Source organism: Ixodes scapularis, unplaced genomic scaffold (genome assembly GCF_016920785.2).
Source record: "Ixodes scapularis isolate PalLabHiFi unplaced genomic scaffold, ASM1692078v2 PGA_scaffold8__174_contigs__length_109621045, whole genome shotgun sequence".
Lineage (NCBI taxonomy): Eukaryota > Metazoa > Arthropoda > Arachnida > Ixodida > Ixodidae > Ixodes > Ixodes scapularis.
In genome coordinates, this window is record NW_024609883.1 from 63,155,022 (window position 1) to 63,215,969 (window position 60,948).

General features: G+C 47.2%; 1 protein-coding gene and 1 pseudogene across 1 annotated transcript; one reads left to right on the forward strand and one right to left on the reverse strand.

Annotated features, from left to right (window-relative positions):
- Positions 1-30,182: 30,182 nt before the first annotated feature.
- LOC115316832 (calcium-activated chloride channel regulator 4A-like) lies at positions 30,183-45,591 on the forward strand. The gene is made up of 2 exons (XM_029976349.3): positions 30,183-30,338; positions 45,286-45,591. The coding sequence occupies exons 1-2, from the start codon at positions 30,183-30,185 to the stop codon at positions 45,589-45,591; spliced, it is 462 nt and encodes a 153-aa protein (XP_029832209.3).
- An 11,698-nt stretch (positions 45,592-57,289) lies between these two features.
- On the reverse strand, positions 57,290-60,147 carry LOC121833597 (annotated as a pseudogene).
- Between the last annotated feature and the right edge of the window lie 801 nt (positions 60,148-60,948).

Consider the following 60,948-nt stretch of genomic DNA (forward strand, 5'->3'; position numbering starts at 1 on the left):
TTTCTCTGATAACGCGCCAAATCTTGCTTCAAACAAAATAAACAAGTCTTTTTTTAAAAAAAGCCGGCATCAGGCATCACATTAGTGCACCATACCATCCTGCAACTAACGGGCATGCAGAACAGATGCAGTGCGAAACAAAAAAAAAAGGCCTTTTGAAGCTTACGGAAGAAGCAGTTCAGTGAAGAATCGCCAGGTTTTTGTTCCAGCAGCACGCGACGGTCTCATCTTACACGGTAGAAACACCCGCCGAAGCAATATTCGGCGGAAGAAGAGCCACACCCCTCGATCTCATGATACTATGGCTTACGAACGAAGATCGAGAGGTGGGACAACTCGTCTACGTAAGGAATTTCAGGGGAAGTCGGGCCTTCCATGTAAAACTTGAGTAGAAAAGGCTCTATGCTGATTGACCAGAAGGTGTCATCTCTCTGAATACGTTGGATATCAATGCCCTTGAGTATAAATATAACTAAATCACAAAACTCTCTTTGTGTATTGTGTAACTGCCCTTGCATTTGATAGTAGAAGCTATGGTGGTGATTTGGACCTTTCGCACCAGGCTCTTTTTCCTTATTTTTCGCCTCATACTCCTTTGCGGTTTAAGTATGCTTCAAGAATCTTTTGGAACGGGGACACTTTACATCAACGAGGCCATTTGTTCCAAGTAGTCAATCAGGGAATGCTGCTAGAAATCCGTCCCTCGTGTTAACGAATAAGCCCCACTTCTGCACAGTGCATGCAGTTTTCCTGTTCCACGTACAGTTGTAAAGCATGATCCTCTTTGATTCTACCATATTCTGTTGCGGGTGAAGAAAGTCTCTGGGTACACGATACTTGAAACAAGTCTGGCAGTGTACGTTGTGGTTCGACTACCACTAATGTCGTCGTCCTTATAGAGCCTCATCATTTAATCATTACCTCGTCACCTCATATTGCTCTTCATCAACAGTAAGTACAATAGGCTACCGCCATATTAAAATCCAAGAATTGAAAAATTGAGTCGTTCAGTCCTTCATCAAGTTTATTATTTATATAATGTTATTACGTTACATTACCTCGAGACGATCGACGTCCATCGTCGATCTTCAAATACTTATACCTGTATATAAATTAGACGCGCAAGGGGGGGGGGGGGGGGGGGGGGGGGCGGCGGCCGAGTGCATGGGCTAGCGCACACCAGCTCGGAGCACTTGGAGCGAAAGCTCGCGCTGCAGAAGCCACCCCGCCCCTGCCCGTTTCGATCTGGAAGAGCATCGTACCGGCGTGCGGTCGTGTATCACTACTACGTGAGGCACATTAAAGACCCCAGGTTTGCGGTTGTACCGCACTGGCTAAATTGCTCATCTACAGCTGAGAGTCAGACGCCCACTAAGGCGGACTAACTTCCGGCTGTATAAACATACACACAACACTTTGCAATTAGACGCATAATAACAAAGAGCACAGCGTGTCGCCTCTTTTATTTGGATGCCTTTTTTTAAAACCAGCGCAAGCTCGCGCGTTCTTTCTTTTGAGACGGTTAGAACGGTCGCACATAAAACCCGCGTTTCTCCTACCCGACCGCTTCCTCCTCTCATTATGTGTAGTTGGTTATAACCAAATAAGCTATAATAATGGTGTATTATTCATATTTACTTTCAGTTTCAGTCAGGGAAAAGGAGTTGCGCGGAAATTAGAGCAAATAAATTAGCTGCGCTTAGAGTATCGGCACTCTCTTCCCCGACAGTGTTGTGAACGCCGCCATTCTGGTGCTTGTGCAGAGCAGGCGCAACTGCCGATCGTCATGATTCAAAAGTGCGACATCCTCAGCATTAGATTCGGTGTTAGAAAGCTTATGTAATGTTGCTTTGCTTTGTCGCACACTGTTTAAAATGGAGGACGGAAAACCTTTTCTTGTGATTTCACATAAAGCTTCAAATAACTGGCAACCATGATTTTAAGCCACAATATGGCCAAGTGTCGCTACTCTGAAGCGTAGCTTATTTAATGACTTTATTCATGCTCTTGTTCAAAAGGCCTGAAGGCATAACCTGTAAGGGCCATGAAGTAAGCCCCGTGGATTCCACAAGCCACTACCTTTTGACACCTGCCTCTTCCTCATTGTTCCCCCTTGTGCCAGTAAATTAGCTAGGGTTGAGAATAACGACACTTAGCCATATTGTGGCTTAAAATCATGGTTGCCAGTTATCTGAAGCTTTATCTAAAATCACAGGAAACGCTTTTCCGTCTCCCACAAATGTTTAAACAACCCACGACAGAGCATTGCAATAGTGCATCAGCTTCCTAGCACCGCATCTAATGCTGAGGAAGTCGTACTTTTGGATCATGACGATCGGCAGTTGCGTTTGCTCTGAACAAGACCCAAAATGGCGGCGCCCAAAACAATTTTGGGGAACGGAGTGCCGATACTTTAAAGCTCATTTAGTGACTGCAGGCATGAAGTGAACTCGGGTGTATTATTTTCTTCTTCGTCTTTATCGTTTATTGATTTCAATCATATCGAATAATGAACACATTATATCACGCTACGCGTGTGTAATTATTTTTCTTAGATTTATTAACCTGACCCAGTACTTAAACCATTCATTTATCGATAGTAAATCTTTCAATTTATTTTTTAAATGTGAAGGTAAAAAGACACGAAGATTGATGATGATACAGACGCCAACGCCGCCCTCGGAAATTTTTTGAACACTAGAAATCAGCAGTTTGTCTGCTATCCGCCAGGTAGCGCAACAAAACTCCCAAACAGTTTTTAATTGTTTTTAAAATTAGCTAAGCTCTACACCTTTTAAGAAACCAAAGCAAGATCATTGTGAAAATTTAATACATCGCAGTGTATATCTATTTCAAACAATAAATGTTATTAGATGCCAATAAATCTGTTTGATGTCCAAAAAAGATATGCGTCAAAAACAGGTACGTTTGAAAGGCTCCTGGAGCGTTATGACTTTGAAAATAAAGAAAAAGCCATCGTCCACCTGTTGGGCAACCATTGCAGCTCTAAATGTAATAAAACATTTTATCATAATTTAATTATTTCCTCAGAGGCATTTGAAGTACCATGACTCGAAGCACAAAAAAGTGCTACATTTGATATCAAATATCTAAACAAAAAAAACTTACACAACATTAATTTTTTTTCTGCACATTACCAATTATAAGCAATACATCTGTAGCTAATTTCATTGCCCTAGCGCTTGTCATTAAAAACATATTTGTGCTGAAAAATGTCAATTTTAGGGCAATATTTGGAGGGATGAAAAAAACAAAGTAGTGCAAATACCAAAAAAGTGTATCGTTACATTCTGCTCCGACATCATCTTAACGAGAGTGCTATATTGGAACCGTGCTATCTTTATGGATCGTTCATAAAACATGAACTAGCGGAGCAAGTGTGGGTCCGCGCCATCATATTCGCAACGCTACAAACGCGCATGAACAGTGAGAACCAACACATACATAATATCAAATGAAAGAAGATTGCATTACCTTTCGAATGTCATCAATCCCACAAAACAGTATTTAAAAGGAGATGAGTAATGACCTGCCATAAAGTACCTAAACTGCCACATTCAGTGGGACCGTGGCCTTAAGGATTGAACTTTCGCATTTTCCTAGCTTGCTTTGAAAGTTGTAATGTCTGAGAATTTAAACGAAAGGTATACTGGGGGTACACCCGCCGGCGATATGAAGGTGAACGCCGCACCGTTGACCAATCCGTGCTATCAGCGCCATGACGTGGCTGCCATGGCGGCTCGGTTTCTTATCGCGCGCTTCGCCGAGATGAAAGGAGCGGTGCAACGATATTCAATGGGAATGTTTTTCAGATTACACCAGCTTACTGGCACTAGTGACACTAGGATACTCGCACGCAACGAAACTGACCAAGAAACTCCTTTGTTGCGGTGTAATTTCAAGAACAAAAGCGATCATTTTCATTCAATCTCTCCTTTGCAAAATTTGATGACGTAACGTGGGGATCGCAGTACACCCATATGACGATATTTGAATGCGGTTCATAGATTGGACCCGAGCATTGCGTGGGCACTCGACTTGGGCTCGTGATAATTACTAGCTCGAGAAGCATTCGGGTAGTGGCCCGTGTTCAATCGCTGCAACGACGACAATAGCCGAGCCATAATGTCTGAAACTCAGCGCGTGTCCTGCGCTTTGCCAACCCCAGCCCGTGGCTATGATCGACATTGGCGGCATATAATCGGCTCCAGATCACGTGGTCGCTTGTTCTGCTGCGAGTTGAGGGGGTGAACGCTGGTCGTTTTTCTTTAATTTTTTCTTGGACTTCTATTGCGTGGGGTGAAAAACGAACGCGCGTTACATAGGTCATTAACATCAGGGATCCGTTCTATGCGGTATTTGCGTAAGGTACAAAAATTGTTGCATCGCCCCTTTAAGCGCTTCGATCGAGCGCTGTTTTCAGTTCTGCTGCTACTCCCTGCAGGAAGCGTGGAAGTGGGTTTCGATTTTGGCGTCGCTTTTTGTGAGCGCCGCGCCCACGTCATTGCCGGCAAATGATTTGCACATGGCACGAGGACTATAGCGGACGTTGTTCGGCATGGTTTATCAGTGACTCAAGCGCTTTCTTCATTCATGAGTGAACGCTAATAACTGCGAACGCTAATAACTGTTCTTTTGAAGAAGCGAAAAGTGTAAGTTACTTTTTTATTTGTTCCGCCGCTTTCCGGTTAAGCACATATCACAAAAAAAAAAAAAAAAAAGAAACACTAAATCACATTGTCTACCGATAGCGTATAAAAGGCTCCTTCCCCAATATTCGCGCTTTCTGCGGGGAGTACCAGCAGAGTTAAGAACAGCACTCGATCCAAGCGCTTAATCTCGGCGAAGTGCGCGTTAAGAAAGTGAGCCGCCACGGCAGCTGCATCATGGCGCTGATAGCACGAACCGGTCGACGGTCCGGCGTTCAGCTTCATAGTGCCGGCGGGTGTACGTCGCGTGTAGGGCCTAGAGGAAGTTATTTCAGCCCTGGGTCCCCGAATAATCACAGCAACGTTGAACGAGGATGCTCCTGCGATCTTTAACCTTCTGTACTAATCGTCGATTTTTCGGATGGGCAGTTCTGAAGATTTTGATATAACCTGCTTTCGTTGCAATAGCTTGCATTTGATCGCAGTGTTTTTGTTTTTTTGTTTGCTTTTTCACGTGAAAGCTGGTGTTTTCTCAAGTGAAGTATATAAAATGTTCTGTTACATAGCAATGCATCAACACATACTATTAAACTTAGATGCTCAGAGGTGTGTTCGTCTTTGCAATTAACAAGTTACAGGCATAATTATATCTTACGAATGTAATATTTATTTTCTGTAGCTGGGCCAGTTTTGTGCGTGCTCATTAATATCAGTGTGCTATAATGTTATTACCATGTGTATATAGTTATAAATATCCTCTTTGCAATGTTTACAAAGGCCCTTGGAGGGAATAAATGAATAAATAAAATTTACATCACTGGAGCTTGTTTTTCGATTCACCACATGTTCAGGAGAGGTGGAAGGAGCACAGCCCCATGCAACAAGTCTGCTAGCCTGGCTTGTCCCATTTCTTAATATTGGGGGGTCAGAGATGTGAGTGTCCTCAAAAGCTCCACCGCATACAGTGAGCACAATTCTTGGTGTTTTGACTCTAAAGGCGCAAAGGCTGGAGTGTTAAGGCCCATACGCACATTCGCGTTTGAGCGCGGTGCGTTCCATAGCGGCAAGCGGACGCGTTGCGTTGCGAAGACCGCTTGCGCCAAACTTGTACGCACAGTTGCGTTGACACGCAGTCAACCGCAGTCAAGAGCCAATAAGAACGCGCTATCGTCGCTAGTGGCTCACCAATAGTAAGCGAAATCCAAGGCAACATGGCGGCGCAAGGCGACAGCGTCGAAGTGTTCGATCTTGGGAGAATCTCGCCGGCTTCCCCGACGTTTTGTCAAGCTTGAACCATCGCAGCCTTGGAAAATACAGTCCCCACCGCTCCCCAAAACGAAAAAGCAAGCACTGCGACCGGCGAACCGGATACGTCTCGCCGAGTCGGCCGGGTGGGGCGAGCGAACACGTCACCCCCTCTCCTCTTTCGGCTTCTGATTGGTCGAACGCACCCGAACGCACCGCAACGCTTCGGAAAGTTGAACGAGTCTCTACTCGCTTGCGTTGCGCTACCGAGCGTTGCGGGAAGGCGCGCGTCGCTCCGCAAGCGACCGCGCCTGGCCGCAAGGACTCCGCAACGCACTCAAACGCGTTCAAACGCGAATGTGCGTATGACCCTTTAATATCATGCGTACCTTGTTAGTAAATCTGATATATTTATTTCTTCTTGATTACATTATCACGGATTCTTATTCCAATAACAAGTTCTTTCTGCGGAAGTATCATGTCAGGCGTTCAGTCGAAGTAACTGTTCTTGTTGTCGGCAGACGCTCCTGGCACATCGGTGATTAGTTTGGTCGAGTTGCAACTTTGACTGACTGGTTCCGTTTGTGATCATATGTCATGTGCCGCCACTGACATCTGATGCACTGAAGCTGCAGGGCTGGCTTCTAATCCTCAAAGTTTCCTGGTAGTTTACTGCGTCAATGTAGCAAGTTTGGGCATGTACTGCTTACGTGGCTGTGTCTTTTGCTGCACCCTTGACTTGATGGCTGTAGACAATGTTTGCTATCCAAGCCACTTCACTTCAATTCCGCATTGGCAATTTCTTTTGCATGTCGCGACCACTGCAACCTGTGTTTATCTCCTGTGGCAAAGTGAAGTCGGGTGATGCTTGGTGTCCAGTTATTGAGAACGACAAACCATCCTATTTCTTCAAGCCACTCAGCGGCATTCTCCCTCAAAGTGAGGAATCGTGTGCTTTGTGGAGTGCACAGAGATAATTGGCATTGGCAAATTATCATCAGCCTTGGACGATGACTGACACCAAATCAACTGTCATTGTATTGTCACTCATCTGCTTTGTCGTTCTTAGTGTATAAGCATGTGTCGTGCTTACCTCCCGTCGAGGTGATAGGCATCGGGATCTTCAAGGTAATGTGCCGCCGAAGATACTCCTCAGTGTCCCGCGGTCGCTCCTCTTGACGTAATTGAGGGTCATTCGCCACGAACACTCGCAAGCCCATTTATCGGTACAGGCCCCTTTGTTAGACGAAATCGACCTCATCGCAGCGGTAGCAGGGTTGTTGGTCGGCAGTTCGCCACAGCTCCGTCTTCCTTGGTGTACGTTGTTCAGCGTTGACTTACACTGGTCCTTCCCGACGTCGGGAATACTGCGGCGTTGGGGTGTCCCATTGAATTGGCATTGAATATTAACATGCAGCCCGTGGCAGTCCTCGTGCAAGTGCAGCCTACCACACCTCCGTCTCCCTCGGTTCTTCAGATGCCGCTTTGCTCGCAGAAGCCTTCGATTGAAATGGCTGTTGAACATCTTGAAAAATCTTACCAATCAAAAGAAAAGCCAGGTGGCAGGAAGTAGCTTCCTGATTTACGTCATGGAGGATGTCGCGGATGCCTGGAAGGCTGGCGTCGAAGTTTCAGCTGGACGGCTCGAGTGTCGAGACGCCGGGGAGCTGTTGATACTGACGGGCTCGGGCATGCAGTGCACGTTCAATGTTGAAGGCCTCGGTACGAACCAGGGTGTCGAACCGGAACCGAACCGAACCGAAAACCGGAACAGAACCGTTATTTTTAGCCAAACCGTAACTGAACCGAACCGAAATCTTCGCCGCCATCTTGGAACTGAACCGGAACCTAACCGAAAAAAATATAAAGGTAACCGGTTCAAAACGGTTCAAGGTAATATTTTTTTTCTTCTTTGCTAGTATCACAAAATGAACATATGGGAATAAACAATTGGCGGCTGTATTTCTATCTGTTGATCGAATCGTCATATACATAGTTGCAACGTATGATAAATTGTGGGTTTTCATGGCACCTTTGTTGGCACTATGATTAACCATGTGTCAAGTTGTCACGTGATGTCATGGTGTCAATACATGTTGTCAAGTAATGTCACGCGGCCTCGTGACGTCACGTAACTCACTGCGTTAAATCGATTTAATTTGAGGAAGTCACTAGATGTATTAACCTTGTTGACAGCATGACGTAACATGATATCACGATTTCGCACCGAGAGTCACGTGACACCGTGACGTAAGCGATTTTCATAACCCCTAGTCGAGTGCTCGGGTTCATGACAATCAGCATGGCCAAACATTCAGGTAACCGCTCATGTCAATTAGATATGATAATCAATAGCCCAACACTAACAATATCTGAAGCTCAGCCCAAGCTTTTGCATTGCAAACCCTAGCAGCCTAGGGCATGACTGTGATGAACACTGGCGGTATATAATTAGGGTCAGATCAGGTGGCCGCTTGTTGAAATTGAGAGTTGAGGAGATATCGACAGCTGTCTCTGTCCTTTATTTTTTCTGCATCTGTTATTAGGGGAAAACTAATGGATGTTTCCGCAACCTATCAACGTCACGGGTTATTTCTTAACGCTATTTATTGAAAGTACAAAAAAAATGTTGCAAGACCAATTTTACATTACTGAGGCATTGAAACATTTTTTCGTTGTTGCTGAAGTATATCCGAAAGATATCCCTGAGAATAGAAGTTTTGAAATGACTAAATGCGACCTATTAATATGACGTTACATAGAACTACACGTGTGTACGGAAGGAATACCTAAAAAAAGAAGATATTTTAGTGACGTGAGAGGAACAGCCGAACGTTGGCAGTCGCTGTAAGTCTCACACGAGCGTCGTTCTCAAGTTATTGCCCAAGTTTCGACCCCTTTGTATTTTGTTTAAATGAGCTATAACATATTTCTATACATTACTAAATACTACTCAGGATCAGTCCCTAACGATAATAACTGATTGAACTTGGCTTTGCTCTTTTTTCTAGGCAATGGTGGTCGCCGAAAAAATTAGAGAAATGTAAGCATCGTTCATCCCCTCAACTCGGAGCCAGAAGCGGCCACGTGGCATGGTGCCTATCTTATGCCGCCAACGTTAATCATATCACCGCGCTGCAGTTTTAAAGGAAGAAAACGCGTGCTGCAGCTCCAGGCATTGTTAGAGTTCGACTATTCTCATCACCACAGTGGTTGGACACGAGCCACTACCCAAGTGTCCGCCGAGGCATTGATTGTTACGAGCCGATGTACGGTGCTCACGCAGTTCTCCTGCCCAATCCATGAGTCGCGCTCGACTGTCGACAGGCGGGTGGTTTTGATCCCACAATTACGACATCAATCTTTGAGAAGGCAAGACTAAAAGAAATACTTTCGTTCAATCCTCGCAATTACACCGCGACAAAGAAGCTTCTGAATCAGTGGCGCCCTGTGCGAGTACACTTGGACCAGGGGACCAGTACGCCTCGGAAAAGTTATGCACATTCCAACCCGATATCGTTTCATGACCCCTTTAAACTTCACGGGGTGCAAAATAAAAGCAATGAAAGGTTGCGGTTAACAAGTGTCTAATAAAATTGTCGAATTAACAGACACAAACGAAGGAGGCAATTCCTCAGGAATACTTTCAGCCTTTCCACTCTGGTGAAAAAGGAAGGCCAGAAATGCTGTACTATGGAGGGAATGAAGTAATGGCCGGCCGCAAGTCGGCAAGCCAGACTGGAAAGGCTGGAGGGGTTGCCGCCATTTATGAGCGACGGTGGCAACCAAACAACTGGCAAGCCGGCTGTCTGGTTGCCGTCGCCATTTACAGATGGCGGTAACGCATGACTAGCCCTTAACAGGGGGGGGGGGGGGGGAGGGGGGGGAATTTCAGAAACATACTGTGTTGTAAAGGTTCCTCTTCCCTGCATCTTTGGCGCAGACCAAAGAGCGTGACCCCGGAAACTACTTTGATTGGAAAAGTGCTCTTGCCAAAAAGCACGTTTTTGTCGTGCCAGACGCTGGCACCGTTCCTCACGACGATGCACTAAGAATAATAATACTAGCCTTTCAAATACTTTGCTTTCACTGAGCTTGCACCTCCTGCAGCGTGCCTTTTGCACCGTCGGATTCGACTTTCTCAGCAAGAAGGAATCAGAATGACCACCAGCCTATAGTGTGATAACGTCACGTGCATATCATGCTCAATAGTTCAGCTTTCTGGTGAAATATGATGTTCGCAACACTAGCCATATATGTCCTAATTGTAAATTTGTGAAGTATTTATAGCAGTCTCGCGATGAGATATGGCAGCCTAGAGAAATGTTAGAACGAATGACGTACTATTCTAGCATAGTGCTGTAAAGTGGGGGTTCAAAACAAGTGCAGGTAAAACCGAATATAACATTTGCCTCCCGAGGCAGTATTTCGGAAGTTTCGAGCTCATGCAAGCTGATGAAATGTAATATACTATGATTTCAAGAACCTTTGTCTGTCCTTCGCGCTATTTATGTAAAATCATGAATATCATTGCGTGCATCTTTACGCATCATTTTTTGCAGTAAGGCGTTCTGGAAGGGATTATTTGGAAAACATAACATTAATTATCTCTCTCTTTTTGAACATTTCGTGTATTTGACTTCCAATTTATCATGTGAGCATAGAGTCCTTTTTAGCGTACCCTGGAACCCGATGTTTCACACTGCCAATCAGCAAACAGAAAAACACTTTTACGTAGACTCCACAGCTCGCGTAGTTTCGAGTATCGTCCTTCCAAGTCGGTCTCAAGCGGTTATCTGAACTTTATAAAGTAAAATTTTTTTATCACTATAAAATATATTTAATTACTAACTGAATATTTGACAACATAAATAGAGGGCCGACCACTCTAAAGCAATGCCCCCCAAATTATTTGAAAGCGGTTCTGCCAATCTTTTCCGGCGTTTTTATCCTCGACAGGCATGTTGTAAGTAATATGGGACGGCCTTACATACATTTCTGATTTTGAAGCTAATTTAAATAACTATGTGTTCCTCACACATATAACTTCTCAAACATATAGAAGTCTGTTATTGCCTTTTTTATCTGGTGAACATTAGTTTTATATGTCTGTGGGGCTGGACGAAAAGAAAGTAAACAGGGGCGCACGGTGGAACTATGATGATTACGCTCGCAAACCGTCAGAAAGTGTCCAATTAAGTAGCTGCCTTGTCGAGTAGAACTGAAATACTACTTCGTTTTACAAAACAAAAAAGAATTTTGAAGGACGCTTAAGCTTCGCCTTTAAAAGTGGAACGCGATCGCGTCAACGGGCCTCGTTTGCATCGCATTCTCATTTGCCGCGCAAGCGTGCCTCGCGTGGCCTAGTGCAAAGCGTCTGACTCGCAACTAAAGGGTTGTGGGTTCGAATCCTGCCTAAAATTTTTAATTTTTTTCTTTAAGGCAAAGGAATTACTTTCAAAAGTGAAATCGTTTGAAACATACGGTGACCTTTATTCGCATTACATATCATGTTGTAATCACCCTTATTCCACGCGTGATGTCACGTTTCACGTAAGCATTGTGAGTTGTTTGAAATTCTTGCGCTAGGGTATGTAGCTCTGACGTCATGAACCTATCGACCCATCAGGATTTTCCAGTCACGCCACCGACATCGGTTTTTCTGCGACATGAGCTCGCTGACGCTATTGTGTTAAAATCATCAATTAGCAAGGCTGGTGCTCATTTGCAAATTAAATTGTCCGGCATCTTGTCAACAACAAACCTCAACAGCCAGGCTATGCCAGCTTATTCTGTATAAGAAAATGTTCACTTGGGCAAGCGCTATTTTGGGCCAGATTCGATCCGAGTGCGAAGGTGCGTATATATTAGAGTGAAAAATTGCAATTACACCTTGCTCCATGATTAGTCGCATGCGTGCGGTGCTGAGAGTAAAGAATGTTTGGTTAGAACAACAGGCATATGGATTGCCGCTCGGTGTTTCTATAAAAGATAGACTGAAAGGAGTTATCCTAAAACTTTGTTATATTTCGAAAATTTCATTGCTTTTAGCTCAGTTGGGTCGTCATCATATATATATATATATATATATATATATATATATATATATATATATATATATATATATATATATATATATTCTGAAGTGTATTTCGTAAACCTTATTTCATGATATATGACCACAAGGTGCATGCTCATTTCATATTTTTATGTGATGTAATTAATTGCTTAGTTCAATAACACGATTTCACTTTTAATACTGACACACAAAGTTGTAACAATCACGGGTATTTTAGACGACCTATCACACTTCGCGACATTTTATACCGTGTAAATAGATCAGCTTGAACTTTGGAATTTTACTTTAACACGAAGAAAGGACAAGAAAATACAGTATAGTTCTAAATTAGAAGCTGGTCTATTTACAGGTATGTACCAACAAGCTCAACTCTTTACTCTTGTACTTAAACATTTTGAATCAGTCAAAATATATTTTACTCGTAAACAAATAGATATTGAGTCGTATGAACACGACGTTATGTATGTTAATGTAGATTTTCTTCTACTCTTGCGTCAAAATTAAATAACTGAATTTAATATTTTTGGTACCTAAGAACAAAAGTAAATTGCACGGACGATCGAAGAAACTATATAGTTAATCGTTTCACAACGGAAATAGTGTATATTGCCAAAAGAACGCAGAAAATATGTCCTCAATTTAGCGGTTCAAACCGGTTCGAACCGGTTCAAACCGGTTCGAACCGTTATTTTCGGCTCCCCGGAACTGAACCGGAACCGAACCGAAAGCCGCGAACCCGAACCGGAACCGAACCGATAAAAATTTCGGTTCGACACCCTGGTACGAACCCTTCGAGTGTTGTCGGAGGGTTGCGGACAACACTGCCGAAGGTGTTGTCCCTCACATGAGAAACGTGAGAAGAGGGGAGAAGGAGGGATGAGGGGGAGGAGGAGAGGATGGAGTGGGGGAGGAGACGAGAGGACGAGCTTGAATGAGGAGGGGAGGAGGAGGGAGAGGAGGGAGGAAGAGTATCAGGTAAGATGAGGAGGTGAGGAGGAGGGAGAAGGGGTATTCACTCCCCTCAGTACCCTTCCCTCCTCCTTCTCCTCAAGAGCTGCGCACTAATTCGGCGTTACAGGGAGTTGTAAACGGCTTTCATTTTTTACGTTTTATTAGAGCTGATGAGCAGATGATGAAAGATGCTTATAAACTGATTCCATGTTTAGAAAATCACTTCCCAGACTGCTATGATTTTTTGTTGTTTCGAAAAGTGAGCAAACCACCCGCGATTCACACGAATGTTGAGGATGGCACCGGCGAGGAGCTCTTTGTTTACAAAATGCTGGGCTGTGAAGATCGCACTGCTCAGCATGCGATCTTCACAGCTCAGCACGCACATGTTCGGCTATTTCGAAAGTGAGCAAAGCACGCGCGTACGTACAAGCGCTGAAAATGGCACCACGGTCTGAAGCATCTTCTACTTCCACGGTGGCTCGTGCATAATCGTACGCTAGTCTTTACAAGCATGCATCCAAAGGCTGAATTCCGTGGAGCGAACACCAAAATTAGCGCTGCAGTACTCTATTACAGCACGCCGCTGCGTATTCGTCGGAAACCGAATTCCATGCGACAAACAAGGCGTGAACGCCGCTAAAGCCATTACATGATGTCAAGGCATCGGTTGCGTGAGCGACTTCATCTCCACCCAAAGGACGCACTTGGAAAGGCCGAAATATTGAGTGCAAACCAACGCACTATACAACACCAGCAAATAGGATGTTCACAAATTCCGCTTGGATGGTTCGGACTAGTGCCACAAATAAGCTGCGCTTCAGAGTAACAACACTTGGCCATATTGTGTATTAAAATCATAATTGCCAGTTATCTAGAGCTTTTTCTGAAATCACAATAAACGGCTTTCCGTCCTCCAGAAGTTTGTAAACAGTTCACGACAGAGCAATTAAAGCCATATTACATGAGCTTCCTCACACCGAAACTATAATGCTGAGGAAGTCTGACTTCTGAATAATTACGATCGGCAGTTGCGTCTGCTTTGCACAAGCACCAAGATGGCGGCGCCCACAACAATATCAGGAACACAGCGCCGATACTTTAAGCTAGTGCCACTAAATAAGCTACGCTTCAGAGTAACGACACTTGGCCATATTGTGTCTTAAAGTCATGGTTGCCAGTTATCTGAAGCTTGATCTGACATCACAGGAAACGCTTTTTCGCCCTCCACAAATGTTTAAATAGTTCGCGACAGAGCAAAGCAATAATACATGACCTTCCTAACACCGAATCTAACGCTGAGGAACTCGCACTTTTGAATCATGACGATCAGCAGTTGCGTCTGCTCTGCATACGAGCCAAAATGGCGGCGCCCAGAACAATGTTGGGGAACGGAGTGCCGATACTCTAAGCGCAGCTCATTTAGTGACTCTACTTTAAGCGTAGCTCATTTAGAGGCTCTAGTTCGAACGCGGTTCAAACTTCGGAGCAAATCGGAAATCGAAGCGACTTTTTTTACGGTATTGCTGATGCTCCGCGCCGGCCGTTGGCCCCTGCCGGTATTGGCGGACGCCGGGCGAACAAATTCTAGCTCGTCTAGATCGGCAGCGAACAGCTCGTGGCCGGAGCACCCCCCGAGCGCCCGACCTGCTTGCGCAGCGGCGAGCATGCAACTTGTCTGTTCCGGAAAAATTCTGCGTCATCTACGAGGAAAAGGCTACAAATAAACCACCCTTAAACATCGCTCAGTAATGAAAAAAAAAAACACCATTAACTAAACAAAATTACACTTTGATAATGTGAATAAAGCTACATAATACCAGTTACGAGTAAACAAACTACGCTGATTTTTATTATTTCCCGGTGAAGAGAAAAATATCACGCACGTTTTCCCATAGGAGTACAAAGGAAGACTGGAAAAACAGACTGGTTGCTGTCGGATTCGATTTGCAACCGGAAGTCCCGTAGAAACTTGCGCCAGCTGAGCCTCTAGCGATTGTTGTAATAACTCCATGCGCACAAAAGCTCGGAGCCACGTGCTCGGAACACGTGGAGTGAAAGCTTTCGCTCCAGAACCCAGCGACCCTGGATGAGCGTCGTACCAACGTGCGATCGTCTGCGTGATGCAGTTGTACTGCACTGGCTTAATTGCTCATCTACCGTGGGTGATAATGTCGCTATAATTTGGCGGACTATATTCCTGCTGCATAAAACAATTAACGACTAATCTTTTCTTTTCTTTTTTTTTTGGACACGGGAGAGAGGCGTTCTAAGTCTGGGCATGGTCCGAGATAAATGCTGTCTGTCTTGCCGCTAGACGTCGGCATCAACTTTACGTTAAGGCAGATCTTGACCGTCTGGAAGCTTGTTTTTTATCTGTGAAATGTCTGTCACGACTAATGTGACGTTGCGACGCAGACCACGTATGTTTAGCTCCGCGATTATCCGGGGGCAGTTTAGATATAGAAGAGCGCGAAGCAGCAAAGCAGTTTAGGCACCTTTTACCAGAAATGCGGATGATTAAACGCGTTAAAACAGTTGAATAAGGTCGCCATTATTAAACATTGTCATAATTTAATAATATTGGTTAGCATTAAATTATCTTGGTCAATAATCATGGATAGGTTTCTCGAAAACCGATGCTTTACAAAAGGTCGTATCCATGAGCTTTATCAATGGGGTCTAATATTGCGATGCCGCCAACCTTATTGCTGAGACAACAATATGGCAGTATTTTTTTAAACTTTATTATCTTAAAACACTTACATCAATTACGAAGGAGTTTTTGCTTAACCTTTCTTACGTTACGTTATAAGTTACCGGAATATCTGTGCTTGCAATGTCGCTTGCAACACTACTTCATAAACTGGCTGCCAAGCTTCGTACGAATCCCAGGTGACTCGGTGACTCCCGATATAAACTATATAAAAATATATAGGTGAAAGAAGAAAAATACGTTGTTTTTTTTTTTTTCTACAGTGGAGTTGTTAAGGGCTAAGTTCCCCAGGATCGTGCCCGGTATGTCAACACAAACCTACCTGGACAGCTACCGCCATCTATAAGCGACGGCGGAAAGCACACAACCAGTATGGTTTCCGCCGTCGCTCGTAGATGGCGCCAACCTTTCCAGCTATAATAGAAGAATGGACTTCTTCCAAAACCGATGCGCCCCACCGCGGCGAAATACCACGCAGTGCACTCTGGGAACTAGTTGGCCACTCAGTTTCGGTTTCGACTGAGCAGCTTCATCTCACGCTATCACTCCGCGACCGAACGCGCTGCTTGCGTTTTCGATTATCTGACTTTTCACGAACGCACAATACACTCATTCTCGAGCGATACAAAATGAAGACCGGGGCACTTTCCTTGGTTCCCGAAACACCGGATATTGTGCGTGCGTATGCAAACGTAGTAATCGTGGCTTAGTCACTTTACCCCACGAGTGCATCTTTGACCTCAATGTCAGTAATCCCGTCTAGTACCAGTGAACTGCTACTGAAATGTGTTCGTCTGCAGCCTTACACGCATTTTGTTTGCCAAACGTCCGCTTCTTGTTACATCATTGGGCGAAAAGCAAGCCGCATCCTCACAGAGTATCAAAGTTGAGGCCAGCGTTTACGCATAAACTTTTAAGGAAACGCAATAAATTCGACCTCACTACTGCACAAAAGTTACTATGATGTCTTCCTCGTGTCATTATATATCTCCCACTCAAACTTTATGCTGATAGAAGATTAACTTTTCGCAAACGTTGAGATCGGCTAGCTACGACGGAGACCCTGACAAGCGTCCCCTACTCCTCGCTAAGCCTTTTTGGACGAGCTTTTACTGATGCCCGAGATCTGTGCCGGGAACGGTGTCTGAAATTATCTCGGCATACTCAGGCAGGAAGAAAGCGAACACATAACAAATATTATGGCCATTAGCAACCATAAAATGCGCTTTGAATTCGTTCGAGCACTTGTGTGAAGAATGTCGCACCGTGCGCCGGACGGGCATGAACCCCAATGCGGTGCGCATAGGGGTTCATGCCCGTCTGACGCACTTCCGGCGAACGGTGCGACATTCATCACACAAGTGCTCGACTTTTGCATTCTTAAAACGGTCTGTATGCACGAATTTGCCGATATGATTGCAGGATAACTTTATGCGCATACGCGATGTTGAATATTAGTGGAATGCAAGCGGGTGGGGACTTCACTTCGTGCAGTGCTGCGGGCCAGTACAGATAAGAGATAAGAAGTGTGTTAAAATTGAGCTTTTCCATGGCACCTCCGAGTTTTACCTCGCATACTCAGGCACATTAAGAAAAACAGTAATTGCAAAAAGTAATTATTCGTCTATGGACGCACGAAGCAAACAAACTGCCTGATCAACAACACTAATGTAAAGGCGCGAGCTCGATGTACGCATACTTATTGGTTGCTACAGCTTGTTGAATCGTACACAAGCAAGATCCCCGAGCACTCGAGCCTCGCAACGTCGAGACTCCCAGCACTGGCTCTTCCACATACCTCGAATGGAACGCTAACAGGAAGGCTCAAGTACAAAAATACAACAAGCATGTGTTAAGCTATACGTCTCGGGCTTGTGCTAAAGCTTCGAGGTCTGGCCATTTAGGTTTGTTTAGAGACCACGAATGACGCTCTCGGGACCAGAAAACAATCTCTTGTCGACGTGTCGATCGAAACCGAAACCATGCCACCCTCCTCCCTGGCCAACTAGTTCCCAGAGTGCAACGCGCGCCGTGTTGCATGCAGGGCTTTATGGAAGTAGTCTATTGATAGTGGGGCGCGGTGGCGGGAATTCATCGAAAGAAACAGCGCGAAAAACAGACGAAGAAGAATCACACAGTGTATAGAGTACCAGCTCCGCTGGTCTTCCTTCTTCACGAGAGTGGAACGGTTGAACGTTTTTTTGTTTTTGTTTTTTAATTTCTTTCTTGCAACTTTTCTTTTTTCACGAGCTGTCCGGTGACACGTCGCTATGACGTGATCGCGTGCTCAGAACATTCCAAGCACAGATCGGCGAGACGAACCATCCGGGGCACCCGACACCAAGGTAAGTTAAGAGCAGATGTGTCTCTAGGATCGCGGGTAAACGAAGGTCCGTTGGCATAAAATGGCGAAGTCTCTCGCCTTCTTTTTATAAAAAAGTGCCACCGCTGAAATGTAAATGCTACAACCACGGCGAAGCAAGCAAAAAAATTTACGCCTCCTATTGGCACAACCCCCCCCCCCCCCCCCCCCCCCCCCCCCGCCCCTTCTTCCCAAACTCAGCAACGTATTGTTGGAGTCTTTGACTTCGCGTTCGTAAATGGGCGATCACAGAACCTTAGATTCTGGATCTCGCCAGTGGTCACCAGGGACGGCGCCAGGCTTTTCATAGTGAGGGGGCAGTGGGGAGGCACACGGCATTTTTGGGGAGGCATGGGCTTTCGATCCCACTAAAAGAAAAAATATTCAGGGACGATGACTTGGCGCTTTGGAAGTTTTTAATAGGTCAGCTCAGTTTATTCTATTATTTTAAAACCTATCTACAACTCTGGTTAATGTAGCATTTCACGTGCAAAATATTTAGCATGTTTACATTCGGCAATACTAAATAAGCACGCTCACGCTTGTCGTGACTCATCATCTGCTCTTTAGGCAGTCCCCTGCACCGCGAAAAACCAGAGGACGTCAGCGATCATGTAGATGTAGTGACGATTCTCCCTTCTTTGCTGAATACGCCTGGCAGAGGAACATGGCAACTGATTTAGCCGCGCCACTTTTCTTCACCTGCTTGAAGGAAGCCGATGATGTTTGGGACATCTTGCGTGCCGCACTGTTGGAGTGGCGTCGTAGTCCGCCTTCCTTTTGAACAGCTTTCTTCCAGTTTCGATAGCCCTCTGTCAAAATACAGTACTTCCACTGTTTTACTCACCCCCAAATACAGCAACCACTTTCAGCTTTCCTCCAACTTCCTGGGATAGTCCCTCGAAGGGACGCCGTGCCCCAGGGTCACTAATGATGGAAGCATGGCAGTTCTCGAACCGCCAGGCTCCGACCTGTACACTTTCCCGAGCACACACAGTCGCCGTCACCGAAGTCGCTTCAAGAGACTTGAAATAAGCATAGAGACTTGAAATAAGCTGGATGAGCTAGACACATCAAAGCCGCCCATTGGGAACTCGCCAGTCGGCCCGAACGTCTCAGGACCTTGAGAGATTTCCTCGGTCAGAACATGAACAGTGCCCTTGAGTTCCTTTGTCTGGTAGGCACGAAGCGACGGCGCAGAGCAGATGGGATTTTAAGTCTCTCCGAGTAATCACTTGGGTGAAGCTACTTTCAGGAAGTCTTTTATGGTTGGCGACAGAGGAAGTGAGTGGTAGACGACGCTCCTTAGCTTCGGCAAGCCATACCGATATTCATGCACCGTTCTTCACGGGGTACGTAAAGAAAATAAAGCGGACTGCACGAAAAAGTTGAAAGCGTCCGGTATGAGGCCTCTTTATGCTGGCCATCCTAAAGAGGCCTCAGCCTCTTTAGCTTAAGCTTCTAAGCTTAAATGGTAAAACAAAATGGCTAGGTAGCATAAGCTACCGCCCGATCCAAAGGGCTAAGCCGCATTCATCCATCCATCCATCCATCCATCCTTCAAGCCAATGCCTTTTCCATGGGACGAGGAAATTAGGAAAATGATGAACCACGTGGGTCTGCGCGCGAAAATTAGGGTGAAAGGGGGGGGGGGTGTAAAGGCTGGCATATTTTTGGGGTGGCAGGACAAAATTTAGGGGAGGCGCCCGCCACCCCTCGCCTCCCTTTGGCGCCGTCCCTGGTGGTCACCTCTGCAAGTTCCCTTTGTGTCTGCCGTTGTATGACTTGAGCACGCTCCACCATGTTTTCTCTACGTCGGTGCGTGTCCTGCCACCAGACCTCCAGTCTTATCCATGTCACCATCACCGTCAAGTGAATGTTTTCATGTTGCCGCTTCGTTCGTTCCTCTTGATGATCCAGGCCCTCTGGCGTTTCCTGTTCTTCGCCGCCGCTACGGAAACCCAGCACGACCGACAAAGTTGTCGACGGAGGCTCCGAAGTGACACGTTGGCATCGTAGTACCAAGGTTCCGTCGCCTCATCCGTCACTCCAAGAAGCGAGCAGGCCCTTTCCTGTCCCTTCAAGAATTTGGCTCTCCAGAGCCGATTTCGTACTATGCACGCCTTCGCGAAAACTAAAGTACCCCTTGAGTTGCCGAAACATGTCTCCTTCTCAATGGCCTTCTTCCCTGTGAGGTACAGTCTAATGGAAAGTGTGGTCTTCAATCTGACTTTCCACCTGCACGCCTCTGCCGCCTGTATGCTTTCCCTGCGCTGTGCGGGTTTCACTCTGCACCTGCTTACACCCTCAAGCCCGTTGGCCGCAAATTCGTAGCGCTGCCGTAGTCTTTTTATGTGATGGATCCGCATGGCGCCTCTTTCTTTTTGTATACGATGTAGAGCAGCGCGCGGTGAGCCCAGTTGCCCTCCGGCAATTCTTAAAGGTGGCATTCGTAGCTCGCCTTGGATCTGGTTTCTCTCGTTTCAAATGTAGACAAACCCAGGTACCTATGAACTCCCTCCTTTTGGCCCTACTTTTGTGACCGGCAGGACCATATTTCCCACACCTCTCTGCCGCCTCTCCAGGAACTGCAGTCTTGGTGACGATAGTACCAGCAGACCATTTGAAAAAGTGACACCTGGAACGTCTTCAACAGACCTCGGATTACCTCGTACTTGTTGAACGTCCAGAGCGTTCTTTTTGCCAGGATTATCTATCCCCTGATTGCGGCTGTCTTTTTGTCCCTCTTATGATCTGCGAGGCACTTTGACCCAGCGTCAAGGTTCACCTCCAGGTATTTGATGATGTCACACAAATCTAACGTTCCGCCTCAAAGGGTTCACAGTCTGTCCACCAGTTGATTATTCTGCAGGTTCCGATCTCCCAAACAGGGGACAGCACACTTGCTTTGGCTGAACTGCAGCTTGAGGTGCATGCCTCCTTCTTCAGATGTCTTTAGGAGCTCTCGCAGGTCCTATGGTGAGTCGGCAAGGAGTACCCGGTCATCGGTATACATGACAATTGGCACTTCCTGTGTTTGAGAAACCCCCAACTACCCAGAGCACAATTTGCGGCTCGAAATTCGGTTTACTTCCGCCCGAAAAAAGTCGATCAAGACCTGGCCGGTTCGAGTCCCGCTCACTCTCTTTTCCGTGGTCACGGGCCGTTTTCTAAGGTTTCGACGTGAACACCAAATTTAATCAAAGTCGTTGGTCATTGAAGCACAGAGTCAATAATAAAAATTAAAAAAAATAAAAATAAATTTTTTTGTGGCTTCTAAAAAGCTCCAAATACGCTGATTGAAAAAAAAAAAAAAAGTTGCACAGAGAACCGGAAGCATTCTGTGCGTGCGTCGTTTCGCGTATCGTGGGACTCGCGGGGACGGCGATGGAAGCGGACGACGGGCGTGGGACCTCTACTTCAGAACTGTCGTTCGCGGCACCGGCGAATTCCGTCTGCCTTTAAAAGGTATATTTGGGGCTGATCAAAAGAGTTGGTATTCATCCCGTACGACACGCCCGACCATCAAGCCGATTTGCACGAAGACGTCGCCGAGCAGTCGCTTACTTCTCGTGGCTGAAGACATCGGTCGCGCAAACGTCAAGCACCGCACGAAGTGTGTACTTCGAGTTGTATATGCACGCGTATGATTTCTTTACTGTATGCGAATGTCGCCAATGCGTGGTGCATCCCGAATTCGACCCGGGTGTGCTTCTGCTGAAGGAAAATCGGCAGCAAACTTTCCAACTTACACTTTACCGGCTGCATTATTACCGAGGAAAGAGTTCCCCCAATAGCTCAGAGGAAAACCGTCCGCTTCACACGCGGCAGGACCGCGTTCAATCCCAAGTGAAAGCGTACCTTTTTTTTTCTCTCGTTTTCGGACATTTTGCGACGTTTACATTTTTTTTACAATTATCACCGAAGAAACAAACAAAAAAAAATGTTGTGGACCAAACGTTGCTTAACTAAATGGTATGCGATTTCCTTTTTGACACCTGCGAACTCAATGTAATCGCTGTCCACAAAATGCAAGGAGCATAGAAATCAGGTTGCGTCCGCTTACTGAGGTGCCCGTAAATGTTCTACAAGAATTGCAGCCAGCCATTGGTCCCGATCCCGTTGATCTTTCGGAAACCCTACCGCACAATGCCACTTTTTTTTTTCGGACGCAGGACATGCGAGCCAGCTCTTCATGCAACATCTTGGGTATATTCTTTTCGGAGCCGATCACGGAAATTCACTGCGGAATTCACCAATTCCCTACTGATCTCCAACTCCTCAATGTACAAAACAACTCATCTTGGAGTACAGAACAGCGAGCGGAACAAACATAACTGCAAAAAAATCGCACAGCAAACAGTTCTCGATACGCCTCCACGCATGTCGTCTGCTACGCAGAGGGAAAAAAAAAAAAAATAGCATGGTCGGGTGTAGCCACGCGGCCTTCGCCACTCACTCTCTCCTTTCCACTTCTCCGACCTCCGCGCGCGGGTTTCGGTTTCGGTTTTTAGCAGTTGCGTCTTTTGACTTTATGAAAAATATACGCTACTCTGTTGCGAAATATTAATTGGGTAGTCCTCCGACAACATAATAAAGCGCCTGGCAAAAAATGAAAAAGAACAAAAAAAAGGGGGGGGGGGGGGTTAGCGTCCCTTTAAGCGCGATCCAAACCAACACCTTTTTGTTATTATAATGCAATTAAATGCAAAGGTGCATTCGTCGACCTTTTTGTGCGCGCGTAGGCCGTGCGCTTCCCGGAAATGGCGTATTTCGTGGCGTTTTTGCTGTTTCCGGTGCGCTTTCTGAGTCGCAACCATGTTAGGAGGGTGCGGCTTCGGGCGAGCAGAGGGCATCTGCGCCAGACGGCGAAGCCGGAACTATACACCTTTTCCGCGTAGTCGTCGCCATCTTGCGTGTTGCAGCGACAGCCCCGCCGTCTGGCGTACGGTTGTTGTGCGCCCATTTTGGTATGCGGAGAGCAGCGTTGTTCCTACACTCTAAGAAAAAATGGAGGAAAAAAGTAGCAACGACGCGCCTTCCTCCCTTCTACCGACGCGCCCCCAAGCGGACACGAGAAAAGGGGAGGAACGAAATGTTTTTCTCCTTCTCCAGGCAGACGGGAGAAAGCTTTCGCCCTCCCGACTCATCGTCTTTCGGTTTCGTTTTTCGAGCAGGTCGCGCACGTTGTTTAATAAAGAGCTGTTGAGTTGATTGAGCTTCAGCAGCAGCGAAGGCCGCCTGTGATTCCGTCTTCTAGTCTAAACGTGCAGAAAATTTCGGTTGCATTGACGTTTTTATCACTAATTTTATCAAACGAGCAAACGAAGCCGCTAGAAACAGCGAAGTTCCGGAGCAGTGCCAGCAGCGCCACGTACACTGGGGGATGGCCGTCTCCGGATTGCGTAGTTAGTATGTATGATTCTATGGGATTGCGTGACTCGCGCGGCACGGAACTACAGCCACTGCAGGCTGCAGCACTACAGACTACAGTAGCGAAAGCACGCGGAACTGTGTCGACGTTTTCGACGTTATGGAAACCGCAGGAACTGCGTCCAAGACAGGCAGGTTTTGCTGCCGGCTGCCTGGGTGCCTTCCCCCCTGAGTTCGGTTCTGTTTTCCGATGCCGAGTGCAACTGGCGTTCAACGTGGCTCTGTGTTTGTGCGTGTCAGCAACATAGCCGCAACATCGTGATGACAGTGTTGGGTTGTGAACAGAAGACTGGAATTATCGCCGATGTGACCATGTGTTCGCGTATCAGTGGTGTAACAAGAAGATGAGATCGTAAACTGTTGGGCATTGATGCTGGTGGTCGGGTTGTGATCGGAGGGGGCGGGGTGTCGCAGGTTGACATTCCGCTTTACATTAAAAAGTTTAATACCACTTGAGGGATTACGTGCAATCGATCAACGTACGGATAGTCATGTTGGAACGCTGGTCTGAACAGTAGAAGCTCCTATCGTACAGTGGCCAATGTGACTGTCGGAATTAGGGAGTTTTAGCGAGTCGTTTTTCAAGCACACGGCTCCGAAATCACGAACGGTACAGCTGGTCCGTTCCGTGAAACCGTGCGTCAAATTTGACATACTTTAGCGAGTCGTGAAAGTGGCGCGACCGTGTAAACGATGATGATGATCATGCTTAACGGTGGCGCCACCTTCTAGTAAACATGTGAAACATTCTGCAACGTGTAAATCAGTGGCGACGGTGGCGGACACCGTGGTGGCGGCTCGTTTCCGGCGTACGACTGATGTAAACAAGACGGCCGACGTAACATTTGCTGGTCGGAATTTCAAGAACTGTGAAGCTAGATAGAATAAAAAGTGTCTGAACGACCGCAAAGGTATGTGGTGTGTCTCCGTCATCTTCAACTTGAACGATCGTTCACGTTGTATGCCGTCGAACCAAATCATTTCGTCTGCTCGCGGTCGCCACGGCAGCTAGTCTGCCCGCAGATCGCAAAAATTTACTAGCATGCGCAGTTTACAGCATTCACGATCGCTTACCATTGTGAGCAGTCCTCGAAAAGATTTGGTTCAACCTCTCAAATGAAGCAGACTTAAACAGGACGGCGAATCGCCTCCCGGTGTTTTAAGCCTAACGCTCGGCTGGGTCGGCGAAGGCGGTCGCCGAACCGACCGCCATCTTTTTTTTACCCGAGTCGTGAACGGTCCTGGCTGCGTTGCGGTGACGACTCCAGCGGCCGGAATGGGAGAAACGAACGAGAAGAGCCTCCCGACTCCCCGAACGACTCGCGCGCGCATGCGCAGTGGCGTCGCCGATGCGTTCGAGGGCGAACCGTTCGTGTGGAAACGACCTGCTAAAACTCCCTATTGTCTCGTCCCCGAGAGCGATTGCGCTCTGGGGCAAGGACTGAACAGTACGAAATCGTGACGTAAAGTACGTATATTTACAGTATGGAATTTCGGCATTAAAAAGAATAGTAGGTAAAATTGAAAAAAAAAAGCTACCCTTTATTTTGCTGCTTAATTATACTACAGTTGTTGGAGAAACTGCCCTCCGTGGCGCGCTGGGATGAGCGCTAGAAGTTTTCGGGCTCGCCACGGCGTAGTTCCGTCCACTTAACACCTGCCGCAAGTCGCGGCTTTGACTGCATTCAAGTTGATCGAAAAGCAATTTCTCAGTTCGTGAAGCATCACTTCCAGCTGACTGAATATCCGCTCTACAGAGATTAATTCAAACGGCAATTGCAGCTTTGCGCGAACAGCACAAAGAGAAAAACAAATAGAAATACAAGCTACGACGTGCAGTGTGGGGAAACAAACTCATGGCTTCGAACCACATTGGAGCGGCTTGATTTATTGGCTTTCAATTAATTACGGCATGATTGAGCGTTTACTTTTTAATAAGAGATTCAACCCCTGAGCCATTCAAAATACTCTCAGAGGTATGACATTGCAGGGAAAAAATCAATATGCTGGGAATATATTTTATTGCTTAGGGAGTCACCGAAAAGTTCCGCACGTTCAAAACGACCAGTATAAAAGACGGAAACGCAGAGCACGGGTGTAGTGTTCGGGTTAGTGTGGTATTCCGTTGTATTGATATTTGTGTGTGCAGTGCATGTGCTTAATGTATGTTCACCTGATGCTTGTAATAAGTGTATGGGTGTCATGTGTGTATAGTAGAGGGTCCTCAAGCGCAGCAGTGGCCTGAGAGAAGCAAATTATTTTTTGTAGAACATGAATTGGGCGGTACCTAGCGCCATCTAGCCTAGCTACTTGCAATTACTCTGCTTGACCCCGCCATCTGGTGGCTAGCGATTTAACCTTCTTTCACGCTACGCGATAAGCAGCGGCTTCGAGTTCGTTCTTTCGAGAGCGGCTTTTGGTTTCGCGGAGCGAGTTTGCCCTTCTCCGTGATGTGCGGTTGACGAAGGAATTGTGACTCGAGGAACGCCAAAGGTAAGACGCAAAGTGCGCGAAGTAACTGGGTATCGGTTGTCCCCGTTTAACATCGCAGTGCTGTCGACGAGAAGACTGAGTAACTGCTTTCGAAACGCAGGTTTCTGCACCTGTGGGGAGAATCTGGCTTCGGGAATAAACACAGTTTGCGGAAAGCTCGGTTACGCTTTCATTTGCTGCTGCTCTCGCCCGTACAAGAGACGTAGCGTCCTCGTTAAGCCTTATTGGGCTCGATTTGCTCGATTCGGGGCCGCCATATTGAGATGCAAGCGACGGAGGAACTTTGCTCCCCTGCTTCAGGGACGAAGGTTTCTCCCTTTCTAAAGGAACATAGGTTACAAGACCGTTCCTCCCGTAAGGGAGGACTATCCGTACCCTTTTTTCTAAGAGTGTAGCTCCCGCGTTGTCCCCATTGACCCCGTGCATCGTATCTTCATTGTTTTTCCTTTAGTGAGTTCTTAATTCGTTTGTTATTGAAAGTGTGAATTATTCTTGTGTTCTGGCGTGTTTATTCGCCTTCATGGCGCCCGTTCTTGCGCCAACAGCGCCGAGAGGTTCGTCGCCAGTGTCGCCGGTAATCGAAATCGGAGGCATGTTCACTTTTCCTGAGGACGTTTACCAGTGTTTACTCTTCGCGTGTTGTTGTTTGTGAAGAATGACAGCCTTCTGCAAATGACTAACGGAGGGTTTCTATGCGCGAGCGAGGGCGACCCTGGGCATAGAAGTATCATCGTTTAATCGTAGAAATACTCACAATGGGAGTTGGCGACGCGGGGCGAACGGTTTATTGTTATGGTGCACCGTCGAGGTACGATCGTTAGTTACCGGGACATCTGTACTTCGTATGACGCCCAGATGCATCGGAACTATTCAGGAGATGGGGGTGAAAAGGGGGGGGGGGGGGGGGGGGAGGACGACGACGATTTTGCGCCCTCTTTTCGTATTGTTTCCATTAACGTATTTTAACGGGCGTCGCTACCGAGCAACACACAAAATTATAGTGCACATCCTCGTAGGAATGAACGGAATGAAAAACAAAACTTAAGTAGCCAATAACAATCATTACACCCAGGGTCTTACATTTGCACCACAAGCTGCAAAATTCGTTCTACATTTGACTTGTCGAGGCCTATTACTGCACTTGTAGATGTCCGTTTCTATACTGCCTATTTGCTTTTATTATGAGCTGATATTGCATCGCTTCCCCGCTGATATCAGCGGGGAAGCGATGCAAAATGTATACGTTACAGCCACATTCGCTTTGCGACTTCTTGTGTTCGGTGCACAATTTGTCGCGCGCTATCTTCCGTTTTCGGAAATTGCTGCTGCAGCCAACGACTGCGCAGTGGCAGCCCGATGACCAAATATGCGCGGACATGATACATCGATCGTATTAACCCACCTTATCACAACTCACTTCGCTGTCAAGGGCTTCAAAACCCATTTAACGCGCGCTACTTCAGCATCTTGCCAGCCGGCTGGGCCTGCTCCCGCATACCGGAAGTGTTAGAACCGGAAGAACCATTCCCGCTGTGCGCCGAGTCGCCGAGTCGAGGCTACGCGCGTTACGCGCTGGGTCGAGGTTAGACGGAAAAGATGTATAGTGCCCTCCACCGATTGGCCGGGAGCAGGAGCGCCCTACTACGTCACAGCGCGTTTTCTTGTGCGTTCAGAAAAAGCTGAAATCATCGAACTTTCCTATGCGCGCCCCGAAGGCGCACTGACGTCATAAAATGCGCAGTTTCCGGGAGCCGCATGACCAACGCGCGCATAAGAACACGTTGGTTTGTATCGCACTTTATGGTACGCTTAGACTTGCGGATCCGCTAGTGAATCGTCACAGCTTTTGCCGCTGGGGCGAACTGCTGGGCGCAGAACGCGGCGGCAAGACGTATAGGTCCAGGACCTATTTCTGTCGCCGAACGAAGCGTTTCACTGACCGGAAATGACATCCTTGCGCAGCTCAACCCTGCCTAGGTCACGAGTACGCGTTCTTCTTGTTTATTTTTGGCAATGGCGTCGATGGCATCGAAGACAGCCAGCGTCGCTGGCATGGCTTCTACTCCTCGTCATATGAGCGGAGACGAGCAAGGAGGCAGCATGCTTGCCCCGTCCCTTCGTTGTCTAGCATGGGCGAACCCACCGCCGCTGACGAATTAGAGCGCCGACACGCTCTAATTCGGCGTTACTAAAATTGTAAACGTCTTTCTCTTTTTTTTTTTTTTTGTATCTTTTAAGTGGCCATTGTTCGGGATACAAGGGTGCGTTCGTTGTCTGGTAACCTGCTCTTTTGTTATAACTGTAGGTATTTTTGTGAAAGTTCAGTGAGGCCTGTGGCTGGCCTTAGCTGTCTGGTGTATGAGGACTCGTGGAAACAAAGAAAGTAGCTGAGTTTGAAACGTCCCTTTTTTCAGTGACTTTTCCTTGTACTAAACGTTTTGCTTTTTGTACCACATTCTCGAGCACTCAAAAAAGAATCAATGTCCACTAGCTCTCCTGCACCCGACTGTTACCAAGTGAGGACCACACAAAATACACCCTAACATAAGTAACCAAAAAGTTAACGAGATCCTGCTCTTGTAAAGGTATTGTTTTTGTACTTGTAGAATTTCCCTCTTAGAAATAGAATAAAAATAGCCCGCTGGACGAAAAGAAGGAACGCCGTTCCTTTTCCCGTTCCAGTGAAAACGTAACGAGTCCCCGTTACAGTTCCACTGATGCAAAATGGAAGGGCGGCGTTCCTTCGTTACTCCGAAGAGGAACGCGTTCCAGGAACGCCGTTTCTTACAACAGTGTCTGAAACCATAAAAGTCACCTCGCAGAAAAACATTTTAGGGAATGTCAGTGTTCCTTTAAACTTTTTCGCAACCTGGAAAAAACATCGTTTTTTTTTCACAAACTTCCAAAACAGAAACCCGGCTTTCTTTTTACAAAAACAAGTGTTAATTGTAAAAAAAAAAAAAAAAAAAAAAAAAAAAAAAAACTGTCTCTTGTATAATTAGCCTGGGAAACAGCAATTTAGTAATTTTACATAAAGGACAGTAACCGCAAATATTATTTTTTTTTAACAAAAGTTACGGAAACAGAGACTAACGGTGTTGTGTGAACCAGCCTTAACGTGAACTGAGATATCTTTACCAGCTACCTAAGGTTTTCAGGAAAAGAGGCGTCTATAATTCATGCAGCCATGACTGAACAATAAATAGGTGTATTATCGCGAGCACTATACTAGCTATGACGCGGCTGCTGCCGTGGGCGTTCTGTACCACCAGCGCAACATAGCTGGGGCACTCTGAAACTCCGCGGCCACCACACCGACCCTGTACGGCGGAATTGCTCTTCCAGATTACGAGAACACACTCTCCTTGTCGTCTGCTAGTCGCAAATCAGACATCCCCTACCGCCACAGCACTTGCCGATGTTCGTGTCAAAAGCTTTTTTAGGCCATCCGACGAAAGGAATATACTGAACTAAGCATAATTAGCGCAGCAAGTCTGACACAAGAAAAAGCAATCAACAGGTGTCAGGTTAATTCAAGTATTCTACTCAGATGGGTATACAATCGTCGGTAACAATTATGCTTAGCTCGATATTGATAGCTAGATATTTTATTGGGTGCCTGCAAACAACTTAGTGGCAGTTCGGTGTCAAAAGTCACAAACATATGCAGCACTTGGTTCTCCTCCCGGATGGTACAGCAAACCTTAACGCCATCAACCGCTGCGCGCAATCAACAGGACCACGCACTGCTTGCTGCATAAAAAACATATTTTTTGTAATTCTTCTATAGCATGTGGTGGGTACATACCGAGGTCAACAAGAAGACAACGATAGTTGTAGAAACGACGGCGGCCAATGTGCCTATCACTGGCGGGTGTGCCTATCACCGGCCAATGTGTCGCCTATCGCTTCATCGGAATGTCCACTTTGTTGGTTGCTTGGCTGACTCGTTTGCGCGAGTCGGAAAATTTCTGTACCGAAAGAGTTCATGCACAAATAAACATCGACAAGTGCTCCGGTGGCGTCTGCTTTGCGCCTGGCAGACGACAGGGAAAGAGCGTGATCGCAACCTGAAAGTGATGTTTCGGAGGGCGCCTGCTATGTGGCGGTGGGGTACGGAAGGGCCACGGTTGCCGTGTTATAGCTAATAGTGTCCGCAATAGTACTTACCAACTAATACTCTGGCACTTAAAGATAGCGTTGCTATGACTTTGGTTTCGTTCCCTCAAGGTGATGATGACCCCGCTGCTCCTCACTTCCCTGGTGTTCGTTTCACTGGGATGCGTGGATACAGCCACCGTCGACAAGCGGGACGGGGGATACGAGCACGTGCTGGTTGCCATCGGCAAGGACGTCGCGTACCACGGAGACATCCTCGAAAACCTAAAGGTATCGGCCAGTTTTTGTTCTAATCTAGTAGAAAAGAACGGCAGCTAAAAACGTCGTTCTTCCTCGGCATTAATGGTATTTATCAATTTTTCTCTACACAGTTCAATCGCACACTGTGCACCGTAAAAACCTCTGCTTCAATTAAGTGTACCACAAATGATGCTTAACTTTTTTCAAGTTTGCTGGAGGCCATTGTCCCACAAATCTTCAAAGTACCTCGTCCCTCTCCTCTCGTCTCTTCGTATAATATTGAGACTAACCTTTAAGAAAGCGTCGTAAAACAATGAGAAAATTATCTTATTGTTATTTCTAGTTTTTATTGCTGATTGTGTGTCTGGGAATAATTTTTTTATTATATTGGTACCTGATTTGGGTTCAACCGCAACACCGTGTGGTTTCGTAATGCTGTATGCAAACACTCAACATAGGACAACTTATATTCCAATATATATTCAACTTTGCTTCCTGTAGGAATATGAAGCAGATTTGTGTTGCTGTCTGTCATCACTCATTTGTCACATGTAAAGGTTTTTGGGTAAATCAATACGCATGGTGTTCAAAACTAATTCAGGCGTGTTATGAAAAGAAAAGAAACTACAGAAGGTACATGATATTTGTTTTTGAACATTAGGTTATGCTCCCCAGTGGACAATGGATACAAGGATAGCAATAGCTTTCGATTTCCTGAATAAATCAAATGATATATTAGCCTTTTTAATTCCTGCATTCAAAATCCGTATTTATTATATTGCAACCTCAAGGTAGCCGTAATCTAAGATCGTTTTATTTTTCAATTTTTTTTTACAGTTTTTCTAACGTGTTTTGAAGTAATGCTTCTTCCACATTGCCACTAAACATGTCAAACAGACGTTTTGGGAAATATGTGGCGCTTCGGCCCACCGACTGCTTGAAACACTAACATTCCGATGTACGGCACGAGAGAGTATTCAGGAATCGAAAAACAAGTTTCCGTTGGCTTAACGTTTTCAGATTCCATGAACGCAGAGAACGCAGAAGGAAAGCAAAACGGGGCACGCGATGACCACCTCTTGTGTTCGCTTAATTTTACAAAGAGAGAGAGCTGTTATGGCCTGTTCCCACCAGTGGATATGGCGTACGTTGTCGCATTGTCGTTGTAGTTGTTGGCGTAGTTGGGCGCAGGGCGTCCGTCGTGGATATTTCCAACTGCCTAAAAAAGATCCACCGCCGCTCTGGGGATTGGATCCTGGGTCCGCTGCATTACCACAGAGGACGCCACAACATTTTTTTAACGCGGTAGCGTTAGGGAGCTCGTGTCGCGAAAAATCCGGCGCCAGTGACGTGACGAGAAAAAGCCGGTGTCGTGCCACTAAAATCTTGATTGGTCTATAGGGTCATGACGTCAGAGCCACATGACCTCGCGCGGGAATTATAAACAACCCTCAACGCTCAGGTGGAACGTGACGTCCCGCGTGTAATTAAAGATATTAAAGAACATGAAATGTAATATCAATTAAAGTTTATCGCATGTCTCAAATTATTTTAGTTTATAAAATCATTCATTTACCTTAAATAGAAATTTGAAGACCTTTAGGCGGGATTCGAACCCACAACCCTTCAGTTGCGAGCCAGAGACGCTACTGACTAGTCTATACAAGGCACTTTTCTTTCTTTATTACATAATGCAGAGAACACATATCAAATGATGAAAATGCTCTGCAAAGTCCTTGCAGGGCATTGCAGGGCATTCATTTCCAATAGCTCTTTGCAAAGGCCTAGCCATTCGATCTTGGGCTCACGGGTGAAAAAAAAAAATACTTTTTACATGTTTAAAAAGGTCAAAGAAATAAAACCAAACTACTTTGATATTGGGGTCGGCGTGACGTACTGCCATGTGACTGAAAATGCTGCACAGTTTTAAAAGAAAGAAGATATCGAATTGTACACAATCATCGCCGCTTACACTCAAAAAAACGTATGCCCGACGGGCTGATACAGAGCTCTGTTTTTTAGCACACGCTGGAAAACGTACCCCCCCCCCCCCCCCCCCCCCCCCTCAGGAAAGGAAAGAACTGCGTCCTAACAGAAAATAAAAACGTGCTCGGCGGTCTCGGGTTGTTTACAAAACATACACTCCACCGGTCATGGCATACGCACGCCCTTTTCTCTAAGCTAAGCATTAACTGGAAAAGCACTGCTATGCAATCTGAAAAAAAAAAAAAAAATTGGAAGCGGGTGGTACACACATGCGCTTAACACGTTTAGGAACATCGCGACCATCGCGTAAAATTAAACTTCTGTACAGCGGGGCAGGAAACAAACTTAGCGTCAAGTCACGTTTTAGCGTCTTCTGGTTACCACAGACAGATACTCCAAAGAAAAGCGGGAAGACCAAAAGTGGAAAGCGTCGACAACCTCTTTCTGGAAACCATACAGTCTTGATGACTCACTGCCATAGGATGATAAAATAAAGGTCAGCAAATGAGGTGACAGTTTTATTAGAATGAACGCGGGTAAAAAAGGGCGGTCTTGATCGCGGAGAAAAAGAAGTGACACCAACTGTCGTACAAACAATTGCGGTAATCCCAATCCGCCATCACTGACACGATGATACAGATTGTCGCGCCTAATGGGCTCCCAAGACGAGTTCCAGATGTATGTCGCAAAAACGCGGTCAAACTTTTGCACGTTCATGCGCGCACAATGAAGTACTTGCAACACATACCGTAACTTGGCAATAAGAAAAACATTGCAAACAGTCCCGCGAGGCAAAAATGGACAGGTCCCGCCTTTTCCAGTGAGAGGCGCGCCTGCCGAGGTCGGTGCCGACACCCGACCGTTAGGATATGTTTTCACGATAGCAGTTTAAAGGCACGTCGAGGTATGTGCACGATGCCCGGTCCCAGCTGATGCCTTCAAAAACTGAAGGCGTTGTGGCCCACGCCCCATGCCAAAATCCACGGCACTTTTCCCAGTTTACTGCTGGCCCTGTGGCGTCACAAAACCTTTTTACGAACACCACAGGAGCACGAACGCTCCTTTTTTCACTGCAAAATACTGCTATCATCCGCATAACTCATTATCATAATCTCAACGTCCCCCAACCGGTAACCACGATTATCCTCGCTGCCTAAAAGACTCAAGCAGAACATTTTTAGATACAGATTAAAAAATAAAGGTGACAAAGGTAACCCTTGTCTGACTGATAACCGCACAGTATTTCTTCGGTCAACTCTTTGTTTACAATAAGATTTGTCGTACAACCTATATATGCCAATTTGGCCCCTTCCAAAATGGTTGTACCAACATTGGCGCGCTCCAACCCATAAAAACAACGTCGTGTTTAACGCAGTCAAAAGCCTTGTCAAGGTCTATTTGGAGCATAGCGACGTGATCTATGCCATGGTCGCATGCCTCTAAAACACAACGCGCAACGTGAACATTTGTTCCTATTAGCGGCGAGATGTTTTGGTGGCGCCCTCCTATGGTTCCCCCTTGTGACGTCATTAGCTTGCAAACAACAAGTTCGATGGTGTTTGTAAATAGCATGGTGGAAGCTTGAAATCATTGAGCTCTTAAAGCAACACTGCCAACACCGTCAAAATTAAAGTTCTTTCATTCCTCTTATTTCTGTCGATGATAAATCCCCTTTCCTACGTCATAGTCAGCGTTCGGCCAATCGCGGAAGGCCGACCACAGCGACGCTTTCGGTCGCGCACGGGGCTAATAGACCGCCCTTGAATCCCACAAGTCTGGTGCTCGCCAGTGATCTGGCAGGCGATGCTCGGAAAATGGCGCGCCAAAATTTTCGCGAAAACTTTCTAATCGACGTTGCACAACATTATCGGTCGGTAACCTGTGACTTTTCTAAGCTTGTCAACATCGTCGCTTTCGGGGATTAAAACAGTATAAGTTCGGGCAAACGACGGTGGCAACCACTTACGTTCATACGTTTCGGAGATTACACGTATACCAAAAAACTACCCACCACGTTCTTAAACGTTTTGTAAAACTCTCCCCGCAGCCCGTCTGGCCCCGGCTTTTCTGCGCTCGGCAAGTCGTAGATCGCCCTCTCTACCTCCTGCAATTTAATAGGCTGATTGAGCCTTTCCTGCTCCTCTGCGTCCAATTAAGGTAGGACCTTAAGAAGGCCCGCAAACATAGGATCTCTCTGTCCGTTGGCTTGGCTTTCAAAAAGATTCCTATAATGGTCCACAAAAGCCTTCCGAATATGATTTCGGCTCGTGATACTTACATCCTGGTATTCGATCTCGCCGATTTCATTGCGGAGTGCGTAGCGTTTTTCCTCCGCTAGAGCTCGTTTGGTAGTTTGCTCTCCCACTCCGTATTTCTCTGACCAAGCACGAACTAGGGCACCCCGCTACCGCTCGAGATGCAACTCGTCTATTTGTGCTCTAACGCTTTCTTGTCTTTAAGACCCACGCCAGGCCTTTCGCACTCCGCCCTCAAGAGCCCTAGCAAATTCCTCCTCATTTCACGCTCACTGCTGCGCGCCGCAAACGCCAAAACGGCAAATCTCTCGATAGCGATCATCTTAATTTCCTGCTTGGCGAGTTCCCACACCTCAAAAATGTCACTCTTCCTTCCTTCAAAAACGTTTCTGAAAGCTTTATCCGCTGCTTCGAGAAAAGCATCATCCTTCAGGAGATTTATATTCAACTTCGAAAGCCTCAAGTTGAACTTGGATTTCGGTTGCGCTCTTTCACCGATTGTTGTTAAAATAAAACAATGATCAGAAGAAAAAAAAAAAAACACGGGGTGACGCGGTACTTTATTGACAACGTGGCCATAGAGGCTGAAACATAAACTCTGTCTAACCGAGCATAAGATGAAGCTTGAAAGTGGGTGAAGCGCATCTCGCACGTCCAACGTGTATCAGATCATAATCTTCGAGCAATTCCGCCAGACCTGCCGAACGTCTATCAGCGCGCTGTCAAGACGGCGTTCTGTCTGCTGCTCTGACAACGCAGTTAAAATCACCTAACAAAACAACCGTCCTATCGCAATCTACGAAATGGCGTAAGCCAGAAAAAAAAAAAACAAAAAAACACGAAACCCGGTTTTTCACCGTACTGGGGGCATATATGCAAACAAGCCGCCTGCGAACTGCTGAAGAAAAATCACACACAATAAAACGTCCTACCGTGTCGGTGGTCACAACCAACTCCGACAAAGGAAAATACTTTTCAAAAACCGAAACCAACCTCCCGAAACACTGACAGCATGCGTAACACAAACTTCATAAAAAGTAGAAACGGCTTCAGCGCACTGGCTACCTGCTCCCCCTTAGCCATCTTGGTTTCTTGCAACGCTAAGACATCGGGCCTTTCTTTCATTAGTAAACGTTGTACTTGGTACTGTTTCTTATGCGCGTTAAAGCCTCGAACGTTTAGTGTCGTTACCTTGATGGCTGTATCGAGCGTACACATAAACGGTTGCGACATCGCACTTGCCTTGACGATCGTGTGGAAGTTTTTGAACCGGGCATAGCCACCTTATAAACTGTCGAGGCGCGGCCGGTCGTCCCGGCGGCTGTATGGCACAGTTTTGAAACGGCCTCGCTTGTTCTTCTCCATCCCCAGCCAAGGGTTGGCGTTGAGGGCCATGACGGGTGACGGGGGCGTGTCCTCGAGGTCGCGCTTGGGGGAGTCGGTCGCCTCGTCCATGACGACAACGCATTCCGGGGAGCCCTTCTCAGACATCGGGGAATAGGCAGCGGGCGAGAGAGCGCCGACCGCGGTCGACGTCAGGGAAAGGATACCGGAACCTTGTTCTGGAACGCCCGGGGACGACTCGCCCTCGCTGTCTGCCACGGAGACTTGTGCGGCACCACCGTCTTACGGCGGAGATCCTCTGTGGTTGCGTGGTCGGTTTGGCGTCTTGCTCCAGACCCTCAAGAACCAGCTCGGCCTCGTTGACCTCCATGGTTAGCGGTAAAAGGTAGCCTTTCGCGTCTTCACCAGTGACGCGGGAGTATTTCCTCACGCAGTCTTCCTTATCGTGACCAAAACGGAAGCACACAAAGCACTTCGGCACACGCCAGCTACGCCATGATGTGCCCGGCGCGCTCGCAACGCAAGCAGACGGGTGCTCGCCCTGGGATGACGATGAAGACATTCCCTCCCTGGAGCCTCACTTGGTGAGGCATGCCGTCGGGCTTGACACCGCTCTTGAGGGTCATGCGCACGATGCGCGTCGTCGACTCGATGGCCTGAAAACCCTCGACACGCCACTTCTCGCGGGAGACTTCTACGACTTTGCCGTATGACTCAAACAATTCGCTCACCGCGTCGTTGTGGACTTGGAAGGGGACCCAGTGCACTCGAAGGTCAACCTCGATAGGGCAGGGGTCAGTGACAACGCACCGTAGGTCTTGATGGTGAGCTCCTTCGCGCTCACCAGTCGCTCCTTGGCTTCGGGCGTCTCAAGCGTGGCCAGTTATACACAGAGGTCGGCATTTTAGGTCGCCCTCACTCACCCTCACCCTCACAGCCACACTCACCTAAGCCCCTCACTCTCCCTAACCCTCACAGTTACACTCACCTTCAGCCCCTCACTCACTCTCACCCTCACAGTCACACTCACCTTCAGCCCTTCACTCACCCTCACTGAACCTCACGGCCCTCACGCACTCACCGCTCTCACGCCCCTCACGGCCCTCACGCCCCTCACCGCCCTCACGGCCCTCATGCCCTCACTCACTCATGGCCCTCACGACACTCACCGCCCTCACGACACTCACCGCCCTCAGGCCCTCACCGCCCCCACCGCCCTCACGGCCCTCACCGCCCTCACAGCCCTTACGCACTCATAGCCCTCACCGCCCTCACGGCCCTCACGCACTCATGGCCCCCACGCCACTCACCGCCCTCACGGCCCTCACCGGCCTCACGGCCCTCACCGGCCTCACGGCCCTCACCGGCCTCACGGCCCTCACCGGCATCACGGCCCTCAACGCCCTCACGGCCCTCACGCACTCACGGCCTTCACGCCACTCACCGCCTTCACGCCACTCACCGCCTTCACGCCACTCACCGCCCTCACCGCCCTCACCGCCCTCACCGCCCTCACCGCCCTCACCGCCCTCACCGCCTTCACGCCACTCACCGCCTTCACGCCACTCACCGCCCTCACCGCCCTCACCGCCCTCACCGCCCTCACCGCCCTCACCGCCCTCACGGCCCTCACGCACTCATGGCCCCCACGCCACTCACCGCCCTCACGGCCCTCACCGCCCTCACCGCCCTCACCGCCCTCACCGCCCTCACCGCCCTCACCGCCCTCACGGCCCTCAACGCCCTCACCGCCTTCACGCCACTCACCGCCTTCACGCCACTCACCGCCCTCACCGCCCTCACCGCCCTCACCGCCCTCACCGCCCTCACCGCCTTCACGCCACTCACCGCCTTCACGCCACTCACCGCCCTCACCGCCCTCACCGCCCTCACCGCCCTCACCGCCCTCACCGCCCTCACCGCCCTCACCGCCCTCACCGCCCTCACCGCCCTCACCGCCCTCACCGCCCTCACCGCCCTCACCGCCCTCACCGCCCTCACCGCCCTCACCGCCCTCACCGCCCTCACCGCCCTCACCGCCCTCACCGCCCTCACCGCCCTCACCGCCCTCACCGCCCTCACCGCCCTCACCGCCCTCACCGCCCTCACCGCCCTCACCGCCCTCACCGCCCTCACCGCCCTCACCGCCCTCACCGCCCTCACCGCCCTCACCGCCCTCACCGCCCTCACCGCCCTCACCGCCCTCACCGCCCTCACCGCCCTCACCGCCCTCACCGCCCTCACCGCCCTCACCGCCCTCACCGCCCTCACCGCCCTCACCGCCCTCACCGCCCTCACCGCCCTCACCGCCCTCACCGCCCTCACCGCCCTCACCGCCCTCACCGCCCTCACCGCCCTCACCGCCCTCACCGCCCTCACCGCCCTCACCGCCCTCACCGCCCTCACCGCCCTCACCGCCCTCACCGCCCTCACCGCCCTCACCGCCCTCACCGCCCTCACCGCCCTCACCGCCCTCACCGCCCTCACCGCCCTCACCGCCCTCACCGCCCTCACCGCCCTCACCGCCCTCACCGCCCTCACCGCCCTCACCGCCCTCACCGCCCTCACCGCCCTCACCGCCCTCACCGCCCTCACCGCCCTCACCGCCCTCACCGCCCTCACCGCCCTCACCGCCCTCACCGCCCTCACCGCCCTCACCGCCCTCACCGCCCTCACCGCCCTCACCGCCCTCACCGCCCTCACCGCCCTCACCGCCCTCACCGCCCTCACCGCCCTCACCGCCCTCACCGCCCTCACCGCCCTCACCGCCCTCACCGCCCTCACCGCCCTCACCGCCCTCACCGCCCTCACCGCCCTCACCGCCCTCACCGCCCTCACCGCCCTCACCGCCCTCACCGCCCTCACCGCCCTCACCGCCCTCACCGCCCTCACCGCCCTCACCGCCCTCACCGCCCTCACCGCCCTCACCGCCCTCACCGCCCTCACCGCCCTCACCGCCCTCACCGCCCTCACCGCCCTCACCGCCCTCACCGCCCTCACCGCCCTCACCGCCCTCACCGCCCTCACCGCCCTCACCGCCCTCACCGCCCTCACCGCCCTCACCGCCACTCACCGCCACTCACCGCCACTCACCGCCCTCACCGCCACTCACCGCCACTCACCGCCACTCACCGCCACTCACCGCCCTCACGCCACTCACCGCCCTCACCGCCCTCACCGCCCTCACGGCCCTCACCGCCCTCACGGCCCTCACCGCCCTCACGGCCCTCACCGCCCTCACGCCACTCACCGCCCTCACACCCCTCACCGCCCTCACACCCCTCACCGCCCATGCAGCCCTCGCACCCCTCACGCCCCTCACGCACTGATGGCCCTCACGCCACTCAGGCCAGCTTCAGATGGGGCAATTTCGCCCAGAAACTTTACGTCGCAACACCAGCAACACGGGCCGCCCGCGATCACACGCAGCAACTAATTGCTGCAATTTGCCATCGTCATCATAAAATTTTATTTTCTTGCACTATTTAGACAGAATTACGCGTTATAAACGTGTTTTTATGCATTTAAACCTCGTTAAGAATACTAATGCACCTTTCTGAAACAGTTTATTTAAAAAAAAAAAAAAACGATCGATTTCAAACCAGAACCAAGTCATTCGGTGTCATCATCACCGGCACGAGGTATCACGTGAAAATTTTGCGTCCCTGATTGGATGCAGCCGGTTCAAACGTATTCGAATTGCTCCGAGTTGCTTGCTTATTTCGAGCCGGACCCGATCTCAGCAATTCGTGTGGATCTAGGGAAAGCTAGAGAACAACCCGCCATTAACACCAAAATTGCTGAGAAAGATGCTCGATCTGAAGGGGGCTTCACGCACTCACCGCCCTCACGCACTCATGGCCCTCACACACCTCATGCACTCACCGCTAACACGGCCCTCACGGCCCTCACGCCTCTCATGCCACTCACTGCCCTCACGCACTCATGGCCCTCACCGCCCTCACCGCCCTCACCGCCCTCATGGCCCTCACGGACCTCAAGGCCCTCACGGACCTCACGGCCCTCACGGCCCTCACGGCCCTCACGGCCCTCACCGCCCTCACCGCCCTCACAGCCCTCACGGCCCTCACCGCCCTCACAGCCCTCAGTCACCCTCACACTCATGAATTTTCCTGGTTCAGAAACTCACTCACCCTCACCTCACCTGTGAAGATGAGGGTGAGTGAGGATGAGTGAGGGCCCTCATGAGTGAGATTTGCCGAGGTATGGTTATACATGGTTCATCTGATATGCGCCGAGCGAGGCGGTATCAGATAAAACAGCGATACGCCTGAGTTTCTGTCGAAAATCTTCGATCCGATATGGACGCCCCTTGAGTTCGCAGTGAAGCATGACTGAGTTTAAAATCGTTGACCCGTTAGGTACGGGCGGTAAAACAATCTTGTAGTTTTCCGAGGAGGATCCGCCAACTGCAGAAAAAAAACCACGTCCGGGAAGGGCCGATGTCGCCGCTCCGTCGGAGCTACTTATCCTGCGACCGTCTCGTGCGTCCGCAGAAGCAGAATCCGGCCACACAAGGCACGCTTGCATGGCGAATGAGAAGGCGATCCGAACGGGGCCCGATAACACTATCGCTTTCCACTCTTAAAGGGATACTACAACGAAATTCCGGCGCTTATTTTTTGGTCTATATGTGTTCAAATGAGTAGTATCACATCGAACATACCGATATCCTGTTAAAAAAGTCTCGAAAAGAAATTTTAAATCGAATTAAACGATTAGCAAAGAGCACCTGGTGGACGTCGCTAACGCCTCGTTTGTAATGCTCGTCTAGGAAACTTGACAGCTAGTGACGGAGGTTGTCTCACCTCCGGCCACGACGAAAGAAGCGGGGAAGGAGGAACTCCCCTCTTTCCAAGAATGCCTTTTGTGTGTCGCAGAAGTCGCTATTGTCCCCCTACAAGATTATAGAAGATTAACCCGTCACTCAAAATTCGTACAAAAGCAGCCGCTTCGGTGGCTGGAACGACTAGGCCATCCTTTCGACGCCATCCTCGCCGTAGCTTTGCTCGTCCTGAGACGACCTACGTCACGATTGCGTTAAATGTCACGTGGTCTCCGCTGGGCCTTCTCCGAGCGCTTGCCAGAGTGGGCCGTTTATGACGAAAAATACAGCCACCAGGCTCAAAATACAAACGTGCGATTGTCATTTACGGATATTGTGGATCATATACAACCTATTTTTGAACACGACGGGAATATTTCAAAATTCGTTGAAGTATCCCTTTAAAGGCGAAGCTTAAGCGTCCCCAATTTTTTTCATATATATCTTTATTCCATGAAAGGTATATATAATAAAAAGAGCAGATCAAACTAGACGTCCAAACATTTTTGCATATATGCATCCTAAGATCTCATATACGAAGCGCGTTTATTCGGCATTAACGTTATGGCATATTTCACAGTTCGACATGTGATTGAGTAGGTAGTGGTACACAAATACAAACACAAAAAAAAATTGGATATAATAGTCTCCAGAAATAGATTAGCTTTTCAGGTGATATAGATATTTACGAAAAAATACGGGGTTGAAAAAAAAAGAGACACACGGAAAAAAAAAAGCTGAAAAATCTCTCAGCCCTAAACATGCTTCCAACAGTGGACAGCAGTCAGGTTCTACAGGTTGTGCTGCTTAAACGCTGCGAAGTTAGGCTATCCGCTCCACTTAAGTTTTGCTGCGCGTGGTGGTTCGGCATGTCTGTCAATCATTCTGCATTTCCACAAAATGCGGAGGCCTAGTAACACGATTATGTTGTATGGAACAGTTTCATATATTGAAAAAGGAATGAAGCAAATACATTATTCGGTGATGCCGAGGTCTTCTTTTCTTTTCCTTTTTAGCGTTTGTTGCAGAACGTTCTGGAAGAATGCGCCACAGCACTGTCAATCCGCTTTATTATTCGGTATATTTGAGAAAAAAGGGGGAAAAATATGTTTATGAGTTTTGTGTTGTACCCGCTAGATGGCCGCAGTTGCTGTGACGTCGCGTTAGAAAATCCTGTGCCATTCTTAATTAATTAAAACTTGATATGAAATTAGCCCTTGAAATTAAAAGCCATTGTTAGGTGGCGCAAGCCGCCGCCTGACAATAAAAGTGTTCAGCCGCATCCATTCATCCAGTACAACCTAGAAGATGGTCCTGTGCCTTACGTCATCGTTAGTGGATCCGTGGTGGATTCCTGAGCCGCCCAAGAGTCTGAGCCGCCCCGAGCGGAAAACACGCTAAGCTTCGCGAGAGTATACGGTGCAAGGCGGCAGACGGGGGTGCCTTGGCGTCGCCGCGTGTTAGCGTCGCGCTTGTTGCGAGAAGCTCAAAGACGCGTCGGCGGCAACGCTCACGCGTCTCGCGCCGTTCGTCGCAGGGTCAATTGTGAGGTGCATGCTCGTGAGAATAAAGCCAAGAGACTTCGCCGACAACACCCCATGGTGCGTGAGCGCGACACCGACACCCAACGACTTCGCCGTGACTGTGTACACCATTCCAATATTTACGAGTCCTCAGCCAGCATGCGCGTGTTTGTCGCTTCGGAAAGCGATTAAATTACGTGCCATACGCACGAGCACTGAAAGTAGAACAGGCCAGGAGGCCAGGGGCTTTACTTTTTTAGCTTTTTTTTAGAAGGTGCATAGAGAGTTGCAAGCATGGCGCTCCGACTGGTTTCTCATAAGTGCAAGCACGTGCAGCTTTCGTATAAACCATAAACCTATAGCTTCGGCCAGAGTGCCTCAATGGCACCCTAGCTTCGGGAAGCTTGAAATAGCACGGGTTTGTCCGCACGATCGGGGACATGGCGGTGGCCGGTGGCCTTGTTAACAGTCGTCTATGCTGTAACGTTGGTTTTAGATTAACAGAGTCAGTCCTGTTTTCTTCTTTCTTTTTTTTTCTTTTTACATTCTGAGGTCCTAATGCTCTGGTTCCACATATACTACGTCTTACCTTGTCATAGACCAACTGCGAAGTCTGTGCAAGCCACGGTGGTGCAAGCGCAAGAGGCTAGCCTTGACTGCCTCAACTGGAGCACTCGTTGCACGAGCGCTCGCGCAGCCACCGAGGCTTCGTGTAAAGAAACTATTAGCGATGTGCGCGGCCAAAAGCATCGCTGTGGTCAGCTTTCCACGATTGGCCAAACCATGGGCATGTGAGCACTGTCAGATTGTCAACTTTGACGGTGTTAGTTTCAGATTGCGATGGCTCCTAGCTTCCACTGTGCTTTTTAAACACACCATTGAACTCGTCGTCGCCCCCGATGGTAAGTAGCCAGAATAACAACTGGTGACGTCACGGCGAGGCGAATCCCAGTCGTGACGTCAAGGAGGGAAACCATTAGAGGGCGCCACCGAAACACCTCGGCGCTAATAGCTCCAACTTTTAGCATCCGCGGCTGACTAACGTCCATGCAAAATTGAGACGCAGTATGGAGCGACAAACGGAAACAACCGACACCAACAAGCCTAAAGCACGTGCGGCATTTCGCGCGAATACCTTTGACAGGCTTGCAATATCTCCGTGCTCCTGACGTAAGCACAAGCATAGCCTCTTCTATACTCACAAAGCCTGGCAGTTCGACGACGGAGCCATAAGGTGCCCGTTCACAGATTTGGAGCACGAGGATCTAGTAGCACAGAGGCATCAAAGAGCCATTTCGCGGGGAACCTGGACGTCAGCACACAGCTTTTGCAACGGCGAGGACCAGAGACACACTTGTTCGCTCGGGAGAAGTGCGTTTCGGCGTCTACCCGCAGCGGGGCACCAGACACGTGGCTCTCCTATTTTCCGTTGTCTGCCGCTCCACATTTTCCACTTCGGCGGCCGCTTCTTGTGGCGACCTGCCAGGCTTTGCCAGCATATAGGAGGCTATGCTACTACGGATGGGAAATTCGGGAAGCCAGACCGAACCATCTTGAACAAATAGGTCTGTGCACTTTTACGTTATCGATGCACACTCGTTAATCTATTTGTATATATTTTTCTTTCTTCAGATCGCCTATTCATTCAGGAAGGAACAATATATTTAGGCTCTCTAAAGGCTAATTTCACCTCAAATCGGTGGTTTACAGGAGCTCAATTAATCTAACCTAATGTATGTATATCTCTAAACTCACTTCCGCAACAGCTGACGCTGCACTTTAGCAGCAGCTAGTCGGTGTTTTGGCGTCCTAAAAATATGCAATACAAACGTGCTTCAATGAACTAAAAAGAAAACAATTTCTCTAAGGAGCAACGTAGACATAAGACATTAGTGGCAATACAAAAAAAAAAAAAAAAAAGCCTTGTGGTGAGCGTTTCTTCTGATTCATGCGATAGGACTTTTACTTGGTATTTCGCAGTTACAGCATCGAACACCGCAGTTTACACCATGCTTCGCTTCTCGGGCGAGTGACGTCGCGCGAAATTGCAAGTTGAACCGCACCATGTGAACCAGGCTTTAGGGACCTTCGATTTCTCAAAAGAGAGGGATCAAATACAACTGTTTTGACTTCGTATAATTGTTCCCTGGTTTCTTCAATAAAAGTTCTCATTGTACAACGAGAACGTTCTTTCAGTTTTAGTATAAGAAAACCGAACAAAGTAGTGAGCCATAAAAAACTCGTGGCTTTTATTTATTTCTTTTGATAAAGAAAACAGTCCTTCGTTCATATTTTGGTATAAACAAATTCAACCCCTAGCGTCATTTTTCTCGGAAGTTACAGTGAGGTAGCATGCAAAGCGAATTTTCGTAGTTTATGCAAATTGATTTAAATCTATTGGGATGTGAACGTTTTTATCTTTAATTTATTTTTGTTCCAAGTGCAGGGTAAGGAAGATCTAGAATATCACATAATCACATACGTTCATGTTAAGTGGTCGTCGTTTCCCCAAATTGTATTTATTACCCGTCAAACTTCGTAATACCTGCTTCTAAATTATTCTAAAAATTCCCGACCTACTGTATGTCAGAACATGTGGTGAGGCTAAAGGCTTTTCGAACCACGAGAATGAATAGAGTAGAAGGCTGAACCCTTCTATTCTGGCGGCGTCTTGCGCTACTTAGCCGCAGTGTTTTAGGGTGCATTGAATAAGCTAGCACCGCTTCCAGGGTGTGGCCATGGATTGACTGATTTCGAACGGCTCAATCTGACGCAAACGGGCCACATTAGGTCCTGCTGCTTCACTGTGTGCGGATTTAGTTCGTCTGTCGAAAAGTCGTTTTTGTGTCATTTGAGGAAAATTCACTTAATGGGGCGCTTACGTAAGCAACCAAAATATTGACCTATTTTGGTGGGTGTCTCCACCTTAGACACAGCTCTCGCATTAAGGAACGATACGAAATAAATTATCGCTACGCCATGCAATAAACGGCTGTGTGCCGACATTATTTCCCTCCATGCAGGCTTTATTCAGGAAGGCATCTGCGTTCCTCCTGGCGGCGACAAAGGGAAAATTCTACTTCAAGGAAGTCATAATCAGTGTGCCCAGCAGCTGGCCACCAATGGCCCGAAAGAAGGTCTGGGAGGATCTGTTTAACCAAGCCGACGTCCAGGTGGCCTCCGGCTTGAAAGAACCGGACACTCTGAATCCGAGTCGCTCTTTTCCGGGGGACTTTAATCCGGTCCGGTTGCCGTCCGAGTTTGTCCGTGACTTGAACTCAACAACAACTAAAAAGTTTGAGAAACCAGGTGAGCGACTCAGCCGCTAAAAGGACTGGTTGTCAATCACTACAGTGGCCTAATTTTTTAATAACATCAAGCGAGCGTCGACCACCGGGACGACCAGTTCTGTGTCGCGGATTCGGGCGGTCATACGGGAGAGATTAAGCGCGAGCGCACAAAGCCCTTTCTGGTGGCAGCGTCGTCTGCTAGGCTATTCCGTTGATCGCACACAGCCCCTGCTCTGTAGCAAAGGATGACATGGCGCTTGCAATGTCGAAGTGCATTGCCGATACGCCCCTCCTCTTGGAATGCGTTCACAATTCTATTGACGTTAGCCTGTGTAACCCCGACTGTTGTTGCTATATCCCTTTGTGTCATGGCGCCCATCGACATTCTTAGAACACGTTCCCGTGTTTCTATGGGCACTCGAGGAAACATAAAATTCTGGAAGCGCCCGCTGGTCAAAGAAAAATGTGACAACCCGGCTACATAGGCTAGATGCCAACAGCAATGAAGCTGATATACAAAACACCAAGCGGAAACCCTGTGCCTACTCCGTTTCACTTTGCGTTTTACAGCAGCCGACGCTACGACCCACCTTGGCCAGTCCGTCGCTAAAAGTGTGTCACGTGGCAGGGTGAAAGCAGTGGATTGGTTTTGATGGCTCGTAGCTTTGTCTGTGGTACATAGTTTAATGCATCGTTGCATTCAGTTTGTCGCGTCAGCGTATTTTTTGTTTTTGTTTTTGTTCGTGTTCACAAAAGTAAACGCAAACATGAAATGAAATAAAAGTAACTTGAGCTCGAGATGACGCGCGGTTTACGCAACGCATCAGCAGTATAAAAAAAAAACAAGCGCTGTTCAGATATTTGCTTAAAGGCGGTTAGCTATGCCAGCAGATAATGAACAGGGGCTGTGTGCGGTCAACGGAATAGCATAGCAGACGACGTTCGGAACGGAAAGAGCTTTGTGCGCACGCGCCTAATCTCTCCCGTGGCGCCGCATTTCTCTGCGGCAGAGCGCTGGCCGTCCCGGCGGTCGACACTCACTTGATATTATTAAAAAATTGGGCCACTGCACCCTAAGTAAAGACAAACGCACTAAAATATACTAACTTTGTAATGTTATGAATCTCTCCCAAAGGGAGTGAATGTTGTGTTCACTGTAGGTATGTAATACACATCTACTTTAATGTGTACCGTACAGCTTCCAGACTGGGCTAGCTCGGACCCCACTCCTCAGATACAAAGTCTAATATTAAATGTCAACTTCTGGGTCTAAAAGTCTAGCAAGGTATTCTTCAAGTGATCATTTATTTTATGTAGGTACAATAATAGTATTATTTCAGTAAACGGGGGGGGGGGGGGGGGGGGGGGGCTTTCCATCAAAGGTAAGAACACGTTTTGTTAAAAAAGGTTCACAAGATCGGACATAACGGCGGCCGGATTGATCACGTAACTACATATCCTTGATTCGTCCATCTCCCAAGCGCACTCACATGAAAGCCGTGACGAGATGACGACAGCGCGGATGGACCGAACCACTTCGCGAACCAACAGTGCCGGAAAACGAGCTCAATGTGGCGCAGCTCTCCAAGAGCGAAAACGATGTTTGTCGCTGCGGTCGCAGCGCTATTACGTCTCGACGAAAATAGAGTCGTCGTGTTTTGCTGTTACGTACCAAGCAAGACAGGATACCGTAAAAGACTAGCGCGAAGCGCCCCTAGCTTTTCTGACCCGTGGGTGCAACTATGGTACAGCTCGAGGAGTCTCGCCATCGACAGTAGTGAAGCCACTGAACCCTGAAAATGAAGCGCTATTGCGTTCCCTGCCTCCTGGCAGGACACAAACTGACCCAAACATCGTGACGACCGAAATCTGGCAAAGCCATTCGCTGATGGTAATCGCCATTTCGTTTTTTTTTCCCACATCGAAGCATCAAAAGCGTCCCGTTCATGTCCGATAAGGAGCATCATTGCACTAAAAGCGATCTTTGCCAATATAAACGTCATTGGCACTATGTATGAAATTAACGGAAAAAGTGTGCTGATCTCCAGAGATATTTTACAATAATATTCTTCTTGCATGTTTCAAGAGAGGCAACTTGTGTTCCCACACCACGAAGCACAGATGCCGCATGTGAAGCGAAGCTGCAGGCTTGCTTGGCCAGTGTTGTGGATAAACAATCGGGGCATAGAGAAAATGCTTTTACAAGGCAACCTGTCACCCCAAAATTAGATCGGCTCACTAAGAATGGAGAGTTCGTGGAGAAACTGCTCATTATAAGGACCAAAATGCCGACCGTACGGGGAGTTCGGCGCTACTTTCCTCGGATCCAGAAGCGGCGGAGCCCTGACCTCGCGGAGGGGCGTTTTCAGATGCATTCACGCTCAGCTTGGTCGGGCACAACACTCCAGTACACAAAAGCCGGAAAAATGCTCTATATGGATCGGATGCTGAACGGGTCGGCCAAAAAGATCATGGCGTGCTAGACGAGTTTTCCGAGAAGCTTTTTCACACGGACCCGGAGAAGTATCAGAAACTGTAATGCGTCACAGACAAAATTCGAGCAGATCCGGTTGAGTGTGGAACTAAAAATCGCGGGACAAAACTTAAAAAAAAAGAATACAACATAAGGGGCCATCTTTGTTTTGTCTGTTTTCGAGCGCGAATCGAGCAGTTAAAATATTAGAGCGTTCCGGGGGTGCTCGAAAGTGTTCTTTAGAGCGGGAAATGGTTCATAGACGGCCACCGTATAATATACCATTCACCGTTTAGTCGTCGACGTTTATTCTCTTTGCGTGGATGATATTTAAGCAGTAAATGTTTTGATGGCATTTGCTCGTCTTCCCCTTCATACAGAGTACCATCTAATACATCACTGGGCCAACCACCGCTACGGCGTCTTCGCGGAGCACGCTTCCTCTCCCGACAAGACGCTCTACTGCAGTCGCAACAAAGTGAGTGTACGCAGCATACCTAAATTTCCCCACTGCCTCCCATGCGGAAACCATGATACGGCCACTGACGGCCTAAGACCGGATGAGCCAGCCTTCCAGCACGCAAAACTATCCTCTCAGTGACATACCAGATTCCCCGTCTGACGAATAGCTATACTTCGGAAAGTAGATGTTGCTGTTTGAGACTATGAACATTTCCTTTTTATGTAAGCCCCCTTTCCGTTTAAAATTGGGGCCGTCACATCGAAAGGCTTCCGTATGCGTGTGAGAGTGAGAAACATATGCCATCCTTATGTCTATCTGGCGCACATGGGTGGTTCGTCGGACGAGGCGCTCTCTGGACCTGCCACAGTCTTCCCAATGCTTCTTAAAGGAGGGAGTTCACTGAAAAGGAGATAGCTCTTCAGAAGTGGCTGCTGAGTGTAACCGTTCTCGACATGCCAAAGTGACGCCGGATTAGAGAGAGAGAGAAAGGCGCTTCGGGCAAAAATACAAAAGCAAGGCGGGCTCGGTCTGCCAAGGTCTTATGAAGGAAAGGGAAGCCGACAGAGGATCGCGATACAAAAACCGAGGCACCAATATTAGGAATTCGTGTTGGCCTTCATAAAAGACCAATCGTGTTTTCGGATATCGACTGTCTGCAGCGGAGCTTCGTTAGAAACACATCCCCCCTTTTTTTTATTTTTTTTTTGTGTTGTTTCGTTACCTTTAATACTTATGGCGGTGTGTTCAGTTTCCACTAAGCTCGATTATTTGCCGACCAATGTATTATACTCGTTTCTTTCAGCGAAGAGAAAATAGTATAAGAAGAAAGTAAAAAAACAAAATGCGAGCTGCAATAAATGGAATTAACTTTTCTTAAAAAGAAAAGAAAAATAAACAGGGAACAAATTTTTACTTTCTTTTTTTTTCCCTGCGAATTGTGGAAGTTCCTGGAATGACCAGGAAGTTGGACGTCTTGCGCTTTTCTCACGCTATTGGTGTTTTGTTTAACGCTTTTTTATGCTTTCAGGTGCTTTGTGGCTTGACAATCTCACGGTAGTACGCCAGCATAGGATATTTAAACGTGCACTGGCAAAATTGATAAACAAAAATACGCGATCCACAAGAAAAAAGTCAATACATATTATATTTTTTTCCGCATAGAAAGACTTTGTATCGCAGAAAGCTGAAATACCGCTATAATGTGATTCTATATTGCAGTAATAGAATACATATGTTTCAGGAAATGACGTTGCTCAGATAAGATTAAAAGTCACAAATATAATTGATTTAAGTACCAACATTCACCTGAGCTTAATAATTATCAAACCAAGAAAGTACAGCGGTAGTTAAACTTAGTAAACTAAAAAAAACACTTGTCGGGAAGAAATACAATGTGTTTATTTATTTAATTTTATGTATTTATTTGTTTATTTATTTATTCTTATTTTCAGTGACCCACCAACAACTTAACGCCTCCTTAGTGGTGCACTTATCAATGAGTCAATGAGTAGTAAAATGTTAAAGAGGATAAAAGCGGAACGTTAGGAAAAAAACAATAGCCTCAACACACTTTGGAAATTTACGCTTATCATCAAAAATATCAAGGCTAGCATTCGCACAAATCTGTTCTAAATGGTTTTAAGTCTATTGTAGGCGTGTCATGGGTGCAGCATGGTAAAATTCGGTAAAATAAAACGAAGTATAAAGTCTAGAAGACTTACGAGGAACGTGCAAGTAGATGTCACTGAGTAGCTCTGGGGAATCAATTATACTATTTACAATCTTATACAAATATGTCAGTTCACAAATTGCTCTCCTGTTATGCAACGAATCTAACTTCACGAGTTCACAAATCCTCTCATAACTATAGAAATAATTCGGCTGAAAATAACGATCAAACAAAACACGAACGAACCTACTTTGAGATCTCTCAATTACACCTGAACTTGTCACTACAATACAGTTCCAGACAACAGGGGCATATTCAACACGACTACGCACCAGTGAAGAAAACAAACGTAAAATACAAAGTGGTTTAAAAAAATCGCGTGTCGCTTGCGTAATGGCTCCCAGCACTCTAAAGGAAGCATTCGTAATAGTAGTCACGTGATGATTGAAATTAATTGCAGGACCCTTAAAAACGCCTAGATCACGGATGACCTCAACGCGAGTAATATTGGTGGAATCCAATACACAGGAAAAACTAATCTCATATCAAAAACTCATATCAAAGCAGACTACATATGCTTGTCCTCCGCTATGGACAGATGGTTCAATCTGATGTATGAAGGAACACACGTTTGTTTCTGTGGAGCGGCCTTTCATGAAACCAAAATGCTCAGGAATAATCTTCCGACAAAAATATGCACAAAGGCGGGTGTGCAAAACAATTTCATAAACTTTAGACAAACTACAAAATGGGAGACTGGCCTATAGTTGTTGTTGTTATTTATTTATTACTTTGTTTATTTCGTTTATTACTTAGAAGGTTTTACATTGGAATAAGCGCAACAGGCGTTTACAATGTTGTTTCTTCATGTTACGGATATTAGAGTAAGATCTCAAAGTTTCGCATTCTGTCATCACTGCTAGCGCCACATTTGCGCGAAGTTTCCGCTTTCTGCGACGCGTAGTTTAGTTATGTCGAAAGCTGGGATTTCTTTCACGATCCTGGTAGAATTTCAAAATACCCAGGCGTAAAATGGCTTCCCTGAAGACTTCTCGGGTCTTCTTGCTCTGTCTACCGGGCAGAAAGCCGGCTTTCTTGGCAGAATAAAAACCAGCGTCTTGAATGATGTTCAGATCAACACTCGAACTATTTCGACAGCTGCCAGGCTCTCGCTTCCGGGACAAAGCCTCTTACTTCCGCACATTCACTTCCCGTGATGCCACAGGTAGTAGGTGGCGCATGACTCTGGAATAAACCAAGCCCAGGTCGAATTTTTTCCTGATAAATCAAGGTTCACTACATGCACAATTCTACATGCCCCAGTCTGCCTTGTTTAGTAAGTTCATGAGTAAAACACATTGTGAAAGAGCGCGCTAAATGGGAGGTATTGGCTCCCTTTTAGTGCGTCCCTTTATTTAATTAGCGTTGTTTTAGCTCTAGCTTAAACCATGTTTTTACGAATCCTAAAGATATGCAGGTACGTCCTCTCTAACCAAACGACTGCACGTGTTTTGTTTGTGCCTATGCGTCGCTAAAGGCATATTATAGAAATCTTAGTACAGTGAGAGGCAAGTTATGCGTAAGTCCTTGCGGTGCCCTGGCCTGCCGAGAAACAAAAATCGTGTTTATGCCACAGCAAAAATGAACTACTCGTTGCCTAATACTCAAACTCTATTCGAATATAGCGTTAGCGATTAATACGAGGCAATTGTTTTCAATGCCTAACGTTGTCTGATTTCGAAATCAAAAGGTTAGCAAATATTTTGTGAATCTCACGGGGCCCGTTTTCTGCAACAGATGCTACTTGTCTCCTTGTACTCTCGAAGTCTGCCTGCCTTCTCTTTCCGAAATAAATATTGGTTAAAATTGCTAGTAACCTTTGAATAAGACAGCGTGTTATTTTTGTGTTCTTTTTTTTTTTTTCCATAGATGGAGGCCACAAGATGCACCGATGAGATCAGATTCAAACTAAGCGACGCCACTGGCTCGGTTTGTCCGAAGAATGATGCCTGCATGGACATGTCCGACCTCTGTGAGGTCACCTTCCATCAGGACATACAGCCAGCTCCAGCGTCCATCATGTTCTTGCCGTACCTAAACGGGGTAAGTTTTGCTTCTAGAACGCTGTCTTTTAAGGAGGACGGAATTTCACTTTCCCTTCAATTTCGTGTCAAATTGCTACCGTGGTCATCACACCCGCCCAGGTGCTTGCTATCACTTTTATTTCCAAGAGGGAAAGGAGAGATGAAACTGAACGCTTGTATTTGTCAAGGGAACAGTGACGAATAAGTATTGTTTTCCCACTTAATTTCAATTTTTGAATACAAACATAAATGATAACTTATCATGCCGTCTCAGCACAATTTACGTGAAATACTCAACAATTGTAACACATTTTTTTCATGTCCTCGCAAAAGCATTCGCTTTGATTCGTTTCGTCTCTTTTTTCCTCCTCGCTAGGTGTCCCAGTTCTGCGAGCAGGACACCCATAATCCCGATGCTCCTAATTTGCAAAACGAGCGTCACCAAGGACTGTCCACCTGGGATGTGATAAGCAAACATGATGACTTCATTCGGTGAGATTTGTTCAAGTAACTAATTAGCAAGGAAACAAACAACGCGGACGTACAACTCATGTTTATGATGTCACGGCAAAACACTCCCTCTGGCTGGGAAACAAAGTAGAGTCACTGAATGTGTTTCCAGAGTACCGAAACTCCCAAGCTTTGTTTCGGAATGGCGTCGTGCCGCTCAAATTCATCCATATCCTTGCCGCCATCTTGGATCCTTGCATATTGCACTGTGCGATAACTGTAAGTACAACGCCAGCGGCGTGTACGCACGCCGCTGGCGTTGTCGACAAGTCTTTAGGTAAATGAGCGGTGCTGTGGATAGCACTTTAAATCATTTACGATATCGGTTACATTACAGTCAAGCTGTGCTTGTTATTATTACCCCAGGTTAGTAGTTATACCGATCTGGTACAACATCTAATTTTGAGATGAATCACCGTTCACTGCTTGAATATGCAGAAAGGCAAATAATTCAGTCTACCAGGGTAGTATGTGTAGTGCTCTCATTGCAGCCGCGTAGCTTATCGCTTAAAGCTTAGCCGCTTATTTCTGTCATAAAACTGAGCCGCTCGCATTTCGTTTTGGTTTTGTTTATGGTTTTTGAGTATGAAAAAGACCGTCGTATAGACAAATCATCACCTCATCAGTTTATTTACAACTGCAAACAAGGTTCCAGGACTGAACAGGAACGGGAGTGCATAAAACATAGTCTCAATCACATTTCATTGCTTGACAATTCGTTTGCTGGCCATACGAAGCTTGCGGCGAAGTCCAGCTATGATTTTCTTATGACCATGCTTGAGGCAGTTGGCAGTCAACGCCATCTCTGCAAATGGTCAACGCGGACAAACAAATTTGGCCGTGGCTTACGTGAATGGCTCGATATACATTCAATGGCTTTCTAAATTGGAAACACCGAGATTGTCTGCGTCACCATTCATGGTACCTGAGCAGCAAAGTACATCACCTTCACTCGGGACGTCGAGTAAGATCAAAGACCGTGCTGGTCAAGGCCTCATTGGTGGTGTTTTTTGTGTTTTTGTTTTGCCACAAGTCAGAAAAACCGTAAAATCAATAAAAAAAGACTCATACGGCAATCACTTAAATGCCCATTCACACAATCAAATTAATGTATGTGATCAATTACAGTTCGGAGAAATTTTGTAATCATTTGAATACATTTATAAGGAAGTAATCCCAAGTGTAATCTTATTATAGACATTCTACAACCCGAGACGGAGGTTTATAAGGATGGACGAACATAAACGTCTCAAACTCAGCAACTACATTTTTAATCACCATGCACAACTTCCTTTTATACAGCCATCTCACCCTCGCAACCTCCTGGAGTTTGCACACGCCTCGCCATGCCTGTGATCACAAGCGCAGCGCTTGATTTGGGGTATTTTGTGGTGAAGAACCTCTGGGTTGTGTGATGCAATGCTTGGATTCGAAATTGTTTGTACACGGGAGGCTCTTGTGAAAGTCTGTCAAAGTGGCCCCGAAACCGTTGTTGCCTTATAAAAGTTGTCATTTCCAGTTAGTTAAGAGAGGCAAGTGATGACAATTTTGGACGCTGCCCTCAAGAAGGCCTTTCTACACACACAAAAAAAAAGTTTTATGAGGAATCAGTTGCTCCATTTGAAGGATACAGGTTACAACAACAATATAATCAGAGATGGGCAGTATTTCAAATACAAGTATTTGAAATACGTATTTCAAATACTTCGTGTATTTTGCATTTGTATTTAATTACAAATTGGGTAATGTATTTGACGTGTGTATTTAAATACTAAAGCGTGGGTATTTCAAATACAATTGTAATTAAATACAATTTTGTGGGCGAAAATACATCCTTCAAATTTATTGTCACACTCCAGAGCAGGAAGAAAACTACGTTCTGCACCGAGTGCAGTCCCTCTCTATCAAGCACAAGCGTTTAGTGACTTTGTGATTACGGTGCTAGTCCAGGGCAAGTATAGTGACGAAATCGACCTTCACAGGCAGGCTGGCTAAATAAGTGCCTGTGACAACTTGTGATGCTGTTCAGCCTGATTTCCATTCATATTTTTGCCTCGAACGTTCTAAATTCGCGGGTCGTCCAGAGTTTCGTAACTGGCGCGAGTTGCAACAATACAACTTTCTCTAGCTAGTGCTGCGCGTCTTGGTCTTCTCGGTTCTTTGTTGGTCTATACCAATATGTAATCAACAAAAAAAGCTGCTTGAAGCTTTGTACTTTTTTCACCTATTACGTCCAAGCTGATTACATTTTTTGTGATCATATTTCTATTACGTTACTAGAACCTCGCACACTAACTCCCGAGTGTGCGATGCAAAATTAAGATGAGATACCCAGAAACCCGTTGCAAGTGCCCTGAAGTCGCTGATGCAAATTTTGAGGAATGTATATGGGAAAGTATTTGGAGGAGACCAAATACATTTGGTTGTATTTGTATCTTGTACTTAAATGCTCTTTTTTTTTGGAAATGTAATTAGATTTGTAATTAAATACATTTTTGACGAAGCATTTTGTATTTGTATTTTGATACATATTTGCATGTATTTCGCCCATCCCTGATGGAACATAAGGAAGGAAACACTTTATCCTACACGTTTGCAAGTACGACCCCTGGGCACCGCGCCGACTTTTGCTAAGACAACATAATCGGATATGGCGGCGCCTTGTGGCCGTATTCGCAAACATATAAAATCCTGACAAAAGTAAGAGAAAGCAATATAACAGGTCACAAGAGCTGTAGTTTGAAACGCCAATACAAAAGAAAATGTACAGCAACAGATTGTGTTTAGAGGCACTTTTTGGAAAACCATGCTTGCGCAGTTTCCAAAGCACTTGTTTTGACGTTCTCGCATCATTGATGGTACCAGCAAAAACACGCCTCACAGACAACTGAAGGTGCATCGGCTATCCGGTCCTTGCATGCATTACATTTCCATGACATGGCTTTTCTCTTGGCCTCGAGGACAGGAGAAAGAGCACACCAGCCATCAGCAGTTAAAAAGTTCTTAACCGAGTCAACATTCACTTGGTTGTCCAAGATCGCCTCTGGAGGTCTAGAAAGAATCATTTCCACCTTGACTTCATCTGCAAAGTGACACACATTTTCTGGACATTAATAAATGGGCACAGTAGTTTTAAGCGAACATTTTATCCCAGATTAAAAGAGGATAACCAAAGTTCATTTTTAAAAAGCAAAGATTAATCCAGGTAGGGGATAAGAGGGTGTACTGAATTAGACGGTCTACACGAAGGTGATTTCATCTATTCCAGAGTGTCTAACAAATCACTGAATTCAAATTCCCTGATTTTTTAGGTGTTTCCCTATCCTTGACCGTTTTTGGGTCAATATATGGCATTTCGAAAAAGTTATTCGGCATGGCTGTGCCGATAAGCAACCGCTGCGCTTCGTTTTGCGGCGTCGTGCCGCTTTCACTGGTCATTTCGACCGATTCAGCACACTTTCTGAGGGTTTCTCTGATAATTCCCCGACTTTCCCATATGATCCAATGCTTACATGGAAGAATAAAAAACAAAGTGGACGAATACGACACAATGCCTCTTTCGCATCAATAAAAGACGTGTTGCTTGTCCTCGACCACTCAACACTCTCAACTTCAACGATATAGAGGATCCAAAAGACTCTGGAAATTCCCGGTTCTTCAGGCTAGTAGGCACCATGTATTCACATACGGTCGATCTCAGTAGTTTCATTTCTACTAAGCGAAAAATACCAATTTAGGAATGCCAAGCATTGAAAAACATTCCGCAGAGGCCCACCGAGGTAATGAAAGTAATGCAGATATACAATTCTACTCACTCAACTGAATTCCTCTGTCGACGGCACATGCGGGATCTCTGTGTCCTACCAACCATGCCAGCACCATTATTTGCCTTTCTGATGTTTCCAGGTCTGCGAAGGCTTTTGGATTCAGTTTTTTTTCTAGAGAGTCCGATGACAGTGACATTGGAGCCTGCTGGACGACCGCGTGGCTTGATCCGTTTTGGCATTTGGATGCCTCGAAGACTGAGCTGCTCTGTGGTTGCTACGGAGGGACCACTGACAACCATAACTGCAACCAGAAGGTTTGGCTGAGCTTGTGGTTCTCCTGCACTAGCTTCTGGAGAACCTACTGTTGGTGTGCTGTCAAGAAGCATATCTAAGAGAAGCTGGCGGGCAGTCATGTTCACTGGACTTGAACAGTTTCTCTTCTGGACAAGCTGGGTGTTCTCCGGATGATACAAGTAATTTGACATTGGCTTGTCCATATGTATCTGCAGAGGCGAAGGCGAGCTTCGGCAACACTCCAGGACTTGAAGATCTATGTCATCATTGATCTGCAGTCAATAGCAGCTCTGTTGCACAACATCGGCAGGAAGCTAGCTTGCTGTATCTACTGCACTTGAACCCGAGTCGTTTCTGTCCGAGACCACAAGCTCAGTGCTCTCCAGATGGTCTAAGGCTGTTGCAAGGGTTCCATCCATCTGTCCTATTGGAGGTGAGGGCGAGATTCGACGGCAATCCAGTGATTAAGGAGCTGCTTCAACAGTGCTTTGTAGTCCATAGCAGTTTTGCCGCACTACATCGACAGTGTCCATCGTCCCGTTCCTTGATGAGTGTTTTGAAGGTCCCTAGGCGCTGCACAAATCTTTCGTTCGTTTCCTCCGAAGCCAATTCTGCAAGGTACTTGCACAACAGAAACGCAGCTCTGTACTTCTGTTGCTGGGTTTGCTGTTTTGGTTTCCTAATGATTGGAGCCACAGACGTACTCACGAGATCTGTGCCAGACTCCTCTTGGTTGAAACAGCCTTTGTTGACAATGGTAATACTTTCTGCTCCACGTCTGACTGTAAAGACCTTTTACGTAAAGACTGAGGCCCTTGGACCTCCATACTGCCAGGATGTGCCGACAGGGCAACATCATTAACAGCCTGAAGGAGCAGAAGCAGCTGGCCGTAGTGGTAACAGTTTCCCCGGAGCGTGAAAGGTAGTGTTACTGCCCCTGGTTGGTCCTCTCGCACATCAACCGACTTTGAGAGTTCTTGCTTTTTTCAGAAATGGAAAAGCATAACCAGTCAGGCGTCGCTGGTACTGCTGGAGGTTCTCCTCAGCTTCTAACTGTGCTGGACGCTTGTAGACTGAGTCGGTTGCCAGGCGGTCCCTCTATTCCTGCAGCGTGTTCAGTACACTGTACAATGCTGGCACAAACTGCTCAAGTGTGCAGTACAGAGGAACAACACTCTTCAGCTTTGCTTTAATACTTTCAAGGCGGTTGTTCCTAGTGTTATTAAAACTTCCAACTGAGAATCGTGGTCCTGTGTACCACTCATCTTTCATGTTGCGCCAGTTCTTGCCATAGTACTGAAGTGCCGGTGCTGGTGCTGTGGTGTCAAGCTGACTTTCAATTTGGAAGAATTTGTCGTCTAATCTCGCATGCACCATCCTTTGAAGGAGCTGGAGGGCATGGTCACGCTGGAAAGCTGTTATGCCCAACTTCGTGCAAGTTATCTCGCGTCTGAATGTTTTTAAAGTGTGAAACACACAGATTAAGAAATGCGCCTCGGGGAAGCGCCTCTTCAGTAAGCCTCTTTCCAGCAAGTTTTTGTCCACCATAATACACCGTATGCGCGCCCATGAAGGGTTGAGCTGTTGGAACTTCTCTAGGAGCCACCTCAAGCTCAACGCATCTTCTCTGACGAGGATCGCGATGCAGACGACCTCTGTTGATCCATTCGGGTCTGCGTTATGGATGACATAAACTGGAGTTCTAAGGTTGAGAAGCCTATATGTCGCATCCATTCCAAGAAACTCCGGATAGGCAGTCATTGTTCCCCTCATCGATGCAGTGGAGATCAGGAGTCCCTGAAACTGGTTGTAGCTCACAAGGACATGGCAGTCTATACCTGCATAGTCATGAACACAGAAATCCAATGTCTAAGAGATTAAAGTGAATGCAACACTAACGAATTACATGCCGATTTCCCAAGAGAATGTTGGGTACTGGGACACTCCATGTAGAGGGAGAGATAATGTCCAGCAAAAAGAATACACAGTCTCCTTGAGGCACCAATCATGATCTGTTGTATGAGCCATGTGACAGGATATAATAATGCGTGGGCACTACCTGGCTCCCTCAGCGGGAAAACCGTAACCAAAAGCTTTGGCAGAAAAGCGTGACCGCAGTTTTAACCTGCTCCATCGCCCTGGTTTTCCGCCCCCTCCTCCATCCATCCCCCCACCACAGACTCGCAGGTGCTGTCCCGAATCCCAGCGAGGACTAGGAGCACGAATCGACACTAGAAACTTGGCAAATAAGACTCGGCTTTAATGCCCAATTGAGGCCGGTTTGTCCTCCTGCCTTTCGCGACGGCATTAACTCGCAAAGACAGCACTCAAACACACCAATATAACTAGCCAACATAACTCGGCCAAAGGTAATGCTCATGCAATATTATATCATAGGAGAAAGCCTAGGTGCCCTCGTAGTTTTTTGTTATTTTTTTACATGTAGGTAGAAATGTGTCCGCCTAATTGTTTCCAAGGCTTATTCATCCATGGAATACTTTTAGGGCGTCCCAATAAATGTGTGTGAGACATACTGCAGTCTCTCTGAAGCATCTCCACAGTGTTTTTGAGGTCGTTCTTTGCTGGGGACTTCAGAGAGCTGGCCAGGTTTCTGAGATCCTTGAGCAGGACAACACGAACAGTTTCTTGCTGGATCTTTTGCTTTATCAGCTTTTTCTTTGCTTTGAGTCTTATCAGCTCCTGGACCTCCTCCTTCACCTCCCAGGCAGTGCTCGTTGCTTCGGAAGTTGCTCGTGGGTGGCCTGGAACAAGAGCAGAATTATAATATTGAATGTACCATGAACATGCAGCAGAGCTTGTGGCCAGTTTGTCTATGTGCTCAGATAATGCGGAACATATGCTTAAAATAATATCTAATATTTGTATCATGGAGCATACCTTTGACACGAGGTGATTGTGTTCTGTCTTGCTCGACATCATCTCCAAGTGCTCCCCATCTGCGGACACGCAGCATTTGAAATGGGCCGGACACCTATCGACAAAGGTTCTGTGAAAAAATGTAATTCACGATAAATCAACATAAGCATTACTAATTGTCTACAGAGGTGCTAAACAGATGGAAGTGAAAAGTGATACTTACTTGGTTTCTCGCTCTCCTTTGCTTCGGCTCTTTAAGTTGCGGCCGCCTTTGATACAGTGATAATGCACCTGGTACACACTGATGTTCTGGTTAATGTGGCGTTTAATGCCTTTCCGTTTCGCCGCTTTAATAGCTGTGATTCACGCTTATAATACGGCACGTAGTTCTCTTCGCTATACCTTCTCAAGGCATCTTCTAATGCCTCAAATGTCGCAAACTTTGCGGCAGCCTCCATGGCGTTCGCACGTGGTAGCGTCGGGCGCCATGCGAGATGCGGCCATTCGGCTGATTGGGCGTGCACATTGACTGGTGCATAGAGGATCCTCAACAGTCCTCGAGATGGCGCCACGAAAACCGGAACTGGAACCATGGACGGAACTCTAGTGGGGGATATAGTTCCGTCAGGACGGAACTTTACTGGATTCTAGTGTTCCGTCTAGACGGAACGCTAGACACTCCCTCTATAATAACCAGCTCGCCTACTTAGGTACGTTGTCTTTAGTAGTACTATTACTTTTGGAAGAACTAAACTTTGTAACCGTTGCTATTGTGTCCTCCCCCCTCTAAGGGCGCCCTCTGTCCGCTCAAATCTCCTATTATACTCCGGTGCAACTAAAGAAGGCAGGGCGAGGGAAAGGAAAGCCGGGAAGAAGAAAGCAGACGGAACGTGGGAGAGGGGAAACCTCCTCCTCTCTTTAGCGTTAACTCAGCTTCCTCCTCGTCACCGTCCTTTCCCTCACCCTCCCTTCTTGAGTCGCAACGGACTATAAGGAATCCTGGAACGAGGTTTCCGACACGAGGACCGTTTACCAAAATCGGTGGATTATATTTTTGTTTTTGTTATTTGCTGATGATATTAAGTTGTTTACAGCGGTTAAAACGGTTGACGATTGTAAATGTCTTCAGCGCGATATAGATTCTATTTCGGCGTGGTGTTTTTCAAATGACCTACTCTTAAATGAGTCAAAGACGAAAGTTATGTCCTTTTCTAGGAAGCGTGAAATTCTGAGTTTTCCCTATGTATTAGATTCCACCA

Coding starts and splice junctions, on each gene's coding strand:
- LOC115316832 (XM_029976349.3), top strand. CDS start 30,183: ATGATGACCCCGCTGCTCCTCACTTCCCTGGTGTTCGTTTCACTGGGA. Junction 30,339..45,285: donor ACATCCTCGAAAACCTAAAG/GTATCGGCCAGT, acceptor CCCTCCATGCAG/GCTTTATTCAGGAAGGCATC.